We start from the raw sequence: 72,089 nt of genomic DNA on the forward strand, positions 1-72,089 counted from the left end.
TTATAACCTAAGATGCCCTCAAATTCTCTGCAGAAATTTAGGACAGTTTTGAACTCTTGATCTTCCTGCTTCTACATCCCAAGTGTTTAGATTACAGAAGTGTGCCACCAGACCGAATACTAAAAACATATTTAAAAATATATATTTTTTGACTAATTTAACATTTCCAAGCTGATAAATGTGTATAAATTTATTATGTATGTGAATACCCATGATATTTGGTATATGTATGAAGTGGGAATTTAAATCAAAACAAGTATACTGGTGATCACAAACATCCAAAATGTCTTTATGATGAAGACATTAAAAAGTCTTTGATTTATTTTTTTTAAAGGCAATTACGATAACTAAGAGAATGTAGCAGTTTGGGTTGTTTGAAACATGGTTTCCTGTTTGTTCTTACTCAACTGATCATCTCAATAAAGGACACTTTTCTAACTATAGGCCTTGATATGACAGATCATTTTTTAGTGTTGAAGAGGCCAAAACTACTTGTTCTCTGCATGCAACTGTCTCTGCCATCATGATCTGTCCTGGTGAAGCTGCTAAAATGCTACTGTAACTCTTAACTAGATTGTTGATCATTCTATATAGCATAGTTAGCTAGCAAGTAACTATATTTACTGCATTTAAAGGCTAATCTTTTTAGAATGTATCTATGATATTTATCCTTATCTTTAACACTGTTCTTCAAAGAATAAACATTACCATTTTGAAGATTGCATCATTCTGTCCATGCAAATGCAAGTGTAGCTCTCTTCCTCTTCTCTGCCCTTATTTAACCATGTTAAAAGCTAACAGTTCTCCAGAGGACCACATTCTATGAGAAACAGATTCAAAGCTCATTCAGCTTATATCAGCTGGACTTACAATTCATTCATCTGATTAAGAAGGTTACTTAAAGAGCAATTAGTGGTCCACTGAGATAAGGGTAATTTTCTGAAACAACCAGAACTAAATGAATTTTAGGAAGAGTAATTATTATGAATATCTTTAAAGATAATTAATGAAGACATTTCCCAAATGTCTTCTGGTTATTTTGATGTTTGAAATATTTGTTGAATGTATATTTAAAAAAAAAAAACAGTACCAAATAAAATGTTACATTTATCTTTTGAGAACTTAACTTTGGAGAGACTGTAGGGTTAATGCTTGAAAGTGCCTATTCTCTCTTAATCTCTTTTTTCTCTTTATCTTTTAAGTAATCCATTGTAATAGAAAATTACATTTTAATAGATAAGGAAACAGAATTATGAATAGACTTCAATATGTGTTGAATTTTAACAGCCAATTTAAAAGGTAATGTCAGTATCTGAATTCAGACAGATCTGGCTTCAAATACAGACTATGTAATTATTGAATCACTAAAATTAAAGAGTATATTTATCTGAATTCAGCTGTATACATTCTTTTATAAAGTACTTAGCTCTGTGGATTCTAGCTAACAATATCTCAAATGGCCAACAGGTGCTTCTCAATATGGTTCCTATTGCCCACCTTCACGTCACTACCTTATGCCTAAATCACACTTGGTTTCTGTGGCATTTGGCAGTGTAAAACTTTGTGTTGTCTTCTAGTCTATCACAGCTTTGTGTTAGTGTTCTTCCTGTTTCCTTTCCCATGACATGTATGTCCTATGTATTTTGATATTAAAGGCAGAAAGTCACTGTTTAAGAAAGACTGATGTCAAAAACTGAAAGCAAATTTGGAGAAAAAAGGTGAATAATGGGAATGGGAGGGGATTAGGACAAGAGGCCAACTTTCTGCCTCCCAGCAGTCATTTGTTGCTTGTAGTTCTTTGTCTAGATTTGGTACTCTGTAAGATTCCCTCCCTCATTCTGTTTTAACAAATCTATTGATATTGCCATTGTTCATGTTTTGTTTATGCTGCTATTTCTAAGAAAGACTATTTCAAAATAGACTTCCTGGTATTGTGGCTCTTACCATATTTGACCTCCCAGCCATGGGCCTTTGAATAAATCCATAGTTTCATAACTTCTTTCTGCATAGAAGTCAGCTCCAACCAGAAAACAGTTGGTAACTTCAGAACAGTCATGCCATTATTGCACCAGGGGGTGTATCTTGCCTGACAGGTTGTTATTGTAGTGCTTAAGGTCTACAGCAGGATGAAACCCTTTATGACTTTTCCTCCTAACTACCTAATTAGCAACCTCCTCCACTATGAAAGTTAGATGTTTCCCAGTTTAACCTCCCCAGCCCCTATGATCACCACATACACTAGATTTTAGACTTTGTAGAACTGTGGGCTGGACTATCTGTTGTTATTGGACTACCTGACAACTCTCAGATGTAATATTTAATTCTATCATGCTTCCCCACCACCAAGCCAGGTCTTGGAGGTGTTTCTTACTTTTCTCTTCATAACCTTTCCATTTTTCCAAGCTTTTCAGTTTTTCTATTACATGGTCTTATATTCTCTCCCTCCTTTCACTCCGAATACTCATGCACAGTCATACAGAGGATGCTCTAATACAGCATCCTACACTGGAAGTAAAACCAACACCTGATGTGAGCTATGGAAAGATGGCCAGGAAAGCCCCTTCTACTGTTTCAGTTTAGAATTTAATTATTAGCTGTTAACACATGGAGACAGAACATTGTAGAAAACATGATTACAAACTAAATAAACAGTGCCTATGGGAGGAAATCCTCAACTATTGAGAAAGAAGAAAAGGGTAGGACACAGTAAAAAAAAAAAGAAAAGAAAAAAAGAAAAAAATGACACTGAAGACTGAGAACAATTTATGTCATTTATGATCATCCTACCTATTTAAAAAGTCCAAAATAATCCAAGTCCAGTGGGAAACTATTTCCCCCATAATTTGTAATAAAATATGCATAAGAGAGAATTTATGTAAATGTCAAATGTTCGATCAAAACTGATTCTAGAATTATTTTTCAAAGCCAGGTTCAGATTACTTCTGGTTTCCTAGGGTAACCAAAACATTCTTATAGTGAGAAACAGAACCCCAAAAGCAAAAATATAAGAAATATGTTTTCTGTATTTAGTTGGTCAGATGTGGTGGCCATTGTGATGGTAAGCTGTGGAGGTCATGTGATGGTAAGCTGTGGAGGTCATGTGATGGTAAGCTGTGGAGGTCATGTGATGGTAAACTGTGGAGGTCATGTGATGGTAAGCTGTGGAGGTCATGTGATGGTAAGCTGTGGAGGTCATGGGATGGTAAGCTATGGAGGTCATGGGATGGTAAACTGTGGAGGTCATGGGATGGTAAGCTGTGGAGGTCATGTGATGGTAAGCTGTGGAGGTCATGGGATGGTAAGCTGTGGAGGTCATGTGATGGTAAACTATGGAGGTCATGTGATGGTAAGCTGTGGAGGTCATTGGGATGGTAAGCTGTGGAGGTTACCATGGGATGGTCAACCATAGTGGTTGCTGTGGTGGTCAGTTGTAGTGTTCACTGTGATGGTCAGAGTGAGTGTGTCAGTGAGTGGGTCTCAGTTTTTTGTGCCTTCTCTTGGGCTTTTTTCCTTCTGTTGGCCTTGTTAAATTAGAGTGTTAGTTTTTATTTTATCTTATCTTACTATATTATCCCATAGAGGCCTGAATATTTTCTAATGAGGGACAGAAAGGGTGTGGATTCAGATGAGAGGGGAGGTGGGGAGGAACTAACTGGGAGGAGTAGAGTGAGGGGAATCTATAATCTGGGTATATTATATAAGAAAAAAGCTACTTTTATAAAAGGGGATAAAAGTGGGAGGGGGCTGGAAGAAAAAAGAAAAGTGAACACTAAACCTGATGAGTATTTTTTATCAGTCAGTAGTGTACCCATCCAGGCTATCAATCAGTAGTGTACCTGTCAAGGCTGTCAGTCAATAGTGTACCCTTCAAGGCTGTCAGTCAATAGTGTATCCTTCAGGGCTGTCAGTAGTGTACACGTCAAGGCTGTCAGTTAATAGTGATAGAAAATTACAACATGTCCACACAGTTGGGTTTGCCCAGCGGACCGCCTAATTATTTCCGGTTCAAAATAGCCATTTCCAGGTCAGAACATCTCGCGTGGCTAGGACTCTGTGGCTTTACATGGTTGCGTAAAGCACATGCGGCCATGTAATCTATGCGCATGCGTGGAGTAGCCACATGTGGTCCTGTACGCATGCGCGGCTCACTCTTTAAAAAGCCGGCGCCATTTTGCACAGGTTTCTCTCCTCTTCTCTCTCTCCTCTCCTCCTCTTCTCTCCTCTCCTCACTCACGTGTGTGCTTCACACAGGCCTGCCACTTCTATCCTCTATCCTCTATTAATAAACAGCTCTTCTGTGGATTTGTCGTGTTCCTCGAGGGGTAAGAGCACCATAATAACTAACAAATAGCGTACCCTTCAAGGCTGTCAATAAATAGTGTACCCTTCAAGGCTGTCAGTAGTGTATCTGTCAAGGCTGTCAGTCAATAGTGTACTCTTCAAGGCTATCAGTTAGTAGTATACCTGTCAAGACTGGTACACACATAATTAACCAGCAGGCATTAAGAAAGCTATATTGTTGACAATATATAGGGAACTTACTCTATGTGCTGGCTGGGTTTGTGTCAACTTAGCACAAGTTCAAATCATCTGAGAGGAGGGAAGCTCAATTAAAAAAAAAAAATGCCTCCAAAAGATGTGGCTGCAGGAAAGCCTGTAGGGCATTTTTAAATTTAGAGATTGGTGTAGGAGGGGTGAGCCTATTGTGGATGGGGCCATCCCTGGGCTGGTGGTCCTGGGTTCTATAAGAAAGTGAACTAAGCTGGGTGGTGGTGGCGCACGCCTTTAATCCCAGTACTCGGGAGGCAGAGCCAGGCAGATCTCTGTGAGTTCGAGGCCAGCCTGGGCTACCAAGTGAGTTCCAGGAAAGGTGTAAAACTGCACAGAGAAACCGTGTCTCGAAAAAACAAAACAACAACAACAAAAACAAAAAAACCCAAAATTATAAAAAGTGAACTGAACAACTTAGGAAGAGCAATCCAGTAAAAAGCAGTCCTCCATGGCCTCTGCATCAGCTCCTGTCTCCAAGTTCCTGTTCTTTTTGAGTTCCTGTTCTGACTTCTTCAGTGATTAACAGAGGTGAGGAAGCATGAAACAAACAAAGCTTTTCCTTTCCAAGTTACTTTGGTGATGGTATTCCATCAGAGCATTAGTAACTGTAACTAAGATACTCTATCTAAATATTCTTTAGTATCCTTATATATTCTGGATGCAATTCAATATTTAATTTCATGTAGTATTATTCAATTTCTACTAGATACTGAGGTACTAAGTATTTGAGAAATCCCAAAGCTTATTCCTAAAAAGCAACATAGTGCTTCAGTTCTGGAAGTAGTAGACAAAGGCCTTTGGGAAGTGGCATGAAAGGAAATGTTGGCACTGAGGTAGCTACAGCCACTCCCTTACATTTATCTTGGGGCCTCCTGTCTCTTAGGACTGTAGGAAGATTTATAAATTAATCCCATTTGTTTGTTGAATTGAATGGCCACTCACAATAAGAGAAATTATTCTACCCAGTGTGAGAGATCAGGGAAATATTTAGGTGAGTGAAAATGGAAATACACAGTTGAGAACCTGAGAAGCAAATTAGTTTATTTATCAAAGTAGAAGGTAAAAGTCTAAGAAGCTGTTTTAGGGTAAGTTATTATTATTATTGTTGTTGTTGTAGTTGTTGTTATTCAGTTAAGGGCATACTCATGAACAAAATAGCTTAGATATTCATGCATGCTAAAAGTCTCCCTTTAGCCTCAAGCTTTTCAGACTGACAAGGCTTTTATAAGATGCCCAAGACTAATGCGGCTCATGGTCTTTGTCACTGGATTTGCTGCTTACAGGAGGTAAAGAGATGATTTCAAACCTAACAGATAAAGAATTGCAGTTTACAAACTAATCCTAGTGACAGATGGTAAGTCTGTGAGGACTGATTTGAAATCATAGGTCATAAGCAGCAGAAAGTGAACAGTCCAAAGCAAGCCTTGCTACAGCTTGACAGGAGGACTAGTTGCTAGAAAGTAGACAAGCTACATCACATGTCTATATTTGGGTAGCCACAGACTCTAACATAGATTTTCAGATTCATAGCTTAGTAAGTCTCAAGGATTTGCATCTTTGTTTAAATGAAACTTTGTGTTCCACTCTGGGCACAATTTTCTATCTGCACTGGATAGAATGAAATGTTCCTCAATAGGAATATCATAATTATCAGTTGAAATTGACAATAGTGAAAACATTTAAGATGTGATTAATATATAAATGTTTAGCAGTCATTGGATGTCATAGATATAAAATTGATAATTCTCCCAATACAGCTGCCCATATCGCTTTGAGAAATGGCCACTTATGAGTCTTTTATATTAAGATGCTGTATTTCTTCTCTATGTTTAATTTCTGCAGTAACAAAAGATCAGTTTTTCTCCTTGTCTCTGTTGTCCTCAGCTGCAGCAGAAGCATCATTTTGTGATTACTATCTATAGTATCATTTTATATATTTAACTTACACCCTTTCTTGTTTTATTTATTTTTAGTTACAGCTGTGAATGTTTGTTCAATGAGAAACAATAGATGTATGGTCTGATATGAAACTAATTTCACTGGTTTGCATGCGGTATCTCCTTGGTTTATAGCACAACACTGCTGATAATGGAGGCAACTTTGGTATAGATAGAAAAGTAATCAGTATATATATATATATATAATTAAAAAGTGAATCTACATTTCAACAATATAATTCAAGCTAATGTGATATAGAACCAGAGAAAGAATGTTTACCAGGAAGCGGCTTCTCAATAAAGGAAAAAGTCAAGTCTATTTTTCTTAAATTTAGTATTTTTCTCTTTGTTGTAAAGTTTTCTTTGAAAACTATACACTATTTCAATTAAATGTATTTTACTATGTAATTAGCTTTCAGAGTAACAATCCAAATTTAGAGACTGTGACACTCTAATAAGACCTGTGCAGGCTCACATCAGACAAAATACCAACAGGGATAAGGGGTGGAGTGTGTACACAAAGTCCCACCCTAACCCAAAAGCTATTTACCACTGATACCTACTGGATGGGGATAACCAGTTTTCTCCATTGTAGTGTCATTGGTTATATCAACTATACTCTAAGGCAGACCCTGTGCCTATGTGTTGTTGATCAACAACAACAAAAATAAACCAGACTTTGTGTTTATCTATTTTATTTTATTTTACTTGTGTGTGTGTGTGTGTGTGTGTGTGTGTGTGTGTGCGCGCGTGCGTGCACGTGTTTTATTTTGTTTATGTTCTTGTTTCTTACTTGTTTTGTTTTGTTTTTAAAGAAAGAGAAAGGGGGGTGGGGAGGCTCTTGGAAGAGCCGGAGGAGAGAAAGAATAAGCAAAATAGATTGTATGGAAAATTTTAAATGAAACAGTTACAGTTTGAAATCAAATCGTGTTTGGAGTCTATTGTCTGAAGAGAACAAGATTATCAGTTATACAGCTGAGAATAGGTGGGGAAGAATGAGACCAGTGCTGGCCCAAACTTGTTTGATTTTTCTAAAGATACCATGGTGCTCTATCGCTATGAAGGAAAACATCAAATTTAACAGGATAACAAACCAATTTCAATCTCTGCAGAAGTCATCTAAAGAAATGATGGTGTATTATGACCTCTGCCTGTCAATAACATGTCTTTGGATACTATTAAGTTAAAACTGTAGTCTTTAATTTGTGTGTATGTGCTCCATCAGGCTGATGTCTCTGGAAGCTCATTCATGTTTAAAGGGATGTTGAGTGATTCTGCAGAAATGAAGGACTTGGTGGATAGAGAGTAGATATTTTATTTTATTTTTATTTTATTTTTTTAATTTGCGCCTTTCCTGGATCTCGCTTGGTAGCCCAGGCTGGCCTCAAACTCACAATGATCTGCCTGCCTCTGCCTCCCCAGTGCTGGGATTAAAGGCATGTGCCACCACCGCCCGGCGAGAGTAGATATTTTAATTGGCAGACCACAATCATCAGCCACCAGGAAAAGGGAAACAAGATTGGGATGGCTTAAGGAGATAAGCACCAAAGTCTCTTTTGTTTACTTTGTCTTTTTCTCCTGTTTTTCTTAAAATACAGATCCTGGCCCTGTCAATGCCTTTCCCATTAGAGAGTAACTGTAGAACTGGATTGTGGTCTAACAGTCAGCCCAATGGCAACCTCAAATTCCAGCAACATCATGTCCTCCACATTCTACCTCACAGGCATCCCTGGCTATGAGGAATTTCACCACTGGATTTCCATCCCTTTCTGCCTCCTCTACATTGTTGGAATAACAGGCAACTGTTCCATCTTGCATATTGTGAAGACAGATCCAAGGCTCCATGAGCCCATGTACTACTTCTTGGCCATGCTTTCACTCACTGACATGGCCATGTCCCTGCCTGCCATGGTATCACTTTTTAGGGTGTTGTGGTCCATTTCCCGAGAGATACAGTTCAATATTTGTGTGGTCCAAATGTTTCTGATTCATACCTTTTCCTTCACTGAATCATCTGTACTCCTGGCCATGGCCCTTGACCGGTATGTGGCCATCTGCCACCCCCTGCGATATGCTACCATTCTCACCCCAAAACTTATTGCCAAGATTGGAATTGCAGCCTTGCTTCGGAGTGCTCTTCCACTCATCCCTCTCCTGGTTCGTCTGGCATACTTTCCCTTCTGCTGCTCCCATGTCCTTTCTCATTCTTATTGTCTGCACCAAGACATGATCCGCCTTGCCTGTGCTGATGTAAGGTTTAATGTTATATATGGAATGGTTGTGATTACTATGCTGTGGGGCATGGATTCTTTGGGTATTTTAATAACTTATGTTTTTATCCTTCACTCAGTGTTAAGAATTGCATCCCGTGAGGGCAGGCTTAAGGCACTTAACACATGTGCATCCCACATCTGTGCTGTGCTCATTCTGTATGTGCCTATGATAGGGGTGTCTATTGTCCATCGTTTTGCCAAGCATTCCTCACCCTTCCTCCACATCTTCATGGCTCATATTTACTTAATGGTGCCACCAGTGCTCAACCCCATCATCTATAGTGTGAAGACCAAACAGATCCGACAAGGAATCTTCCATTTCATCTGTCCCCACAAAATTAATTCTTCTGCAATGTAATCATGTCATCGGGACAACAAGGATTTAGACAACTGGTGTGATGTCATGGTGAATTATCTATTTTAAGTATGTTGTACTCAGAATTCACAAAAACTATGCAAAACAGAATTAGAGGTTCTGAAAGTGCTCACAGTTGCTCAAAGAACTAGATAGCCATTTTCTTAAAAGTACTTTTAACATCACCTTCAGTCATTAACGTATTAGAGAGATGATGATGATGCATGTTAGAGAGAGATACGATGCAAATCACTGTCTTCTGTCCTTGCCTGCTACTAATCTTAAACTTCATATAAGGAACTAATCTACAAAATTTTCCTTGAATTGGCAAAACCCAGCTCCTATTTGCTTTTTGACATTTGATGATGTTTGGCATAGAACCTTACATAACCTTTTAAATTTTATTAATATTGTGCTTGAAATCTGCTTCTTTGATTATATTTATTGATGGTAATGAATGAATTGACTTGATACTAAATTTATACTGTAGATCAAAGGAGAAGTTGCTAGCTAGCATATTGCCTAAGAATCACCTTCTTTTAAAAAAATGTATGCATATTGTTCTAATCTGAGGAGTTGTGGTCACTTTAGAAGGGAGTAACATCAATATCAATTCTCTTTATTTGGTTTATAGAAATGATTTTTAACTTTACAGAATTCTGAGAGTAATTTTGCCATGTTCCCAGAGATTTATTTTTTATTCTTTTTTTTTTTTTTTTTTTTTTGCTTTTGTGGATTTGCTGTCTTTCCCCCCCCCCTTTTTAAAATTATATTTGTGTTTTAATTTTACATATCAGCCATGGGTTCCCCTGTCCTCCCCCCTTCCGCCCCCACCCCTACCTTCCCCAATCCTCTTCCCTCCATTCCCATCTCCTCCAAGATTATTATGTGACACAAATAACTACAATCCATTAGTTTAACATGTCTTTTAATAAGAATACAGGGTGAAACACATTTTGATATTTGCAAATGCAGGTGAATATGGTTTAATTATTTAGAAGTTTTGGAAGAAGACAACATGAAATTCCAGATCACGTCTATAGACGTCTCTTGTTGTTTTGCATGTATTTTGTTCTAACTCTTTTTGTTTAAGTTTTTTTCATACACTATATTTTGATCATGTTTTCCTCTCCCCAACTCCTCCCAGATCCTCTCATGAGTCTGATCACTAGTTAAAATTAAACCTTCTATCTTTGAAATAATCCAGTTCATAATCACACAAAAATGGTGGGAAAATAGTGGAAATTTAGTTCAGTCTGAATGAAAAAAAGTCAGAAGGAGATGTGAAGGTCTGCCTTGCTAAAAGATAATGTCTTTTCATATATCTTATTCTGGCTACTGTCACATAATTTGACTTCCTTTGGTGTAAGAGCAGCCCTAAACAGTTACTGAATGCATAAACCCAAAGAAATAATCAAGTCATTGAGTAAAAGACTGAGTAATTTGGGTGTTATGTGTTTTAATACAAGTGCTGTAATGAGGTCACACTTAATACAATAGAAGGGTTCCTAGAAACTTGAAATAAAGATTTCAGATTCCAGGTTCCTGAAGAACCCATTATTTCCTCTTTGTTCCTTGGTTGTTTTTTTTTTTTTTTTTTTAATTTTTGTTTTTATCCACCTATGTCTCTTTCCCCCAGTTCTGGTCCTTTATTTGCGTGTACTTCTTGTACTCTTTTGTTTCAACACATTCAATTTGACCAAAGAACCATTAATTAAAAACATTTCTAGACCTGTTAACCTCAACAATGAGAATATTTTCTTTTTAAATTTACAATAAAAGTTGCTTCAAAAACACTATTTTGGCCAGGCAGTGGTGGTATGCCTTTGATCACAGCACTTGAGAGGCAGAGGCAGGCGGATCTCAGTGAGTTCAAGGCCAGCCTGGTCTACAAAGCAAGTTCCAGGACAGCTAGGACTGTTCATATAGAGAAACTCTGTCCTGAAAAAAAACCAATATTTTGAAAAATAACATTACTAGTAATTGGACATTGCATAAGTTGAATTTAGTTAAATGTAAAACACTTTAAAATCACACTTTCAAATACAGACTATATCTTATCTTATTAAAGCATTTTCTTTATTTTTGATAATTTCATCCAGGTACATAAAGAAGTATTTGTCTCATTTCTTCCTCTAATTCAACCAATATTCCCCCAAACACGTACCTCCAAATATGGTTTTTTTTCACTTAGTTCTGCCCATGTGCACACAGCCATGGAACTCCCAGCTCTTGCATGGGAAAACTACCAGTGGCCACATACTCAAGGGAATTATTCTAACAGCCCTACCATCTATCCATTGCCAATAACTCCTCAGTAAGGGGCTGAGCCATGCAGATCATCTGCCCCAGTTATGCTGGGATTTTTACTGACTTGCTCTTGTTCAGGTCTTGTGTAAGTAATCACAGTTTCTTAGCATTCATGAGTATGACCAATGCTATAAACAGAAATTTTGAACATACATTTTATGACTTTGTTTCAGAAATATTTTTATTAATAATGCAATTGACCACTTCAATCTTGGTATTTTTATTCTTTCCATAAAAATTTTCATTTAATTTATTTTTATAACATTCCTTTTAAATATATGTGCTAAAGAAACTATTTTAAGTACAGATGACACACACAAATGTACACATACATATACACACATGCACACACAGGAAAAGAGAGAGAAAGAGAAACAGATGGCATATATAATTTGGGAATAAAAACTTTTATCTATTATGTTAGCAATGTAGCTCATTGTTAGCACAATATTATATTTGCAAGTCTCAAGAAAAAAATCAAAAAAAATATATTCCTAAAATTAAGGGAGACATCCCTAGAAAAGTACTTTTGGTCAGAATATTTAACTGTACACATCAGCAAATAAATGAGTAGATGACTTCCTGGAATTTCTCTCCTTATATGGGAATGTCATCTGGTGGTGTCAATATGCTGGCTGTGTTTAAGCAATCATGTTGTTGGGAGATGATGGGTAGGCTTTTCTCTATCATGTACATGGTATACTATATAGAAGTAGCCATCTTATTCTTATGGTTCTTTGAGTGTTTCCATCCTCTGAAACTTAGGTAGAGGGGTTGCATTGCAGATGTGTCAGTTTGGGTAGGGCACCCCTCTGGCACTTAGTCTATGCATTCTTACCAGTTGTGGATCTCTGTACTAATCTCCATCTATTGTAAAAAAGAGAAGCTTCTTTGACATACAGGGAAATTCCTCAATGTCCTGCCCATAGGTAAAAGGCTGTAAGTATTTAATGGCTGCTGAGAGGGGAAGAATCCATTTACTCGAAAGACAAGCTCCAATAAAAATTGTCTAACTAGTTAGCACTGAATACATACATGTATGAGTAATTGCTAAATGGATCCATAGGCTGTATACTCATTTATATGTGCATATATATGAATAAAAATTGAATAATTTGTGAATTTAGTGATATAGATGTAATATCTATATAAGAAATTCCCAAAATAAGCATGGCTTTTGTTTATCCTTTTTATCATTCAAGCATTATTTGACATTTTTTAATTGTTGCAAATCACTTTGTTAGCCCACTAAAAGTTAGTTTTCAATCTACTGGCTTAGACAATAAAACATATTTTAACAATGGTGTGAAACAGCCACTTTAATATACGTGCAAATAGAGACAACTTTATACATTTATTTAAAAAAAAGACTTCTTAAAAAGTTTTTAAGACATTCAATACATTAATAAAACTACCAGGTCATATAAATGCATTACTTTATTACATTTACAACATAGTTTTTTGCTTGAAATCAGGGAAATATTTTGTCTTATTAAGAAGTGAGTATTTTGCAGTAAGGAAATTATTTAAATTTCATGGTTATGTCAGTCTTCTAGATGAAAATGCATAGTCTGGCACCATAGAATGCAAACATTCAGATTGCTCATCATGGGGAATTAAACTAGGAAAATGATGTATGTTTATATAAAAGAAACAAAGGAAAATCAGTCATAATGGTATACAAATGGGTCCTAGTATTCAGGAGGCTAAGGAGGAGAATTGTGAGTCTGAAGCTAGCTTTTGCCAAAGAAGAAAAAGGGATAAAAAAATCATAAACAAAAATTTAGCTATAAAAATTTTTAAAAGAAAAAGTTAAACAGCCAAATGAGCATACTGAATGTTACTCTTAAGTTTTCATGATTCTTTTTATTAAGAACATCCCAGACAGACTTTTTCATTCTCAAATCAGAATATTATACTAAAAGATATTATGGATTGATCTAAACTATCAATCATATTCAATGAGAGGCAATTAAATTTTTTGTCCCAGAGTCTCTACCCCTTAAACTTAAGTCACCTACTCTAGCATGTGCCCTGAGGGTGGGGTCTATAGCAGCCTGACTTCTGTCCTTCCCAGGTCTTACATATATATTATTTTTATTTTTGAATATCATTATATAACTCAATGTTTGACAAAAAATCATGTTTATGACTTACTTAAGTAAAACATCATGTTTATGACTTTACAAAGTAAAATTCTAGAATGTAAAACTAAAGCACCTTTATTACATGAACATCTAAAAATCTGTAAGAAATAGATATTTTTTGGAAATTTAAGGGAAAAGCATTTGAATGATAGGCAAATTGTCTTTTGACTTCAGGAAAGCAAGTTAGTCTCCCAGAGATGAGTTTCCTTATGCACTTCCAATGATGATGGTCAGCCTTGGAATCATAAAAACACAAACAACAAAAAATGAACTTAGCAGGTTATCTATCTATCTATCTATCTATCTATCTATCATCTATCTATCTTCTTTATATATATATATATGTGTGTGTGTGTGTGTGTGTGTGTGTGTGTGTGTTTGTGTGTGTGTGTGTGTATCTTCACAAACATACATGTATAAATAGGTATGTAAAAAAAAAGTCAAAGAGGCTATCAACTTAAGACTATGGGAAACCAGAGGGGATTGAGGGAGAGTAACTTGGACATAGAAAGGGAAAAATGATAAAATTCTACTTCAATTTGAAAAAATTAAAAATTAAAAGAAAATAAAACAATGTATTTTATGTATTGGATCTATATGATACATAAAGTATATAATGGAGCTTATTATATATGATCATTAGCTTTTATTATTTGATTGATTAAATTGTTTATCTGATAAGCATTTATAAATTCGTTCATTTCTGTTGTTCTTGAGGCTAGGATAATTAGTAATTCCAGAACTCACAAAGGAATTATTTTATTCTGTCTATGGAAAACTGACATAGAAAAATACATATAGTATAAAAATATTTAACATATTCTAGTACACTGATTTCCTGGTGATAAGTTTCCTAATTATGTCACAACAATAACATTTGTGAATAATATGTTCTGTAGTTTTACTTATTTAAAATATTTTGTGCATTCTTTTAATTTAAATTTTCATACAGTGTATTTAGGACTCCTCCAAGATCCTCCCCACCTCCCCAAACAACCAACATTATGCTCTTTTTCTTTTGAATTCTATTATGTTTTTATTGAATGTTAAATGCTCCAGGATTTAGATCTGATCAGACTGGGTTTTTTTTTTTTTTTTTTTTGTGATTTTTATTTAAGCCTCCTTGTTTATCTTGGATTCCCTGTTCTTTGCTGTTTCATTAGACTTGAATCATTTTGGGTGGAAACAGGGCCCTACTACTCGCACCCTTATCTCTTTGGTCTTTATTCCATAAACAATGGGGTTCATAGTTGGGGGGATCAGTAGATAAAGATTTGCCAGAAGGATGAGGGTGTGCCTGGCCACATGGTGCCCAAAGCGATGAGTAAAGAAAGAGAAAAAGGCCAGGGTGTAGAATATCAAAATAACACAAATGTGAGCTCCACAGGTGCCAAAGGCTTTTGTCCGGGCTTCCCTGGATGGCAGTTGTAGGACTGTTTTCAAGATGAGCCAGTAGGACAAGGAAATGAAGACAAAGTCAAGCCCTGTGGTGAGGAGAGCCGCTGAGAGCCCATAAATGCTGTTTAAGATAATGCTGTTGCAAGCCAACTTGGCGATGCCCATGTTCTCACAGTACGTGTGGTGGATAATGTTGCTATGACAGAAGTCTAGGCGGAGAATCAGAAGAACACCAGGAGTGACAACAGCCACACTCCGAGCTACCAGGGCCAGCCCGACCTTGACAATGAGAGAGCCTGTAAGCAGGGTTGTGTAATGCAGTGGTGTGCAGATAGCCACATAGCGGTCAAAAGCCATGGCCAGTAAGACAGCAGATTCAGAGAGGAACAGAGCATGTACAAAAAACATTTGTGTGAGGCAGGCAGGGAAGGCAGCAGCCAAGGGACCCTTCCAGAAAATGAGTAGCATTTGGGGTACAGTGACGGTACAGAGGAGAACATCATTGAATGCCAACATGGCCAGGAAGAGATACATGGGTTCATGGAGGCTCCGATCCCAGACTACCACTGCCATGACCAGCACATTGCCAAACACAGCTAAGAGGTACATGAAGCTAAAAGGGATTGAGATCCAAATCTGGGTATCTTCTAATCCTGGTATACCAGTGAGCAAGAAGAAAGTAATCTGAGTATGTGTAGTGTTGAGTTCTGTAAAAGAAAATTTTGGAAGAGTTTATTACACAGAAGCAAATGATCTACAGTATATATATACTTTGAAGCTAGTGAAATAGCAATTGTTTTTGGTTTAAAGAAGATGAAAGGGCAAAGACCATTAATAAGATCGTCTAAGTGAACTAGCATATGGAATGCTTTTCTGAAAATTCTTTTACACAGCACAGTTTACTTTGAAAATATGTGGATCAGAAGGAGCAGAACTCCTCATTTTTTGTGTGTATGATTGATGTTGTTTGTTACCACGAAATATATTAGTATACAGTTTTTGAATTTTTATTCTAAATGTCTATATCTGCTAAATAATACCCCCAAAAAGCATGTTTTTCTTTCTTTCTCCATCTGAGTAAAGGATGAAGAGAACACTCTATTTGTTAAGCCATTGCTTGGTATAAGCATCAATAGCTTGCAAATTATTTGAGATTCTAATTTAAAAAATAAATTATATTATCCCCTTCTCTGTGCATTTGTGTCTTTGTGTGTGTGTGTGTGTGTGTGTGTGTGTGTGTGTGTGTGTGTGTGTCTTTGTGTGTGTATATGAGTGAGTACATGCATGTTTGTAGGTGGGAGGGCATGTGTGGTCTAGAGTGCATACAAAGACCAGAAGATAACACACAGGGCCCCATGAGGGCCCTGGGGACAGAACTCACATTCTGTCTCAGCATTAAATGATTTTGTTGCTAACCTTCACATGTGCTACAACAGGGAAATTCTTAATCCTATTTGAAGGTTGTGAAACTTTCCGTATTGATCTAATTTTTTCTAGTACCAAAATGAGTAATCTGTTTCACTTGTCTTATTCAAATTCTTGAAGACAAACATGAAAATAAAATAGCAGTGCAAAGTAAAATTATTCATACTTAATACTGCTTCTCAAGGATCAGGGCATAGAATCAGATAGAAATAGAAATCGCATAGAAGTCCAGACCATGGTTGATTTTCTGTCAGAGAAACAAAGTCACAGCAAAGTGTCAAGGCTCATCAGTATCCAACACCTAACACTGGCAGGGCTTTCCAAGGAGCATAGAAATTTCTATTTTCAAATCTATCAAGAGAACCAGGTGAAAATTTACACCAATATTTTTGTTGCCATGGGTCTTGTTTTTATATTTTGAAAATTACAATTACATCACTGTGCCCCTTCCCTTCCCTCTCTCCAAAGCCTCCCATTTGAATCCTTTGCAGTCTCTTAGAATCAGGGCCTTAATCTTTAATTATTTAGAGCACTGAACAATACTTTAAAATTAAGATGTGATTTATATAAAAATGACTCATATAAAAATATGCATTTTCTGGTCTTATAAAACATTCACTTAAGTAGTAAATTTTGTAGAACAAATCATCAATTTCAGCAAAGTCACAGAATATATTTATCAACAGGTTTGACTTCAACTATCAGGAAGCCTAAATTGAGGATATGGATAGTTTTCTACCTGCAAAGAAATCTACAGAAATTTCCAATATGCACAGGCTCCATTTTCCATGCTGGAACCTCACATAAAGTCTCCAGAAAATCTGTGTAGAAAGATAGCAATCACTCTCCACATTAACTGGAATCCTCCTCTCCAGACAACACTAGTATTAGCAAGGAAGTGCGGCATGTCATCACACCAACACACTCTGCACTTATCCCATTTTCCTGTGCACATTGTCCTATCCCTCTCTTTAGCTCTGTTGTTTTCCCCAGTCTCTCCTCTCCATTTCCACTTATCTTTCCTCTCTTCCTTAGTTCCAGTAAGGAAAAAAATACGTATTTTTTTCAATTTCAGGACACAAATATAACACACATAAATGTCTTTAAAATAAAATTAGTATAGCTATTGCTTAAAATATAATTAGGTCCACAGTTTCATCACATACCTGAGATTGAAAATTTGTATTCTCTAGTATTGATTCATAACAACATAGAAAACATTAGACATTTTAATAGAAGATAAATCACATATCAGCATAGGAATTGGCAATATAATATGAATATTAAATGATAATAATTTGATACAATTATGAATGCTTACTGTCTAAAAAGCTTTCTCTTAAAACTTACAAATATTTCCTTCAACTGCTTTACTATCATTTCTAATGCCAGTTTCATGTGGGCAGAAACCTGGACATCCAATAATATACAAGCTTGTTTACAAATCCAGAGATGTTAGTTTAAGAATTTATAATTTTATCCATTGAAAGACTCTAACTTACCTTGTGGATTCATAGCTTTTCTGAGTCAGTAAGAATGTTAAAGGGAAGGTTTTAAACATTCTCTCACCAGCTTTTTTTGTGATATCCATAAAGCATGTGTGAAATAGCCATGCCCTACTGGTATGAGTATAGGGGAGAGGTATATATATATATATACTTCTATGTATTTCACAGAGATATTTTTAACCTTAGCCCATGGGTTGAAAGATCTCTTGAGAATTATTTTCATTGAGTAACTTTTTTCACAGCTGAGACCATAGTTGGAATTTGACTACCATACTTGGTCATGCCTTTCACACCTCTGAAATGATGTTTTCTTATCTTGAACTGCATTTAGTTATTTTTTAACCCATATTAAGTCTCTTTTTAACCTGTGTTTACACTTTTATAAGTTTAATGTTCAATCCTCTTATAATTCTATAAATATATGAAAGTTTCCTATTCCATGTCTCCTGTGAAACAGGAACACTTCCTGCAACAAAACGAACTACTCAGGGAATTTATATTTATTTCAATAAAATGTAAAATGGCTCTTAGTATGAATGTTTTGGGTGGTGCCGAGGAAGATATATAATGTTGTATTTGGAGAACTCTCACTTTAATATGGTTTGAAAATTAGTAGAAGGCTTGGTATAGTGTCACATGTCTTTTATCCCAGTGCTTGGGAGGCTGAGGCAGATAGATCTCTATGAGGATCTCTATCCTGTTCTACATAGTGTGTTTCAGGCCATCCAGCACAACATAGTGATATTCTCTCAGAAAACCAATAAATAAATAAATAGTACTAGAGTATACTTTGTTGTTGTAGGCTTGTGTGAAAAGTAATAAAAATTAAAGAAAAGAGAATTTACATATAGGAATGGGCAACTAAAGGTGGGAAGCTACAGTGAATCTGTCAAATGAAATTCAGGTTTGTCAATGGTTTCAGCAACATGAGTTCACTCCATGTCATGAACAATCTTTACATCTAAACACTTTAAACTTTTGCTCATATGGACATACCTACATTAACGAAATAATCTGGTACTTAGGGAATTATGTCTAGGCATAATTAAGAATTATACATAAGTAATTAATATGACTAATCTTATTAAGAAAATATTTCCTTAGCTACATGTAGTAAATTCATTAATAAATTAATCTTTGCACATAAAGCTAGCTACAATAAAGAAATAATTTCTATACAGTTTATTTGGTTTTCACTTTGCTTTTGTGGATGAAAATCAGTTTATTTTGGCACATTAAGGTTCTTTGTAAAATACACAGTTTATAAACATGCCTTTTAATGAAATTCTTACATTAGCAGAGAGTAATGCTTAATTCAGAGTCTCATAAAATTATCAAAGTACTAAGAATGGGTCACTTTTGTGTCCTCATCCCTAAACTGAACATCAATCTCACCTCATCAAGCAAGGCCAGGCAGATCATTGGAAAGGTTTCAAGAGACAGAGATGGGGAGAAACATCTACGAAACTCTGTCTTCGGAGTATGTCATGCCTTTAGAATCATGTACATACTGTAGTTGTAGTTACTTACACAGGCTTGCAAACATGCACACACAGATATACACGCACACTACACAGAAGCAGAGGATGATGGACAGGTTGGGAAGAAGAAAGGGTTCAACTGCAGTAGGAGAGGGTTTAGAAGACAATATCAGGGGGACAAATATGAACACAGAACATTTAATACATTATGACACTGACAAACACAAACAAAAACATTAGCAAAAAAGAAAAGAAATTCTCCTGGCACAACTTTTGCCTTGAATCCAAATAAAAAACTTTTCCATGCCTAGCTAGGTACTTGCATACCACAGCTAAGAAATCCATGCCTTCAAAAGCTCTACATTCAAAATCCAGAAAGTAGAATGTGATTCTTTTTTTAAGAACTGTATTATTAATATATATCTCTACATATTTTAACAAATTTCTTTAACATATATTCATTTTACAAGGTATAAATAGTATAATTATATTTACATTCAAGTATATCACGCACTCTGACTACAATCACGCTCCAAAGTCTTCTCCTGTCCCCCTTTCTTCCCTCCTGCTAGTGACTTTCTTCTCAAATTGCTCCCTCTTCTAGGACTATATTGTATGGATGCATCTGTATTTGTGTTGCAATATTTGGTTTTAGGTAAACTGCAAAACCCAGGTTTATATAATTTGTATTAATATTAAAATTAAATATTTCCCTTGAAAATTCACTTTTCTTTTGCCTCTAATAATGGACTTTCTGCAAACACTAAAAGGTTAATGGAGAGTAAGATAAACAATCTTCCACAAAATTAAATAACTAGCCGGGTGGTGGTGGCTCACGCCTTTAATCCCAGGCGGAGCCAGGCGGATCTTTGTGAGTTGAAGTCCAGCCTGGTCTACAGAGTGAGATCCACAAAAGATACAAAGCTACACAGAGAAACCCTGTCTCAAAACCACCACCACCCCCGAAAAAAATAAATATCTACCGACTTTCCTTAATATTGTGGTTATTTTACATCTTTCCTTAATACTATTTGTTAGCAAAGCTGTTTAAAAAAATCATTGTGAAGGGAATCTCCAGCACATGTATATATAACTTACATTTGTATGGCTAATAGGGTTTTATAAAATTTTTGAATAAGGCAGTAAATTATGCACCATAATTGAGAGTAGAAAATGGAATGAACAAAAGAAATCACAGTGAATTTTTACCTCAAGTGAAATCATAAATACACAGTAATTTGGGATTAAACACTGGTCTAAATACAAACAAAATGTCTAAATTTACATGAGAAAATATAAGAGGACATTCTCTTATCTTTAGAATAAATTTCGTAAAATATAAGTATTATGTTATTGGTCAAATAATTACCATACAGGCTTACTGCATGTACATTGTGTGGTTTCAGTGAACATAACTACATGTGGAATCATGATAAAATCAGGACAGTTAGGTATTCAGTCTTCCAACACTGTATATTTTGTGGTGGAAACATTGAAAATCTTCTCTTTCACTGTGTTGAAGCATATAATACAATGTTCTCACGTTAGTCATTTGACTTTGCAATTGTGCATGAGAACGTGCTTCTCCTCCTATCTAACTAGATTCAATACAACGATTGACAAAGCTCTTGTCATCTTCTCCTTTATACTTCCTATGGACTGGTAACCATTCTTCTAACCTCCTCTGTGAGATCAGCTTTTCTAAGTACCAGATATGAGTGAGAGCTTAAGGGTTATCTTTCTGTGCCTGGTTAATTTGACATAGTTTCTTCCAGGGTCATCCATCTTCCTTTATTGTAATGATGAGATTTCATTCTTCCAGGTTATTGAATAAAATTCATATACAATAAAGTAGAGCAAAGCCCCAAAGAATCGTCAGATAAAGCATCCTGAGAGAAATTTCCATGAAAATGAAATTAAGGCTTAGAGGATGAAGATTATCTCAATTTAATTTATATAATTTGTAGAATGTACAGGATTAGCTAACCTGACTGAAGAGGGGGACATTATAATGTTCTGTGCTACATGATGTTTTAATCATTTTCTCTGTGATTCTGGGTTTTCCAAGGGACATCTCCTCTGTGAATCTGAGGGGCCTCCTGAGTATTTGACTAGCATAAAAGAACCAGGGCTACTGGCTTTACAGAGTGCTGCCTACGTGATGCAACACCATATTCACTGTATCATAGATCATATGACAATTCCAATATAGAGAAGATAAAGGCAAATGAGACGTGAATGCTGAACACAAAGAAATGGCATTATATGTTATATATTTGAATGATAACTAATAGGTATCTGAACAGTTATGAAGCAATTATTTCCAAAGATCTTATTGTTCATGAAATAATTGTTATTCTCTGTTACGAGGTGATTTCCTATTATGTTACTCCTGACACAAATTGGAAAGACTGTTCCAAGATTGTTGTTGAAGAAAAGAAAGTTTGGACAATAACTGTGAGTACGCTGTCCATGTAAGGCTTTAGGTAAAAGTTGAAAAAGTATCTATGAAATGCTTGTGTAAATAAACAATATGCTAAGAGCTTCTGGTCTGCCCTAAGAACTGATTGTCCATTTATTGGCTTTCTGTAAGTTCCTTCTTGTGCTCCAAGTCTGATGAATGAAACTGACATTGTATGGAAAAGGAGGAAAACTAACAGGACAAGACTTAGAAACTGTTGGTGAAACATCAGAGTTAATAGAATCCAGGTGACAAGGACCCTTGTAAGACATCTGATGTTTATGACTGGGTGACTAGTGTTGCCACCAAATAAAATGTCAGCAAATATGCACACCTAGGAACCTAGGAAAAGATATCTTAGAGGAAATGCCTTTGCTTCTTTTCTCTTAAAACGGAATATACACATTTCCATCCTGGAGATAAACTTTTAGGAAACACAGTGATAAGCTTGTAATTATTCCACATATTGAGCAAGAACAAATGCATTATTTATATCATTAAGATTTCTTCACTAAATTATGAGAAAAAAAATCAAGGTGTGCTAAGTTGCCGCTCATGTTCACAACTGCACTTAACATAAAGCCCTGTTATATCTACATTGTCAGTTGTATGTTTGATTGTCTAACACCAGATGTCATTTGAAGAGGTTAATCTTGTTTAGTATAAGTCATAAAAGACCATAATTTTAGAGTAACATCTTTCCCTGAACATATTAAAATCCAAACTTGAGCTATCTATAATAAACTTCCAAGTCCGTGAAATGAAACTGGAGCCTGTTGATAGCTCACATTTCCATCAAGTAAGTTGGTAGAAATAGCAGAATCTCCCAAACAGAAAATTTTATTTGTGTAATATAGATATGCCACATGTTAGTTATTATACAGGAAAGACAGCCTGTGTTGTCCTGATGGTAGCTAATTATCAACAATCCTCTTTATCATACCCTTCCTCCTTCTCTTCCTCCTTCTTTTCCTATGGAAGAGTGCAACCTTAACAAGACCAAACTGATTTTGCTTCTCTTTCTTTTTGTTTCTTTAGGATATCTCTTAAAATAAACCATGTCTACACATGTGAACTATTCATATTTTACCAAAGGAATATCTGTCGAATGCTAAAATAGAAAATGAAGTTAAGAGGTTATTTAAATATGTATTTTTACCCTTAAAAATATGAAATATGTATAATTTGACTTTGATAGATGTTAAATTATATTTTGTCTATGACATTCTTTGTCTTATTATACCTTATTTGAATGTTCAATTATTTAGTTATGATGTCAAACAATAACAGCATCATTTTAAAGAATGATATATCAAAATATTTTCTAATTGCAGTATTTGCATGTTTTGTTTATGTTTCCATATTTTATTACAATTTCTCAAAAATCATTAACTTAAACACAATATATAGTTATTTTATTAACTTCACTTTCCATAGAAAATAAAAAACTTTCAGTAAGATTTAATTATTCAGTTGATAAAATAAAAAACTAACATATATTGTGAATTTAATATTTTCTTTTGCAGATAATGTTGCTCATGCTCCATAGGATGGGTTAGTTTATCTGAGCATTTCTAGCATTATGGAGTTCTAGGTTTGCATTTCTAGATTCCAAACATAAGATCCTTGAAAGAAATGCTTTGCAATCTTCTCTGCATTTTGGAGATTATCCTAGTTATTATTTGCTAAACTTGAAATATTCCTAGTTATAACATGGTAAACAATACAACACATCACTACATTTCGTTTTTCTACCTGGTTGGTATTCCTGGCTTGGAAAATTTTCATTGCTTCATCAGCATTCCTGTCTGCTTCCTGTTTGTCCTGACCTTGCTGGGGAACAGCATAATCATTGCTACTGTCAAACTAGAACCAAGCCTCCACCAGCCTATGTATTTCTTCCTTTGCATGCTGGCAGTGACTGATATGCTTCTAACCTGTTCCACAGCCCTGAAAATGCTTGGTATTTTCTGGTTTAATGAACACTGGATTGAGTTTGATGTCTGTCTAACACAAATGTACTTTATCCACACACTTTGCATTTTTGAGTCAGCCATCCTGGTGGCTATGGCTTTTGATCGTTTTGTGGCCATTTGCATCCCACTACATTATTCAACCATCCTTACAACATCTATGGTTATTAAACTGGGCTTTGCTGGCTTGAGCCGAGCTCTGTTCATGGTTTTGCCTTGTCCTCTTCTCATTAAGAGGCTGCCCTACTACACAAGTTGTGTTATCCATCATGCCTACTGTGAGCATATGGCTGTGGTGAAGTTAGCCAGTGCTAACACTCTCATTAACAGAGCATATGGAATCTCAGTGGCCCTTTCTGTGATACTATTGGATCTTTGGCTGATAGCCACATCCTATGTAAAAATTCTCCAAGTAGTGTTTAGACTTTCTTCCCAGAATGCCCGCTCTAAAGCCCTGGGCACCTGTGCTGCCCATGTGTGTACCATTCTTGCCTTCTATACACCTGGACTGTTTAGCTTTCTAACTCATCGCATTGGCAAGAATGTATCTCCAAGTGTCCACATCATCTTGTCCACCCTGTACCTTCTAGTGGCCCCCACAGTCAATCCCTTGGTATATGGTATCAAGACAAAACAGATTCGGGACCGAGTACTGAGCCTCTTCTCACAATTGAAAATTACTAAACCCTAAATCATTTAAATAACATTTTGATAGAAGAATATGCCTCATGAAATAATGGAGCTTAATTTTTGCTATGATGCTATTGTAAAATGCTATTTTTCTTTTATGTTATTTTTCATAGAAGAGATTTATGGTGTGATGCAATATTTGTGTATTAGTCTTTTATTTTAATTTTATGTAAACCATGTCTAATTGAACTTTTCATTCAGTATCTTCACTTTATACAGTTCTGCTTCAGATTATGTACATATTACCCATTGTAATATTGCTTCCTGTCAATTTCTCTGTCTTTAGATTTAAGTATATATAATATACTGTCTCTATACTTAGTGACAAATTTCAGTGTAAAATAAACACAAGGATTTCAGTTTAAATTTCATATGTAGAAGTCTGAATACTGTCACTGCAGTCTTTACTTCAGAGTAATTAACAGCAGCTTTGGCCACCAGCACAATAACTGTACAATGTCAAGGCCATGAATGAACAATATACATTCTTTATTATGTTCAAGTATGATTTTTCTATGTCTAGTATAGCATTTTATAATACTTACATCTTTGTGAAAAAGCTCAAAATTGATCATGTCTCTTCCTTTCATCAGAGAAGGAAAGTTAGCATTCTAATTGCTAGTTCAACATCCTGTGAGTCAGTAAATATAGACAACATGAACTTACTTGAAACAAGAACATTTGAAGCAGGTATGTTGTGTTGTATAGGAATTTTAAACACAATCCTTCTGAAATATGCAAATTAAAGGAGGTAAAAGACTCTAGTGCATGTGAAGAAAGAATACACCAGAAAAGAATAAAACTAAAGCATTCATTTTGTTTCACATATTTAATATTTACCTAGTGTGTCAAAAAAGTATTCAGACTAAGGTAATATATGTTACCAGATGAATGATAGAATGAAAAGTAAAATATTTAAAGGATGGGTTAGAACTTATGAGAGACTTCTAAAGGTACATGTAGTTCCTTGAAAAGAATACTTCTAGTTGAAAGTGTGATGAGTGTGTTAAAAATCACAAAGCATCACTAGTTTCTTTAAAGAGATGTAAGAGACATAATACTAAAATTCTTTATAATTCTCAATTAAATACAAGAAAAGACATAAAAAATAAATAAATAATGAATCAAAATTATTGCCTCAGTGTATAAAAAAATCTGTATATCTGGATAAATAATAAGAGCATATTATATATTGTATAAATAATTGTATTTTTTCTCTGAAAAATTAGGTATTGCTTTTCATCATGCATTTTAAATTATTTTAAAAAAGATGAACAGTACTTATATCTCATCTACAAAATTAGAGATTTTGTCCACTAATAATTGAAGTCATTTCTATGAGCTTCAAACGTTTTCCTCTTTCCAGAACTGATGTTTTCTGAAATTGAGCCACTGACATAATTAAATAACAAAGAAGAGGCCATGTCTTTGACATATATTATGATTAGTTCAATTTAGGGTTAGATGCCACATGATGAATTCACTTAATCATTTTTCATTTTTATTACTTTTATGAATAAATTATAAATGTATATGTATTACATATGAATATATGCATATAAAAATGGTTAATGAAAGTGAGTCCTTGAATATGAAAGAGAGCAAGAAGGGATGTATGTGATGATTTTGAAGGAGGAAAACAGAGGGGGAAATGATGTAATTATATTATGATCTCAAAAATCAGTCAAATATATGTCATTTATTTTTATTATATACATATAAAACTATGCATGTATATGAGTACTTCATTTTCTCTTTTTCATTTCTTCCCTTTGACCACTCCCATGTAACTTGTACCTTAGTTAATCCTTTATTCTGGCCTCTTTTTCTTATATGTTGTCATTCACACACACACATACATACACACATATGTATGTATATCCCTAAATATATAAATACACCTTGCTCAGTCTTAATAGTGTATGATTTCAGGGTAGAACACTTGATATTGGCCCTTGAATTGTGTGGCCATTTCCAGGGCAAACTATTTACTCCCATTCTAAGCATTCCTAGGTTTTCTGTAGGTTTTTGTCTAGGCTTGGTGCCCCATGAGATGTATCCCCTTTCATAGTCGCAGTTCTGTTTGTGTTGTTCTTGTTCAGATCTTGTTCAATCAGCCACATTATTGAGACTTCATGGGTATAGTTTCCATGATATTTTTAGGAGATTTGGTCTCAGAGCCAATATTCTGTTCCTCTGGCTTTTAAAATATTTCTCCCTCAATATTTCCTGAGCCTTCAGTAGAGGAGTTGCATTATGAATGGATCAACTGGGACTGACTAGGCACCCACAACCACTTATATTCTGCTTTTTGGTTGATTGTGATTTTCTGTAATGCTTTCAATCTGTTGCAGAGAAGATTCTTTGTGACTGAATGATGGGTGGGAGCATAAACATTTAGAATGAGGCTAGGAATTATGCTAGTTTAATACAGTGTTGGCTGTAAGTTCTCCTCTAGGACCCATGACCTTACAAGCCTCAGATAATTGTCTGGGTTTCTGGTACCAGACAAGATTTTCTTCATGCCAAATCCATTTAAAAAACTGTTGATTGCCACCAAGAAAAGACTGCAACTATGGCATTTTATGACACTTCTAGGGGAGTTGTACTATGCTGGTCATTGTTGTAATTCATATGTTCATTCAATATCTTTCTTCCCCTATTGCTCTGGTGAAGAATTCAAGTACTAGATTAAATAAGAGTAATGAGAGTAGACCACTTTGTCAGGTTTATTATTTTGGGGGGAATACTTTTTGGTTTCTCCATTTACTCCACTTACTATAATTATTAGCTATTGTAATCTTATATATTCTTTATATATTTTATTAATTCTTTGATCATTTCATCAAATGAATTTTGATTATAATTATCCTGATATCCTCCCCTTACCTTCTAAATTAATTAAATTCACCCCTACTTACCATTCTACCCCTCATAAACTCATGACTTGTCAAAGTACAGAGAATTAGAGATTCTGGAGTGCTCATCCACAAACAGGACATCTTTATCACACCCTCCACAATGTCTCAGGGATGATAACTAAAGATAAGATAGCAAGAGCCAGAGATCAAGGAGGACGGGACAAAACAATGTCTCATGTACAATCATAGGACCACTGCACTCATCGATTCATTGAAACTGTAGTTGTCTAAGCAATACCTATACAAAATCAAGCCACAGTGTCTAGTATTTAATATGCTGATGTTCTAGTTGCATCTGAAGTTAAAAAGTTTTTTTTCTTTTTTATGTCTGCTTGTGTCTTTCTCTGTTCACTTACCACATATGTTTGAGTGACCGTGGAGGCCAAAAGAGAGACTTGGATACCTGGGAGATGAATTTATAGATAATAGTGAGTTTCACAACATTGGATTTCAACTTTGGTTCTTTTCAAGAGTGGCAAACAGTCTTAACTGATGACCCATCTCACAGGTCCTTTGCAGAAGCTGTTTTTATTAATTTAATATTTTGAGAATTTCTTATATGAGTGATATAGATCATTATATCCATTCAACTCCTCCTGTGTTCCCCACTCTGTCTAAAATTTATGAACTCATCTTTAATTATTATTATATATGCACATTTGTATATAACTTTTTGATGAAGATATACTGAATTGTATCAAAACATTTTTTCATCTTTTGAAATCTGTAGAAAACTGTATACCCTTATGTTAAAGGAAATAAAAATTCAAAAGACAAATCACAATGTTTTCTTTTTTTAAGATTTATTTATTTACTATGCATACAGTGTTCTGCTTGAATATATTCCTGCATGTCACAAGAGTGCACCAGATATCATTATAGATAGTTGTGAGCCACAGTGTAGTTGCTAGGAATTGAACTCAGGACTTATGGAAGAGCTGAGAGTGCTCTTAACCTCTGAGTCAGCTCTCCAGCCCCATTAGCCATCTCTCCAGCCCAGCCATGTTAGTATACACACACACACACACACACACACACACACACACACACACACACACACACACACACACAGCTTATATAGTAGAATCTAGATACACCCCACATGGCTATCATGCTACTGGAAGGTTCTCTGCATGCTATTTGAGGAGAAAGCAGTCAATAACATCACCCAGCTGTGAAACCTGTTAGCTCTATTCACAACTGCCCTTTCAAGATAAGCACACCAGTACAACTCTATAGGAGTAACCAAAAAGTTTCTGAGTGCCCACTCTACAAGACAGAACTCATGCCAGGTATCATTAACTGGAGCCAAAAGTGGTGGCTAACTAGGTCAGGGTGGTGGTGACCCTAGGGGATAACTCAATACTATATTACTGCTTAATAAACAAAATATTAAGTTACCCACCACAAAGTTCTTATCTTTACATCCCTTGGTTAGTACATCTCTTCTTACCTGCTATTAGAGAAGTTTCCTCTTATAGTAGACAGATGGCAGTTAAATAGAGACCTACAACTGATCAATGTACAGAGGAAAAAGGGCAGTAGAGGAGACATTGGTATCAAACCCTCCACTCAAGCTCATGGATCATCATGAAGACAGTGGGGTTAGATTGTAAGAACCAGAGGTAGTAAACATCTGTGGAAAAACTGCCTGCTGGAATGACAAGGCCACTACACACATGACCTCACAGCAGCTGTGACTGCATGCACAAGGCCTGCACAGAATCAAGTCAGCCAAAATTCCCAGCATGGATCTGGGAAGAGCTTTTTATATCTTAAAACAATCTGAGGAGCTATTGCCAGCAATGGTTGCTGATGGAGGGAGAGTCAGTTTTTTCCAGGGATTCAATCTAAGAGAAGTTACTCATGCTCCAATTTGATAGTCCTACCCAGTGCACTCATACAAGTCCAAGTTAACTCAGGGGGCTTCAAAAACAAGCACATGCTATTGGGGGTTAATATTCAAGGGGAGTAAATCAGGGATAGATTTGAACAATGCAAATTATGTTTGTATGAAAATATCAAACAGTAAAAAATTAAAATAAATGTCTAAAATATTATTGGGAAGGAAGTGAAATTGAACCCATATTCTTCTTTCAGAAAAATAATAAAGGTTGACCTGCACTGAACCATAAGTACAACTGAAGTATCTTTGAAAAGAAGTATAATGTCTCATGATATATGATACAAGGTTATCTACTTTAGCTAAGTGGGATATTTATTTTTAATAATTATATTAGTAATTTGAGAATTTTGTACATGTTTTGATCATATTCACACTCCTCACTAAATTCTTCCCAAATCCACTTTCCTTCTCTAACCTCCTAAGTTTGTGTCCTTTATTTTTAACATCCATCAAGACCCATTTGTTCAGTCTGAACACTGCATGGCCTCTCATTGGACTCTGATCTTGCCAACGGCTATGCTATTAGAGAAAACTGATTCCTCCTCTCTCTTAACAGCTATCACTTGCCAACAGTTCCTCAGTTGGGGGTGGGACTAGTGCCCATTTCCAACCTCATGCAGAGATTTGGTCTGGCTTGAGCCTTCCTAACAATTATGATATAAGTTCATATAGACTTATATGAACATATAGCTGTGTTCAAAAGACATTGTTTCATTATATTCATCCATCACCTGAGTGTTGAGGAGAAAGGATACATCATTGATGTTCTATTTAGGGATGAATATTCATAAGCCTCTTATTTTCTTCACCTTAGTCAGTTGTGAGTCACAGTGTTAGTTGTTGACTGCAAACAGAAGCCTCTCTGATGATTATTGAGAGATGCACTAATCTATAGGTATAATGGTAAGTCCTTAGCAATTGGTTCAATATTCTGTCCATGTAGCAGAATAATAGTATTAGGTTCTTCCCTATGGACTATGACCTGTCTAGACATAGGTTCTTGGCTCAATAAGAGTGCCAGCTGTGGATTACATCTTGTAGAACAGGATTTTTAAATGCAGTCAGAATGTGCTTGTTTACTCCCACAAACTCTGTGAGTTCGAGACCAGCCTAGTCTCCAAAGCGAATTCCAGGAAAGGTGCAAAGCTACACAGAGAAACCCTGTCTCAAAAAACAAACAAATGAACAAACAAACAAACAAACAAAAAGAGTACAAAAATACTTCCCTTAAAAGAATATTACTATATTCCAATATGGAAGGAGCCTTGAAATTGTCTTTTCATTGTGAATAATAAATCCTGAAGAACTGAAATGTTGACAATTTTCTTTAGTTTTCTTTTATTTTTTAAATTTTGAGATGATAATATAATTGCAACATTTCTTCCTAAACAATCATGTAAGATAATCAGTTCTACACCCCATAAGGCATGACATCAATTTTCTTTATTATTGTTACTTTATTTATTTATCAAAAAATTATAAAGATGGGCCTGGTGATGGTGGCACATGCCTTTAATCCCAGCACTCAGGAGGCAGAGCCAGAGGGATTTCTTTGAGTTGGAGACCAGCCTGGTCTATAGTCTGAGATCCAGAACAGGCACCAAAACTACACAGAGAAACCTTGTCATGAAAAAAAAAAAAATTAGAGACTGGATCTCACTAGGATCCAATGCCCATTACTTGCTTCTGTGAACACTTCACACATGAATCTATGGATATACATGCAGGTTAAACATTCATGAACACAAAATAAAACTAATTAAACTTTCAAAAAAAATGTTCTGCTGTGCTGTTTGTATCAGGGTATATAAAGATAACGACAAAGGTACATATGCTTCACAAATCTCAGCAACAGGATTTGAGGTATCTTCAACTTGGGGAAATGATAAATGTTTCAGTAGATACATTTAAACAGCTATAAACTTATCCAGTGTATACATATACCCAAACATCAAATTGTCCCACCTTAACAGCAAGACTTGATAGCTGTATATGTACCAATTTGAATAACTTTAAGTGTTGAAAACCTGAAGACCTTTTGCAGTGGCATATCTGCAGAAATATCTAAAGTTCTATGGCATGGGCATTTGCTCTACTTGAAGAATCTGGGGAGTGGAATTGTATATGTGTAACTTCAACAGTAGAATACACTCTCCAGGCTGCATGTGTTTCAAATAACTCTAGATGTCAATGCATAACTCTCATGAGTCTCACCTCTCCATCTTCCATTTCTATGTTTAATTATAAGAGTCACACACACACACACACACACACACACGCACACACACACACACACACACACACACACTTCTACATCCATGAAAATTCCCCTTCCTCATATGTGATTTCAATCACAATTATAGAAAATACTGAACTGTGAATGTTGTTATCACATATGGCATCTTCCCACTCAGAAAACACATTTCTTGAGAATCTTTCTGTGTTATTTGTAAACCATTTGTTTATCTCATTATTGAGGATGTCCTAAGACAGGAAGGGACAATTCCACGCATAGGTTCTGAATAAAAGCCCATGGCAAAGTTCACCATGATTGCTACTGCATTTGAAATAATGGAAAGCATCTTAAACTGACATGTATTATCTGTTAACTGACAACTTTGTTGTCCTTCATGATTCTCTATGAGTTGATTGGAGATCAAATTTCTTCTTTGTTACTCTATTTAAGTCAACCAGTCTTTTGTGTTTTATATTATTTCAGTTAGCATCAAAACAGTAGGTTTTGTTAAGGCAGTTTCATTTATATATGTGAATGGATATTATCACATTATGGATAACACCCCAAACAGACATCCCTTCTGTCAGTCCTCCTCCCCTTTCCTGCCCCATTGTCTCATAATATTGAATTTGTTGCATTTTACTCTTGGACTACTTCATTTTTTGACAATAAGATGCATACAGTCATTTTAGTTTTCATGCATATGCTAGCAAGTAAAAAGACAATGATGTCTTGTTTTGGGGTTTTTTTTTTTTCTGAGCCTTACCATTACATATCATGTGTCACAAAACAAGTATAGAATGAACTGGTCATCTTTCCCACTGCCATTGCACTACCAATAGAAAGGGTTACTAATTCCCATTTATGTAAATCAGAAAAAAAATTCTGATATGACTTAAAGATGGTTTTCATAGAAGTTTAGATTAGAATAGTGGTTATCAGAAGTTGCAGAAAGTATAAAGGCAGGAAAGAGTGAAGAAATTTCTCCATGGGATCAGTGTCACTGTTGGGCAAGGGCTCAAATGTCTCAGGAGGATAAATCTAGTCAACAATAGTGAGTTGTGTATTTGAAAAATACTAGAAGAGAGTATTTGGAATGCTTTGTCTAGGAGAAATATAACTGTTTAAGAAAGGAATGTGCTAAATATCTTCATTTACCATTTGTCAATGCATACATATATTTAAACATCATAGTGTATCCCATAATTATTATTATTAAATCACAATGATGAAAATGTAATTGAGCAAAATGCATATTTCAACTGAATGTATTGCTGAAATTACATAGTACTATTACGCCTTTAACATATAGGAAAATTACTTGATATAATAAACAAACGTGTTCTGTTTAAATAATAATATATTTCTAAAATATGCACAAATACATTATTAGACTATTTTATCATTATCTCCTGCAACTATAAAACATATGTTTTTTGTAGTATATCCACTAATATTTCAGATCATAAACAAATACCAAAAGGACATTCAGTCCTCATTCTTCTGATTTTTTTAGTTGTTCTATAACTCACTTTTTTCATGACACTGTTTTCCTCTATTGTCAGTTTACTGCTTAGGCTCTATGTTGCAAGCCCTTTAAGTTCTCTTTGTAATTGTATATAAAGAGAAATTCAGAAAGTGAAGTATATACAATGAAGTAGGCACTACACCATATGTGAACGCCTGTACCAGCTCTCATGTATCTGACTCTCAGGCTATCACAGTGGTATGCTCATGACTACTGAGATTCTTTAAGAGTACATCTAAGAAGACTTGACTGAAATTGTTTCTACTCTTTTTTTATGCTCTGTATATTTTGAGATTTTTATTTTGAAATATACCATCATCACAGGAGACACCATACAAACACATACTTTCCTAGCCATGTATAACGATGTTTATAAAGCAGCTAACATGTTTAAGAATGTACCATTGTCAATTTCCCAGAGAATGTTTTTGTGGGTCAAACATCTTGTTATATCCTTTGCCTCTCCCCAGAGTTTAAGGAATTACTATTACTATTATTATTATTATTATTATTATTATTATTATTGATAGTAATTCTTTTCTTTTCAGTTTTATCTTTGTTTATATTTTGAATGAGCCATTTTTCATTTTAGGAAATCTGAAACATATACAGTTAGATTCTGAAGATGTTCTTTGGGATTGTTTCTTCACTCAGTTATATGCTCAATATTCATTTCTATCTTATTGACACACACAATTGCAAATCATTGAGACTTTTTCAGGCCAGTGTTAAGCCCTGCATCTTCTGTAAGATTTTTCCATCATCTACTAGATCCTACATAGTCTTTAAGTAAAATTTTATTTTTCCTCATTTCCCAGGGACTCCTATATTCTATCTTGTAATATAATTTTTCATATTCTCTTATATTTACTCCTGGTTTATTGGTCTTTTTGTGGAAGGTTATTTTATTTATTTATTTATTTTCTTCTCCTTTTTTATTTATTATATTTGTGTTTGCATGAGAGGGTGCCTGGATTGGTCTACTCTGGTGACCGGACTAGTGAATGCCCTAACTCTCATTATAGAGCCTTCATCCAGTGACTGATGGAAGCAGATGCAGAGATCCATGGCCAGGTGCCAGGCTGAGCTCCAGGAATCCAATTGATGAGAGAGAGGAGGGATTCTGTGGGCCGGGGATGTCAAGATCATGATGGGAAAACATGCAGAGATGACCAGCCACACTAGTGGAAACCTGTGAACTGTGGACTAATAGCTGTAGAGCCCCCACAGGACTAGACTAGGCCTTCTGGATATGGGAGATAGTTGTTTAGCTTGAAGTATTTTGGGGGCCCCCAGGCAGGGGGATCAGGATCTGTCTGGTGCATGGGCTGGCTTTTTTGAGCCCAGTGCCTAGGGTGTGACACCTTGCACAACCTTGGTCCAGCAGGGAGGGCCTTGTAGCTGCCTCAGCTGAGTGTGCCAGGCTCTGCTGACTCCCCATGGGAGACCTTGACTTGGGAAATGTGAGGATGGGGGTTAGGTTGGGGGGGAAGAATGGAGGGTGGGAAGAGAGAAGAGGAGGGGGGTATCTGTGGTTGGTATGTAAAGTGAATAGAAAAATTTTTAATAATAAAAAAGAAAAAAACTGTTTTGCTAACTGTGACACAACAGTTTAACTGAGTAGCTCTAGCACCTTTGACATTTCTATTGAACAAGAGAAAAAAATAATAAAATCATAGAAGTGTTCATAGCTCTACTTGCCTTCACCTAGCATTGAATCTTGAATGGTTGTACACTTACAAATTTTCTCTTTCAGACACATTCAATCTTTCATTAAGCAAGGACTAATCAATTTTCTAATACATTAAAATGGTGCATTTATAGGAAGGGATGTACATTGAAGAGACAAATAATTGTGCCTGTAAAGATTACATCTATTATCTATTTTCAAAATGCTTCTGTATCAATAAATTACAAACCTGAGCAGTACCCTACTTGCCAACTACTTCTTTAAACTCCAGAATAAATAAATTGTATTCATTCACGTGTTCAGTTACAACATTGTCTAGCTTATCGGTCATAATATGTAGAATGGAAACGGTAGCTCCATATTTTCCCCACCACAGGAGAAGACTTAGTGACCCTGGGTATCACCAGACCGGAAGATGCGCAGAATCCTCAGCCGGATCTGCTTAGTCTTTATGGTGTATACAACCGGGTTGAGCACTGGAGGCGGGAGAAAGTGAAGATAAGAGAGCAACACACGGCTGCATGGGGAAGCCCACTTGCCAAATCTGTGGATCATGGACAGGCCAATCATAGGTGTGTAGAACAGCAGTACAGAACAGATGTGAGATACACAGGTGTTGAGGGCTTTGAGGCGCTCGGTCTTGGAGGCAATTGAAAGCACCGTATGGAGAATAAGCCCGTAGGAGAGAACAATGAGCACAGAGTCCACACCCAGGGTGGAGAGAACCACAAAGAGGCCATAGGCACTGTTGATGTGGGTGTCTGTACAGGCCAGTTTCATAACATCTGGATGCAGGCAGTAAGAGTGGGAAAGCTGGCGTTTCTGGCAGTAAGGGAGCTTCTTTAGCATGATGGGGGCAGGGATGTGGAGACCAACACTGCGTACCACAATGGCCAGGCCCAAGCTGGCAATCCGAGGGTTAGTGAGGATGGTGCCGTAGCGCAGGGGACTACTGATGGCCACAAAACGATCAAAGGCCATGGTCAGCAGCACAGAGGACTCCATGATCGAGAAAGTATGGATGAAGAAAAGCTGGGCAAGGCACATGTCTAATGCCACCTCCCTGACACCCATTATGTAGATTGTGAGCATGGTGGGCAGTGTGGATGCAGACAGACCCAGGTCTGTCACTGCTAGCATGGATAGAAAGTAGTACATAGGCTGGTGCAGGGAGGACTCTGACTTCACAACCCACAGGATCAGGCCATTCCCTGCCAGAGAGGCAATGTACATGATGCAGAGAGGAATGGAGAGCCAGACATACAAAGCCTCAAGGCCTGGGAGGCCAGTCAGAAAGAAGGAGGTGCTGGAATGGTTGGAGTGGGCCATGACAACCATAATGGAAGTCTCCAAAATCAAGTGTAATCATAGGACCCGAGCCCAGAGAGTTTCTGTTAGAATGTCTGAGAGCTGGTATCTAATGAAGACTCTTCAAAATGTTGCTCTCACAACCATAACTTTCTATTTTATCTCAGCATTTCTTTTAGTTCATAATTAAGGAGCCCTATAAGAAGATGAATTTGTTTAATTGTTAGAAGAAAGTTTTTGTACATATTAAGACTGCATAATGCAAAAATATTCAGTGCTTAAATATAAATTTGGCACATGTCCTTAAAAAGGAGCTAAAGCATGTTGGTTCCAAGTCTGTACTACAAATATTGGGGACTAAACTCAAGCTACCTCCCAGCATAGCTATTATATCAACTTGGTCTAGAATCCAAGACCCCTATTTCTGTTAATTTCTTCACATTCTTATCCTATTCCAAACTAATAATCATGATGAATACTGTCATTTTTCTTCCACATATGAAAATATACTGGTATAATTCATTACATATGTCTTTCACTTAAAAGCTTTATTGGCACAGCCATATCTGAATGGAATGGCAGAAGTCATAAAGCCAGCACAGCTGCTTGACAAAGATCCAGTAAAGCTGAGCTGCATGACAGCTGCCATGCCACCTTTGGTTTTCATTTCTACCCATTGCATACTTGAGGAACTTTTAATATTTGTACAATTTGAGGATATTGGATTGATAGAAAATTTCTTATGAATCACGTATGCCTTCTCCCAGGAATGCTGCTTCTAAGCTTCCCCAGGAAAGTCTTGAACATATGATCCCCCCTGGTTTTAGGGAGATATCCTTATCTACTTGAAGTTCTTCCTTACACCTTGGAGGTTATGACACATAAGGAAGCCAGAAGTCTCTTCATGAAGCTATGAGACATTCTTGAAACATCTGTCCCTCTATTTACACAGGAATAAGATATTCAAAAGTAAACTCAAAAAGATCAACAAGATTCAGTGGGCTAGAAGAGTTGGCCACAATTCAGATTATAAGCCTCTTCCCACTGTACACTCAGACAATTACGTGGCATACAACTCTGCCCTAATCAGAGACATATTGATGAGCAAAGTATGGAGTGGAAAGATGATAAAAGAATAAGGTGTCAGGACCTCACTCTCATAGAAAAATTAGTTCATGTAGAGCCACTATAATGTCATATGAGCAAGGAACAACAGAATGCCAGGATTAGACATATAGACAAATTCTAAAACGATACAAATGTGAACATTGATTGTATTGTGCCAGAATTTGAATAACAACTACAGTAGCTTTGGCCTGAGGATTTTTCTTGGGCACTCTAACATTAAGAGTTAATAATACACTGCTTGGTACATGGCAAAATGTCCAGAGTGGCTTGAAGATTTTGTTTTGGTCTAGTGTCTTTGAAGCAACCAAAGCTACCAGCCTGAGAATAGGCTGTCGTATGCCCCTAGATTCTTAAAAATTGGGTTATGAAGTTAATGAGTAAGAATAATAACTCTGTTTATTAATGATGTCAAAACTAGATTGGAAATGATAACTCTGTTCTGTCATAGTTTATTAATGATGACTAAAAGATGAGCAAAAGGAAGTGAAACACATGTCCAAAAACAAAAATGATATGATCAATGTTTTGGAACATCATGGATGCATTCCTGCTTACTTACTAAATTCTGTATAAATAAAGAAGTACTCTGGCTGCTAGTCAGTCAGGATGCAAGATTCTCCTAAACACCATGGCCTGACTCACTTCCTTCCCCTACCAACTCCATACATTCTCTGTAGGGACCTGTCCATCACTATGGATTGCTCCAGGCACTTTATAAAACAATTTTATATGCACCACTCAAATTATTTTTTAGATATATTTGTTTTATTTTATTTGCATAAATGTTTTGTGACCCTGTATGCACGTGTTTCTGGTGCCTCCAAAGGTCAGAAGAGGGCATTGGATCCTCTGGAATATGGTTATAAGCCATCATGTAGGTGGTGGTAATCAAACCCTGATCTTCTGAAAGAGCAACAAGTGCTTTAAATGATTGGGCAATCTCCCAGCCCCATCTTGAAGCAGGTGAGTATTGGCGCATGAGGGATTAGGTGTGGGGGAGAGTGATAGAGAGAGAAAGAGAGAGTACAAGGAGAGACAGTTAGAATTGGGGTTCTTTGTTGGGAGTATGTGGAAATCTAGTGCAGTGGAAACTTCCTGGAATCTAAGAGGGTGACCCTAGTGAGGACTCCTAGTAATGGAGCATACAGAGTCTGAACTGACCATTATTTTTAGCCAGGCAAGGCTTCCAATTGTGGGGCTGGGTTATACTCAGGTTGAGTTCTTGTCTGAGGAAATCCTGTGAAAATCCCTAAACAACCCAGGCTAATAATAGGATGCAAAAATGGCTCTCTGAAAAGTCACAGTTTGGCCCCATTGCCCAGAAAAACTACCACGGAGCTCATTGAGCATAGAGAGACCAATGTGGTGCCTTTTTGGAGCTTTTGTCCTTATGTCCTAGTCTCTTTGGCCAGAGAAGGTACTCTGCAGGCTAGGAAAAGACAAACCTGGACACAAAACAGCCACAAAAAAAACCTCCATCGACTGTCTGTCCTTCCTGCAAGATGTGCTTGGGTAATGGTGCCTCAAAACTTGTGGGAGTGACCAACCAATGTTTGGCATACCTTGAAAGCCAACCACAAGAAGGAACCCATGGCCTCCACTGCCTGGATGGCCAAGAAACTGAGACTGGATAGCCCAGAGACTTAGGCTAAAACCAAACATGATAGGCAAAGAAAGAAAGAGAGAGGAGAGGAAGAGAAGAAATCAGAGAGAAAGGCAAAAAAAAAAAAGAAAAAGAAAAAAAAAACAGTTAAATGGTACCTAATGATATCTGCTATACTCCTTGATTTGTGCCTTGTCTAGTAGTCATCAGAAAGGTTTCCTCTGGCAATAGATGGCAGCAGGTGCAGGGACCTAGAGAAATTGTGTAGAGAGAGATTCTATGTTCAAGGTCTCCATTGGGTCCCTCATCTAGGCAATCCAGGACCCAGAAGAGGGGAAGGGGTGATTGTAGGAGTCAGAGGGGATGGGGACACCAGGAGAACATGGCCTACTATATCAGCTAGCAGGAATCACAAAGACTGAAGTAGCAAGCAGGGGACCTGCATGAGTCTGCACTAGGTCCTCTGCATATGTGTTATGGCTGATAGCTTGGTGTTTTTGTCAGACTCCTAACAAGTCATAGTGAGTGTATCTCTGACTCTTGCCTGCTCTTGGGACTCTTCCTCCTACGGTGTTGCTTTGTCCAGCCTATACATGAGGGCTTTTGCTTTGTCTTATTGTATCTTGTTTTGTCCTGTTTGACTGTTGTCTCTTGGAGGCCTCCTTTATTTCTGAAGAGGAAAGAGAGAGGAAGTAAATCTAAGGGAGAGGAAAGGCATGGGAAGCTCAGAGGACTAAAGGGAAGAGTAACTGTAGTCAGGATGTACTGTATGAGAGAAGAATCTATTTTCAATTTATAAAAAAAGAAAGAAAAAAGAATTCAAGTATATTTTTTCTTCTTTTGGTTTGTAAAAGGGGGATCCAAGACTAGAAATAATTTTCAGTGACCTCATGTTTTGAATTATGAATATTGTATTCAGTAGCTGAAGACAAATACCAAATTCTAATAAATACTGAAAATAGTCAAAAAACTATTATTTCTAAAGATTTATTTTTATTTTTTAATTATGTGTGTGTGCATCTGGTTTTGTGCATACCAGGCTTAAACTCTCATGAATTCATTTTTGTTGTTGTTCTTTTTCTTTCATTCCCTAAATATTTTCCCTTTATGACTTGTCTTCTTGCCCCTCAGTTGGATGCATGTGATTTTATGTAATGGTGAAACTATGTCATGTACTATTTTAGATGCAGGGATTAGTGCTGTGACATGTTCCAGCAATAAAGGGGAAAAGAAGCCTCACAGTCAACATTATTTCCAATATGTGGAGGAAATAAAACAAAGCAGAAAGAGAAGGAGGCATCACACTAGATTGAGAATTTGAGGAACAGGAAGACACATTCATGGTGAGAAGATTCAGCTCAATTAAGTCAATTTGGTTCCATAAGAACACTTCATGTCACCCAGCAGAATAAGTGCCAGGTGCCTACTGTACTAAACATGTATCTGTTTGTTCTAGAAAAGGTGATGCAGGAGTGGTAACTTCAGTATCAATGGCAACCTGTAAATCATGTAGCATTTTAGATCTCCCTCAATCTCCAGTGAGTCAGTGTTGCCTGGATGAAGCTTTACTCTTGGTTTTCAACAATGCCTTAAGATGACTGTGTTGCCACCCAAAGTCTGAACTGCTACCACCATTAGGTGTAGGATTGCAGTATAGACAGCTGATGGCAATTGTCAAAGTCCCACTGAAATAGATCTGGGAGAGAAATCAGGGCTCTCCCTTACACAGAAAGTATGATCCTTAAAACTAAGTGCTGGGGTGGTTCCAGAAAGCACATATCCATATAAACTCAGATGTCTTTAGTATTTATAAGTAAGTATCAGAATTGTGATAATAATAAATAAGTATGCCAAGAGTTTCCTAAGCATTACTGAGAAAAGAAATAAGTTTTCACTAAGGTAATATGTATGGCTATTAATCTCCTGGGAAGTTGAAAGTTGATGAAAATGTGAACTAAGACATAGAAATATTTGAGGACATTGACTGGGATGTACTAGGTGCCCAAATGTTTCTTTTATTCAGCCCGCAGTTTTTCTTTAAGTCAGACAAAAATATTCTTTAATAAACTGAGTCTCTTTTTATCATAAATCACACTTACAGAGGCATAAGTACAACCAATGTCCTTGTAATATTTATCAGAATTTGGTTTTACTATCTTTTAGAAAGAGATGACCCGTGAAAATAGACAGGCACCAGATTATTTTTGTATTTTTGTGTATATTAAGCTCAGATACTGCCTAGAAAAGAATTTGTGATTGTATGTATTCATTTTTCTTGTGTTTTAATTATTTATACATACTTTGTGGAGGGAAGGGATTTAATGATAAGCAGAGGAATATTGTTGAAAATTGAGCCATCTGTGCCAGGTGCCTAATGGTGGTGGCTTCAACAAAAAGACAAGAGGAGAAAAAGAAGTTGGATGAAAATAGCATTAAAACATGAGATATTTCCCTAAAAATGTCAATAAGGTACTATGGGATTCCTCCTTTGGAGAAATTCTGCATCTTGCTGGCTAGTAGAGTTTCAGTTGGCTGAGGTAGGATGGGAATAACAAAATTAGAAAGCCATGCTGGAATTTCCAACATTGGCATCCTTACAATGAGAATAATAAATCTTCTCCCTTCTATACTAGAATAAGAAAATTATACAAATAAAATTTTCATGTCCAAAAATATTTTCATGTATGTCACATATTAATATATGTGTACATATTTTGTACCATATAGATTTTATCTTTATACAAAGGGAAATTGGTAGATTGTATTACTTCTCATAGAATGAATGTGTGTGTGTATAAAATGAAAAAGTAGAATGAATATTCTGTAGCATCCTAGAGTGTTGGAAAGTAGATAATGATTGTTAACATTTATCTTAGTTTCTCCTATGTTCTCACCTGAAAAGATACAAAGTGCCTTTCAAAGATGATTATTCAAGGATATAGAAAGAGCTGCAGTCCACAGGGATCAGCATGGATTTACTCATTCAGATCCTATTTCTTTTACTTTCCATCTTAAAAGAAGAAAAAGAAATTAAACTATTTCCCAAATCACCAACTCTACATGATGATTCTATTCCTAAAAATCTTCCCAATTTTAGTTTAGATCTGTGGAGGTACACATATTGAGATTTCTAGATGTTAACGCCCAGGCACATTGTGATTCATTTAAGGTGAGGAATTCTTGCTGGTAAGTTATCAGTCTGTCTAACATTTTTGCATTTAATTGACCTTCTTTGCTACAAAAGGACATTTGAAAAATTCAATAAGAATCCTACCCATCAGCTCCATGATGTCTTAAGCAAAAAACTCCTTTTCTCCTCTTAGTAAATGGTTTTACTTTATGTTCTTAATTCAAATTTTTGTTTTTCAAAACCCACATTATTTGCTTACCCACAAGGAAACAAGGACAGACAACATCTCCTCCTCCTCAGGAGTCCAGTGGCAGGGAGTGTTCAGTGAAGACTAATTTTTCAGCAAATTACCCAATGCCCAGGTTGTACACTGATGAACACAACAGGGACCATGGGCCTGGTGGCAGCCAATGACTTTAAGCATGCCATTAAAAACAAGTTTTGCATGTTCTAAAGATACACTGTTGTGATTGTTAGTCATGTAGTTCTTCAACAATCTGAGTTTTTTATTGTTACTCAAGACCCCTTAAAGAATAACTAAGATATACCTGGTCAAAACATGAACTGAAATTTATCTCTATTTTCTTGCTTTTTTTCCAGTGACACAATTTTTGAGCCTTTTTTATGTTTATGAAATAAAATAATACAGTATTTATGAGGTGCATATTTAGTGAAACTGTGTTTGAAAATCAACAGATAAGTCTTTTGCATATTTGCATATTTTATTTTAGCCTCTGAGTCATTCCAGTGACTTCACTGGGATAGGAAGACTAAGACAATTGCCTTGAGGATTAAATAGGATATTCTATTTAAAACTCAGAAAAATTGCCAATACTAAATCAATAGCTATGATTCATTATTTACTGACAATATTGGAATACAAAATGTAACTATGGGAATCACTTTCTATTTTTTAAAATGATTCATTAAACAGTTAATCAATTATCATTAAATCTAAACAACAAAGGAATTTTCTATTATTGCAAATTATATAAATAACAAAAGTTCCAGAAAATGAAGCATTGTCTAAAATTGCAAATAAAATTGAACAGAAAGTAGAAAATTACCCAGAGTACTAAACACAAAGGAAGATAACTAATGTTGCTCCTCCCTAAATAACATATTATACAATATAAGAAAAAAACAGAAATCTCAGTCTAAGTCGTAGGCCACTCCATGATGTGTACATCAAAACAGATATGGCATCACTGGTGCAACACTATGAAGACTTTTCATGGGGTAACCAATGATTCTTTTGATTGGATTTGAGGATTATTCCACAGGAAGGACCTGCAAGCTTGGTCACCACCCATGAATTGGGAGAGACTAGGCCCTAGGGAGGAAAGTACTGCTATTGTTTTTCTAAATAATCATGCTGTTACACTTTCTTTTAAATATTTATATGCATATTTCATGCTGCTCTCAGCTGTTGAACTCATAAACTCAGTAACAGATGTGTTTACCTCCACAATAGCTGAATAAGACCAAGCTAGTTTAAAATAATAATATGGTAGGGGATAAAGAATGGTTCAATGGTTAAGAGAACTTGCTCATGTAGAGGACTTGCCTTCAGTTCCCAGCACCTAGATGGCAGCTCACAACCCTTCAGAACTCCAGTATCTGGGAATCTGCTTCCTTTTAGGCATGCAGGTGGTGAATACACATACATTCTGCCAAATTACTCATACAATATAAAATTAAATAAATATATAATTTTTTAAAAAAATCCCAGCATGTAGTGGCTAGGGGCTCCTAAGGCCCTATTCTTAGCTAAGGAGATATTTTCTTGTTGTAGTAACCACTAATAGGTTGTTCATTTCCTAGTTGATGAGTACATACCCTTGTGTACACTGGCAACATCAATTGAATGTAATGGGTTAAAAATGTATATATGCTGTCATGGTCTCTATGAGTTCATATGTGTATAAACCCTGTTGTGTCTGGAAGACACTGCTTCCTCACAGTTGGTTATCACTTATTAGCTCTTAATCTTTATGTATCCACTTCCACATAGATTTCTAAGCTTTGAGGGGAGAGGTTTGATAATGACATCCCATTTAGGGCTGAATGTGCCAATGTTTCTCACACTTTGCACATTGTCCAGTTGTGGGTTTCTGTGCTAATTATCATCTACTGCAAGAAGAAACTTCTCTTCGGATGGTTTGTGATGTACACACGAGACCTGCACAACTTCAAAACAGTCAAAAAAATTCCAGAACTGAAATGGAGAAGTGTAAACAAAGTCCCAACCCCAACCAAGAAGCTATTTGCTATTGATCTCTCATTGGGAAAGGAAAATGGAGTGACAATGGGTATATCAACCACCCTCCAAGGGAAGGCTCTATGCCAAGAACAGTTGGCCAAAACAAAGCAAACTACATTCTTAGGTGCTTTTTAGTTTGGTTTGGTTTGTATAATTTGCACCCCCACAGGAGTGTGTGTGTGTGTGTGTGTGTGTGTGTGTGTGTGAGAGAGAGAGAGAGAGAGAGCGAGAGACAGAGACAGAGACAGAGACAGAGAGAGACAGAGACAGAGACAGAGACAGAGAAATTAAGAAGTTGAATAGGTAGGGAGATGGGGGGAGCTGAGAGGAGTTGGGGAGAGAAAATATGATCAAAATATATTGTATTAAAACAATAATTACATTAAAAAATAAAATAAATAATAAAGTATTAAAATTAAACTAATTTTAAAAGACATGAAGTTAGAGGGTTCTGTGGGGAATTGGAGCAAAGGAAGATGGGTCTGGACATGTTCAACATATGTTGTATATGTGTATGAACTTTTAAAAATAATTGAAAATATGATACTTTTAAAAGCAGCAATGTACTAGAACAAAGGAGTAGAGTCCTCATTTCAGAGCATCTGAAATGGAGCAACTACTGGGTAGGGAGAAATTTCAGAAGGGGGAGTCCAAAAAATTGCTTAGGTGTCCACTTGAGATTTATATCAAGTTTAACCTGAAAATTCATCGCAAAGATGCAATAATGCTCAGCAGAGAGTGTCACTGGGAGAAAACAGTCTGGAACAAATTCAGTGGACACTGAATCTCTTGCAACAATGAAAAACATTAGGATTTAAGCCTTTGTGAAATTAAAGTGCAGATATATCTTTGAATGTCTCAGATTATCTTGATGGTAGGGCTATGCACAGTAAGATCTAATGTTAAAATGTAAAACTAACAACAAAAGCATTACATATATTATTTCATCATCATAAGTCAATCTAAGCAACTTTGCAACATTATATTGGGAACCACAAGCTAAAGCATGAAAAGAATTGTACTTATTACCTGAGTTGTTAAATTTATACCTGATAAAACACAGATTAGCAATTTTAAAGCTGTGAGTGATGACCTGATGAAAAAATAAGCTGTAAAAAATAGGACCCAGACTTTTCCATGCTGCAGAAAAAAAATGCAAATAAAAAGAAATAAAGTTGCATGAAAAAACAAGAATTACAACTTATAAATCTAACAAACATTTTTCATCATTAAGGAAGTATTGTAAGGTTAGACAAAATAATACACAATGTCTATAAATCTATGCTAAGGTAAATTTCATGATATAATACTAAATATTCACAGTGATGAATTTACTTATATCATTAATTTATGCATTCATAAAGTGAAATACAATATTGTTAGACAATAATACAAAACCACATGAATGACTCTCAGTATGGTCCTTCTTAGTGAAAGAAACCAGATCAAAACAAAACAAATCTATTTTATTGACACATACATTTTAAACTATGGAAAATCACAAACTAGTGTATTTGAGGTTTTGTGGAAAAGCTGTCAGAGGACTGTAACTGGCCATCTAGAGACCTGTGAAGGTGGCAGATATATGATTTATTTTGATTGTGATTATGGTTTCAAAAGTTGTATACATTTTAAAAAATAGGTACATAGCAAATACGAAGCATTTAGTTCATGCCAATATTAGCCCAATAAAGTTATCAAAGTTTACATAAAATTTAGTAAAGTAGACATGCATACGGTATGAGAATGTGAAGAAGTTTTGCTTGGACAATGGATACTTGTGGCAGGAAGGTAATCAGAGGCATTCCCCAGTCCACTGATACTGTATCTGTACACTGTACACGTCAGGGAGGTAAAGAGAGATAAGGCTATCAGAAGAAGAATGTTAAGGGGGTGGGGGTTAGGGGTGGGGGGGGGGGGGGGGGGAGTGCACGTCTTTAATCCCAACACTCGGGAGGCAAAGCCAGGTGGATCTCTGTGAGTTCAAGGCGAGCCTGGTCTCCAAAGAGAGATCCAGGAAAGGCGCAAAGCTACGCAGAGAAACCCTGTCTCGAAAAAAAAAAAAAAAAAAAAAAAAAAGAATGTCAGGTGCTGCAAACAGACTGAAGAAAGCTTTTGTAGAAGCATGTTGTCAGCAATGGCAAGATGTTCATGGAGCACTTAGAGCACTTAGCTGTTTGTGTCTGCAATGCATAAATTGAGGTGGGATCTATGGAGAGTCATGGCCTTCATCAGGAACACTACATTTCCTATATATTTTTATGTTTATAGTCTTTAATTGAAGCTTTTTGTTTCAACAAAATGGTTCAAAAATCACAATGTTCAAATGGGCTCACTCTGCTACACGTTCTCAGTGTAGAATTCTCCTTCCTTCTTCAAGGACCTAAGACAAATTGAAAAATTATACTCCTACACAACATCATTTCTTGGTCTTATAAATGTTTCATGCCTAGAAAATAGTATTGTATTTTGTTTTCTTTATACTTTAATCAATAAGTAGTTTAGTGCACTTGAACACATATATTCATGGCAAGTAGCTAGGATGGGATTTGTATTTTGGCATTTTATTTCTTTCTATCTCTCCATTACATTTCAAATAAATTTGAAATAAATTCAAATAAATTTGAAATGTAATATGACCTTAAGTATCAGCACTTAAGTGTATTCCCTACCTGATATATTGGTAATTGTTTCCTCACTAAAGCAATTTTATCAGGGAAGTTTGTTAAATCATACTGGGAAAGGGGCCATTATATATTGGGTCAGTTATAAAAACACCCTCAAGCTACCTACCACCTTACTTCTAAACATTGTTCCTAAAGAACTGAAGGAAATACAAGCTGTGCCTAGAGTCACTTAGTCATTAGCTATAGTGATTCTTGAAAACGTGAAATTTCCATGAAGAGTTAGGGTTAGTTAGATTGAAAAAAATAGATAACATTGAAGTTCCTTCCCATTTCTCAAGTGATGATCTTTAAAGAAACATAAAGTTGCATACTTAGGGTTTCAGACAACATAATTGCAGAATTAATAATTTTATTTCTTTAAATATATATAGTATACTTTGGGACATTTATTCAGTTACATTTTTCATAAGTAATATCCAACTTATAGTTATTATATAAATCAAAAATAAGATATATTGTGATTGGACATGTTTGCCACTATTTCTGAAAATACATCTAAATGAGGCCTTCCTGGGATTAAGTTTTCAGAATTCTAGGAGTTTGTCAGGAACAGACTTTAGATTTTGCAAACCTCAACTCATAATTTGTCCACTTTTATATGTCAGTGTATAAATACTCCCAAGACACAACAGATTCTCCTGTAATAAAGCTGTTAAGGATAAAACTGACTTTTGAATAGTAAGAGTTATGATCTTTCCCATGGGTCAGTTATAGTTTTGATGTATATATAGAGAGATCCACACTGTATTCCTGTTGATGTGTCTGAATAATGAGTTGACTGAAGATCTACCGAAAATGACACTCTGCCGCATTGTTGGGATGTCCTCCATCAGCCATCCTTCACCTAGAATTGAGGAACTATCCAATGAAATTTCAATGTTTCTTGGGATGGAGCATCTTTAGAATGCGAACCCGAATCTCTTTGGTTTTGACACTGTAGACAATTGGGTTGAGCATTGGAGGCATAAGAAAGTGAAGATAAGAGAGAAGCATATATACCTGAGCTGGTAGTTTCTTTTTCCCAAAGCGATGGATCATGGATAGACTCACCAGTGGGGTATAAAACAGAAGAACAGCACAGATGTGGGAAATGCAGGTGTTGAAGGCTTTCAATCGTTCAGCATTAGAAGCAATGCTCAAGACTGTCTTCAAAATCAGCACATAGGAAAGGAGAATCAGCACAGCATCCATCCCCAGTGTAGAGAGCATGACAAAGAGCCCAAAGCCACTGTTGATGACTGTACTGGAACAGGACAACCTTAGAACATCAGGATGAACACAATAAGAATGAGACAGAGTACTGACAGGCTGGAATGTCAGCCTTCCCAGGAGCACAGGCAGAGGCAGGTGAAGGGCAGCACTGCGGATCACCACAGCCAGTCCAATGGCTCCAATGCGTCTTGTTGTGAGGATGGTAGCATAGCGCAAAGGCTCTCTGATGGCCACACAGCGGTCAAAAGCCATGGCCAAGAGAACAGCTGATTCAATGACTGAAAATGTGTGGATGAAGAAGAGTTGCATAAAACAGGCTGCAGCTCCTATTATTCTCTGGCCCAGGAGAAAAACAGCTACCATTGAAGGCAGTGTGGAGGCTGAGAGGCCCAGATCAGCCATTGACAGCATGGAAAGAAAAAGGTACATAGGTGTGTGGAGGCTGGGCACAGACTTGACAATGTGCATTATGGTTATGTTTCCCAGCACAGAAAGAATGTAAATGAAGCAGATGGGAATTGCTGTCCAACAGTGAGAAGCCTCCAGTCCAGGAAGATCCATCAATATGAAAAAGAAGCTGCTGGCATTACTATGCTTAGAAATAGTCATAACTCTGGAAAAAGATTGCCCTGGAAAACTGTAATGGAAACAATCTGTTTACTCTTAGCACTCTACTTGAATGTTATCTTCAGTGGCATTGATGCTCTGGCTACAGAGTAGCAGAACTCACACTGCTGAATCTCATTCTTTCAGTGGTTTCTACTTTGAAACAAAGCAGACTCAAGTCTTAAAAATTGCTTTATTTTAAATAGCATATTTGGATCAACATGAAGAAACCTCTCTTTTCACCTTGAAAGTTCTTTAACATTTGAAATTAAGGACAACCTTGTGTTTAAAACATAGGGCCCAAACACAGGAAATATCTTATTTCTAATAGAAGAATATAGGCTTGTTTCTAATGGAAGCAAGGTATGGACAATTGTGCTGAATGAGTATATGGGAATTAGAGATTCAATTATAAGTAATTAATACTAAATTAAATTATCAGATACAACTTTTGTAATGAACTGGTCCCAATGCATTACAAATAAATACAATGTCAAAAATATGTTTGAAAAGGCTTGACTTCATGTGCTCATTAGTTTGATTTAAATACTTTCTTAGTCATTATGCATGGTATTCACTGAAGTTTGGGTTAACTGGTATGAATATATGAAACGTAGGTATAAAACAGACAATGTTCATATTTGGAAAATGTATTTTGGTGGAATCAAAAACCAAAGGTTCTTCTTTATAGTGAATGTTGGTTATAACAACAGGTAATAGATAGCTTAGCTTCTACCTTTGAAGGTCTAATGACTTATTGGTCAATATAGAACGTGTATAAAATAGACCAAGAGGGCATTGACTTTTGACAGACTAAATGCATCAAGCATTAATCTTCACCTGTTTCTCCATGCTCACCTGATTCCAAATGATTCCAAGTGCTGTCAAGAACCCTCATCAAAGAGAAGAGTAAACTAGAAACTGGGGATGTGGAATTCAAGGGAAACTTTAATTAAATATCAAAATCATGTATTAAATGGTATTTTCTCTTCTGAACATCTTAAGTAATTTTCCTTAAAGATAGAGACTTCTAAATGTTCTTGAGAAGTACGTTATGCCAGCACCCTTGAATAATAAGGCAGTTGTGATATTCTAATTCTTGTCTATCAGTAGATCCTAGTGATGTGCCATATTGCAAGAAAAGACATCTATACTCAGCAATCCACATGTTAACAGTTGACCTCAGGGAATCCTAGAGTAGCATGTCTATGAAGGTTAAATACAGATGTCTCCATTAGAGAGGCATGTAAAATGAACACTAACCATGATTGATAACATATAGGACAAATAATATAAGAAGCAAATAGAAGCTGTGGCTGACCCATCCTACTGGGAAAAGAGCATTAATAAAAGAGGAAGACCGATTTGTGTGACTACACCTCTGGAGAGGCTGGGGGAGTTAGCTCCTAAGAATTACCTAAGATGCACTGAGAAAACTCTGAATATTGATTGTAGAAGAGGAAATGGGAACAAAGAGGATGTTTTTCTAGATCTGTCTCTGACAAAATTTATCTGTAGTATGTTAACAACAGAGTGCTTTCAAGAACATAGAAAATCACATCCTCTTCCCTTTGAAATTGTTTGTCAATACACTGAAATTTTCACAAACATGGAAAACTTGTTATTACACCAATTAAAATTGAAACCCTTAAAATTTAGCAGCTCTAAGTGGATTTTAACATCCAATTTAACTTAGTTGGCTAATATTTTCCTGAATTGTAATCACAGAGGAAAACATGACTTGTTAGAAATCAAACTTCCATAAAACAGCTGTACATATATGTGTCAAAGTGGCGAACAACCAATAATTGAGCTCCTGGGTATGCAGTGAGGTCTCGGTTCTGTCTCACCTTCTAACAGATAGTAGTAAAGAGAACCCAATGCTCTCCAACCCACAAGCTTATTTGCAGAGTATAGATTCAACTCATATTCATGAGTCAACCCAGGGACAGATATGAGCTGCATGAGGAACTGATCATACTGCAAATCCATGCTTCCATCTATCCACAGGGAAGAAGCTTCCCAAAGTATTATACAAGAATGGACAGACAAATGCAGAGGAACAAAATGTTAGTCAATAGGTAGTCAATGTCTATCATAGGTATGATAGAAAAGCAGGAAAAGAACAATGGAAAAGAAGTACAATCAGAATGGTTAATGGGGAATTTCTTCAACATAAGACCATGCCCATTACATCAAGAAACGGCTCAATTCTAGAGGGTGATAGTGGCTTATGTAAGGCCACCCTTGGACAGAGTACAGTTATCAAGTTAATATGACTGACTCGTGTGGATTATATAAGCCAGGTTTTAAGAGACAGATGTTCTTAGGAAGCTTAACCATGATGCTGAGCATGTGAAGACTCAGCAGATAGCTCTTAAGTTGGAAGTCTGCATTTGCCTATCTGTTCACAGTATTTCTCATTTTTTGTGTGGGAGAAGATAAGGAAACTATTCCTCTTACATTAAGCTTTTTTTTTTTTAAGATTTATTTATTTATTATGTATACAGAAGACGGTGACAGATCTCATTACAGATGGTTATGAGCCACCATGTGGTTGCTGGGAATTGAATTCAGGACCTCTGGAAGAGCAATCAGTGCTCTTAATCTCTGAGCCATCTCTCCAGCCATTACCTTAACTTTTAACAAGTTATTTTCAGTCACAAACTAAACAATGTCTTTAACAAGTGCCAAAAAACAAAGAAAAAAAAGTATATGTTTTACCTTTTAAAGTCAATAATACAACATTAGATCAATTGTCTTTATAATACCCTTTATCACAAAAGTAAAACTAAATTTTAGAAGGCAATTAATTAAATTGTGACATTTAAGTAGTTTAAGAATTCTACCTTCCTGTAAAGGCTTTTGTTCATGTTAGAAAAATATTCTGAGCCTATTATTAAGATTTTAGTGTCCTGATATTAATTGTAAAAAGTCATTTAACTTGCTTTTTTTGTATTTTGCATCTAACCAATATTATCTAACAATAACATTGTTTTTTTATTTCCTAGTTTTAAAGAAATGTGTATCATGTAGTACATAGCCCTGATCTATACATAGAGAATGAGAGATGGACTTTTATTGAATGGTGTCTGGTACTTAAGGAAGATTTACTACCTTTTAAGAATATTGTTATATAGTAGCCAATTTTATGAAGCTTGAATTTCTATGTTGCTTGTATACTAATAATTGATGTTTATTGTGCTGAGAAACATTTTAGACACTAAGATTGCCTAAGAACTTTAGAGAGGAAATGCAGAACTATTGAGAATTGTTATATTTTCCCAAAGGAATCTTAAAGAAAAATACAGCCAGTATCTCCTTCACCCGTTATATATAAGATAAAACTTTTCAGTATCATCATGAAAACCTCAAGTTGAATTGTCTCTATTACAAAGTCATGTGAGAATTGGAACACATATTTCTTGTTTTCCTTCCTATTTTCTTTCTTCCTATCTATTCTCTGACAATAATTTCTTTGCAATTCCAATATTCAACATACACAAGTTAAACTTGATTTCTATTTGATTTTAAACCCCAAGTGAAACAGGTGAATGATTGACAGGTGAGGAAAGAGAGGTCAAATATTGTTATCTAAAAATACTATCATATATATCAATCAGCAGAACCTCTAAAAGTGTCCTTTATGTCTCAAAGATCTTCATAAAGAGTTTTAATCTGCTTTGTGGCATAACCTCTGGGTTTCATCCCAGTTACCACATTATATTACTTGATCTAACATAGATCCAAGTGTTTCTGTCACTCACCTGACTCCAGGACAGAGCTACAAGCTCTGCAGAACCTCAAGAGGTTCCCTGCCTTAAAAACAATACCAAAGGAGCAGGCTTATAAAGCCCCAATTCAGACTTTCCCAGGAGGCCCACAGCTAATTCCCATGACATAGCCTGTGAGTACATTAACAACTGTTAATGAGTGTGGGTCCTTGTGAACTTTCCAGAGTAATATTAAGAACTTTAAGAACTTACAACTGGTTGTAGTTCAGTTTTCTTTTCTTCTGTTCTCAGTCTGAAGCCATGCTAACTCTAGGCAAGTCACTCTATGGGCCTAACTATGTTGGTTTGAGCACTGCTTAATATTAATAACTCTAGACAGACAAATCATCTACATTCTCCATACAAAGTATTCTCTTTTTTTCTGTTCCAGAAAAACATACAAACAAACAAAAAACTTAAGGTATATGCATGTAGGGCTAGAGTAGAATATCTTTAGCACTATGTTCATGCTTAAAGATATTAGTAAAAAGTAGTCTAAATTCTACAGAGAACATAAGGCATGCTTTTCATTAGTCTTCTCCTTTTTCTTCCCTTTACATTTTCAAACTGTGCTCTCCTCATTTTCTAGTGAATTATTTTAAAGGATAAAGGAAATCAAACTGATTCAAAAGAAGTATAAGAAATGAGCCTGGTGTGTTTCTGTGAAGTCAAGAAAAGGAAACTATAAAATTAAAAATGTGGCAATAGGTGTAGGACTATTGTGCAGTTGAGATAGAAGCCACATTAGGAATACAACCCAAGTAAACTGAGGGTATGTACAAGAATTCATTGGTCTTCTAGAAGGAGTCATAGGATGCAGTGTGAAAATGTCCTCATGGATAAGACTTAAAACAAAGAATGTGAAGCATTATCAGAAGCAAAAAAGCATAGACAAAGCACAGCCAGGTTCAGGCATTTATTTCTTCTCTCTCCCAGTAGTCACTGGAGTGGCAAACCCACTGGAGAAACATGAGAGATACTTTTGTCTGTATGGTGTATTTGCATTGTAGAGCCCAGAGTTCTTACAGGAGTTAGGCATAAAGGTGCACACTGTGTTACATGATCAGCATTATAAGCCCCATATTTGACAACGTAAGTACATAGAAATTTTCATGTTCTTTTCCATGAGCTGCTGATGTACTTCATCCTGGGATGTTGTGCTGGTGCAGATGACAGCATCATTACTCAATAATTTTCATATTACTCAGATTTAGTATTAGAGTTTTGTCAAAAGAAATTAGCATGGTGTAGTAATAAGCAAGAACTTATAAAATAGATTCATTGCAATAACTCTGTTACTAGAGGTGTCTCTTGTCATTTTCAAGAAAATATCATATCCCCATTAGATATGTGTTGGAAATGTTTCCATTTGACATGTTTAAAATGTTATTAATTCCTAGCCTTGGAATAATCTGACCCTAGTGATGGAAATACACCAATTATATACAGTATAAAAAAATTTTAAATAAGAGAGGTACAGGTTAGATAATAATCATTATTTGTGCAGTTATATTGAAAATTTAGCTTGGAGTTTATAATTCATAGAGATCAGAAATACTTTAAAACTATGAACTTTATAAATTCTGACTCTAGTGCATACACACACACAGGTGGAATGTATATAGGAGTCTATTATTTAATTGCATTTTGTGTGCTAATAAACATGTTAATACGGAAAGGAGATATTTCACAGAGCTCTACCTGTATGCAAAGAACTACAGGCAACTAAGAAATCAAATCTCAAAGGAAAAATAGTATAAGCTGAGGAAACGCTATCCAGCTGGTTATCCAATATCACATGGTCAGCCTTAAACAAGCAACACTAGATGGACTGAGCAGGTTGTATTTATGTATTTCGGCTAGGTAAGCAAATGCACCTGCATACATGTGTTTGTATATGGGTTTGTGATTACATAACAATAACAACTAAAGAAAAAGAGGACTCAATTTGGAGAAAGTGAAAGTTGTGGGGGGTACTTTGGAGAAGTTGGAGGAAGGAACATGAAGGGGAAAATGATATAATTGTATTTTAATTGAAAATAAAATACTTATAATTATGGCAAATATATACATATATATGTACATATATATATATAAATAATCCTGTGTTATACTACAAGATTGGTAAAATCCAATTGATGTCTAAAAGGTTAATTCAATGCTGAAAGAGTTTTTATTTTCTTTCATGGTTAAAAGGAGTATGCAATGTGAAAATGACTTCTAAGCCATCAAGAGGAGATTGATGTGAAGTAGATTTGTCTAAGGGATAATTACCAATATTTGAGACCTATCTGGGAATTATAGAAAACCACCATTACAGTCAGTAATGTACTGTCAGCATTAGAAAAAAAATTGAATTAGAGATGATTAATTTGCTGTCATTTCACTATGAGTATTCTAGTGTCCTTATAAAGCCTAAGAGTAAGATAAAGAAACATTTAAACCAATTCCAATATGCGCTCATAAGTACATGTGAAAAAATAAAATAATGATATTATTATAGAAATATAGAATATTTGAGGGGCTATGATTTTCAAAACTCATACTTGAATTATGTGGTGGGCCATAAGAATATATTATAGAGATTCAGCTGTGTATTAAAGCTATACTTTGACCAACCAAGGGTCTGTCAAAAGGCAAGCCATTTAGTATGAATATTTGGTGTTATGCAGCTTTTAATATTTCAGCTGTCTTCTATGAAATTCTTATGTGCCCAAATATTCCTAGACCATTTGGCAAACAAATGGTCTCAGCTACTCAGACCTGCTGAACTTCTATGTAACTAACTCCCCCTTCCAAGCCTAGGAGACAAGCTGGTAAGCATGCATATCTTTGTTTATTGTGCTAATGAAGCTCAGACCATCCACCTACCTTGAGGTCTAGTGGCTCTCCAGAGCAATAGACGAAGAACAAAAGAGGTTTTTACAAATCAAGGTGGAAGGTAAAGCAACATTCCGGAGAAGGCAGAGAAATTCATGGCCAAGAAGAGAAGGCATAGGCAGGGAAAAGAGAAGAACACAGAGGTAATGTAGATGGTAAGGCAGAACTCTCCAGCCAGGAGTAGAGAGCAAGTAGGATGGAGGGAGAAAAAACAGAGGATGAAGATGAGGTAGGAAGCATAAGAGCTTAGTCATTAGCAGGACTATGGGAGGGAACTGAAGATATGTAGACAGAATTTCATCCCAGAGAAATAAAGTAGACAAAGAGCTTGGTTTAATTAGACGTATTCTTGCCCTGGAAGCTTGATGGAGCTGTAGCTGTATTGATAGAATTTTGTCTTAGAGGAATAAAGTTAACAGACAAAAGAGCATAGTGTACATACATTTTTTTTCCCCTCAGATATCCCACACCAGACATTGTGAAATCTTTGGACCCTAGGTATTCTGTAGAATTACAGAATAATATGTTACATATGGATAGATGTAAGAATTCTGTCTGAAGACACATGGGCAATCAATCACCCCAGCATCCTCATTTGGAATGCTTAAAGGAAGTTTGTTCTGCACAGTGGAGTGTGGAGCAGACTCAGCATGATCAGGCTTGACTTCCCATAGCAGCCCATTTAAAATTTTTGCTCTAGGTGGAAAATTCCTACACTTATCCGAGAGTGCCATGCCAATGGAGAAGAGTGCTGGAGGAAAGTCACGAGACTAGTTACCTTTTTTAGAGCTTTATTGGGAGAGAAAGGGGGAGAAAGAGAAAGAGAGAGAGAGAGAGAGAGAGAGAGAGAGAGAGAGAGAGAGAGAGAGAAAGGCAGAGGAGGGGTATGGAAGGAGAGAGAGTGTGGAAAAGGAGAGAGTGTACAGAGGGCATGCCCGATTTTTAGGCTGGGACACCATAGCAGGCTGGCCATGTAATTAAGGACAGAATCCTTAGAATAGTAAAGATATTAAAAACATAAAATATAGAGAAAGTTTGATGATTTATATCTTACAATTTGAAGCATGTAATGTATTTTGATCATATTTTACCTCACCACCTCATAAATAATTTCCTCTCCTAATGAAAGCTCTTTTGGGTGCTTGCCCTAAAGAACTTTCTCCCAGAGTTCTGGAAAGGTATTACAACCAGCTGGGCAAACGATTTATCTATGAATAAATCTACACACACTGTGCTCTTTCAGTCCATCCACTTCATTGTTCTAAGTAAGCTTCTTCTCTTTGTTCTACTACTTCTCTCTCTAAGCTCTCATTCTTTGCTCCTCTCTTGCCTGACTAGTCTTATATTTCTAACTGGAGACTCCTTGCCATCCTGAGAAAAGTTTCAAAATCCTCAAGGTCATAGCACATTCCTAGACTAGACGATAAGGAAAGAGCCATTACCGTGGTAAGACAAGGTTTCATGGTCTCAGGACTAGAGAGAGGGGAGGCAGTACCCAATGTGACAAAGACTTGAAGAAAGCTTTTTATCAGCAGACTTGGCAAACAAAGAATTGGCAGAGTTTTCTTAGGGTGTTTTGTGTTAGTGGCCTTGATAGGACATCTGCAACTCTGACTTTGTACATAACAATAAAGTTTTAAACTTATGATCTGTTTACCAAGTCCTTTAGTCTAGTTTGAATTTGCTCTGAGGTAAAAATGAGCTAAATGTGTGCAGTTTGTGTTAGACTGAGGATTATTATTTTCTGTGTTAGTCTGAGCAAAAGGAACAAAGCAGGCTTTAAGTGTCTACAGTCTCATGGGACAATGGATCTGACTATGAAGCATATCCTAGTATATTTTCTATATATCAAAATTATACAGCTAAGTGAAAAGTCATCTTCCTGACTACCCATAGATATATGTGCCCATAAGATTTAAATGTGATCATGAGATTACATATAGACATTTTATGAAAATGCGTGGTAATGGGGAGATATCATAGCTGTTATTGCACAAGAAGTTTACAACAAGAAACAGCCTGTTTATTCAAAAGGCAATAACTTCAACATGCTTTGGTGATGGCTCAGTCCTCTATGAGAACTCTCAGTTCTGATAGGTTGACCTTTTGAACACTAGTTGTCCCCTGCTGTATACTCCCATTGCCTTTTGCTGCCAGCAGCTCTCAATATCCTCCCATCAAACCTCTCTTTGTCAAAAGTCCCCCCCTTTTTTTCATGTTTGTAGACTACTGAATTTAATCAGGGCCACCTGCAGAAGTACATATGGGGGTTAGTAACCAGATCAGGACAGCATAACAGTGGATACATGAATGAGAATATGACTCTCCTTCCTCCTGCAACCATGGACTGCATGTAGACATTCACGGGGGCTGGGCCTTATGAGCCAATAGCAAGCATAATTTGATATGGATTGACACAATATTGTACAAGACTTATAAATATCACCATTTCTGCCGAGTTCATGGTTTGGCAGATGTGCAAATTCAAGAAGACAGCTTTGCACAGCACTCCTTCCTTTCTTCCGGCTCTTACATTCCTTGTGAGAGGGTGAGAGAGACTTGCCCTTTACAGTGCTGCACTCAATAGTCATTTGCCTTAGCAGTTTTTGACAATGCATTTTCAGTTTCAGTTTATAGATGCATGTTTACCTACTGATTTCTTTTTGTTGTTGTTGTTATCATTGCCCCTACTTGAACAACAGCAAGAAAACCACATAAAAAAAATCTGGCCTGGTGGTACAGGCTTTGTCGTATCAGTGCTTAGGAGTAGAAGGCTGAGGCAGAATTGTGATTTCAAAGTCAGCACAGGGTAAATAGTAAGACTTGTCTTAAAAAAAAAAACAAAAACCTAACAAAGAGAAAGGAAGGAAAGAAAGAATGAATGAAGAAAAGCAGCAATGGAAAAAAGGAAGAAGGAAGGGAAGAGAAGCTACTCTGAAGGAAATAAGTTGATTTACAAGATAAGTCTGTTCACACACACACACACACACACACACACACACACACACACACGGATGCATAATCTTAAAGTGAAATGCACTCACTACTTCATGATTAATAAAGAAGTTTTAAATTCAGGAATATATTACACTGATGTAAGCAGAAAATGCCTGTCCTTTTCAGTGTATTTGAATTATCTAATTAAGAAGAGAACATTAGCATGACATCATTACATATAAATAAAATCTATTTTAGTATAGACCTACCAAGCATCTTTATTAATTTATATGGGTGATAAAGAACTTTTAACACACAATTTCAAAATTGAATTTAAAAGTAGTTGAAGGGCTTTACTGATATTTCTAGCCATGAATAAGACTCACATAGCCAATCATGTGACTTTATTAACACATTAGCCAATGGTTTTCTGTTCTCTGTATTTGCTTCAGTATCACCCCAGATACTATACCATTTTCTGAAACGTGCTGATTATCAGTGAACTTACAAGAATGAATTATCTGAACTTTATTTCATCTGATTCTATTTCGAAGGTCCTCATCTCCTTCTCATCTTACTAGTTCAATCAATTTTGCTGTATGAGTTTGTACAACTTGCTTGGTGTGAAGAACTAAGACAAGGCAATGAAGACAAGGCTGTTGCTATATTTCAATATTCTAAATATCTATGAGATAAACAGGCAGTTGTATTTAAGTTATGAACAAAATGATATGAAGATTAATTAAAGGTTTATCCTCTAGAAGACAAAAATGAAAAATCAATATCCTGTTCATGAAGCACTTACTAGAACATAGACTGGAGAGATGGCTCAGCAGTTAAGGATATGTATTGCTCTTATAGAAGACTCAAGTTCAGTTCCCAGTGCCTATATCAAGTGGCTAAGAACCCTTTGTAATTCCAACTCCGAGGAACCCTGGATCTGACATCCTCTTCTGGCTTTCATGAGCACCTACACGCTGGAGCATGTACATACACAAATACACCCCATTGAATAAATTTTGAAACTATTATAAAAGATAGGAGAACATTAAACTCACATTATTTCATAAGGAACTATATAAAGCAATTTACATGTTGTCTTTAAACATCTGGATGGTGTATTTAAACAAGTGGATAAAAAAAATAGGGCATGAAAGGAAAAATTCAAATTCTGTGGAATTTAAATGAAATATGACTATATTTATTGTTTTTTTTCATATCTGTATAAAGTTCAGTAAAAGCAACAATTTAAAAGGAAAGATTGCAGCTACAGTTTCCCTTTCCACTCCTCCTAGCTTCCCTTTGTCCCCTTTCTCCCCCAAATCCACTCTTCTTCTATTTTCTCTTCAGAAAAGAGCAGGCTTCCAAGAGATGACAGTCAAAGAGGACAAAACTAGATACAATAAGATAAGGCATTCCAATAAGAGGCAAACAGTCCCAAGAGTAGGCCAAAAGGTCAGAGATACACCTATTCCCACTGTTAGGAGTCCCACAGAAACCCCAAGCTAATAGCCATAACATACATGCAGAGGACATGTTATAGACAGGCATGTTTAACATTATATAAATTTCCATAATTCATGTTATTGACGTGACATGAGCTTTTTTTGTTGTTTTTATGATGAATAGTTTCTTAATTTTATCTCGGATCTGCTTGGTTTTCACCACATAAACAATGGGGTTCGTCACAGGAGGAATTAGAAAGTGCATGTTTGCCAGAGTCACATAGACTTGTGAGGGAAGCCTTGGTCCAAAACGGTGCAGCATGGATAGACAGATCATGGGTGTGAAGAAGAGGACCACAGCACACAAGTGAGAGATGCAGGTGTTGAGAGCCTTGAGGCGGCCACTGTAGGAAGCCATTCTCAGTACTGTTTTCAGAATCAATATATATGAAAGGAGGATGAGGAGAAAGTCAAGCCCCATGGTGGAGAGTACCACAAACAGTCCAAAGATACTGTTGACTCTAGTATTGGAGCAGGAAAGCTTTATGATGTCAGGATGCAAACAGTAGGAATGAGAAAGTACATTGGAATAGCAAAAGTGCAGCCTCCTCAAGAGGATGGGGAGAGGCAGCTGCACAGTTAAGGTTTGTATAACAATAGCCAGTCCTATTCTGGCAATCACAGTGTTTGTAAGAATGGAGTGATAGTGAAGTGGGTGGGAAATGGCCACATACCGGTCAAAGGCCATTGCCAGAATGACAGCTGATTCAAGATCTTGGAATGTGTGAATAAAGAACATTTGGGTAAAGCAAGCAGAGGTGGTCATCTCTCTAGCAGCAAGCAAGAAGATCCTCAGCATAGTGGGGAAGGTAAAGAGAGAGAGACCCAGATCAGAGGCAGCTAACATAGCCAAGAAAAGATACATAGGAACATGGAGAGTCTGCTCCCACCAGATAACAATTATGATGGTCATGTTGCCCACTATGGTAATGAGAAACATGGCACAGAATGGTATGGATATCCAGATGTACAGAGCCTCCAGCCCTGGGATGCCTGTAACCAGGAAGGTGGAGAAGGCACAGCTGGTACTGTTGACAGGAAGCATGGTTCCAGGGTTGTATACCCCTCCTATAAGATGTCTTGTCTCAAAACAGATATTGAACCCTGTCTCTGTAATTTTTGTCCATTGAATACACATTCCCTTGAACTCATCCTTACAAAGTCATGAATTTCCTTCCTTGTTTTGTGTAATAAAAGAATTTATGACACTTCCTATTGTATAAGTTGAACCTAATAAAGAGTAAGTCTTCTACTGAATAACTTCTCCAGATGTGATATATTACTGAAGAAAAAAAATAAAAATATTTTTCAGTTAATTCAAATCATAACACTGATACATTGACATTTTAAAATGAAAAACTCAGAACTTACCATTCACTAAATTCCCATTCAATAGTCAAAATGTGCACTCTAATTACAGCAGTTCACTATTCTGTAGAATTTCTATAGTCTTGGTTATAATTAATAAATGATAGATCAGCCGATTTGTTGTTCATAGAATTATAGAAGTTCTGTGGTATTAGGATTGAAATCAGTTTTTTATGCATAAAGACAAAACTTTATCACCAAGCTGTGAACCCAACAGATCCGACAGTTGCCAATATTTTCCCCCTTTTATCAGCTTTCTGCTGATACAAGTGTGAAAACTAAAAGGACTTACTTTAATTGAGCATTTTGTATTCATATTTAATATAGTAATCTTATTTGTTTCATCATGAGCTTGGTTCATATTTAGCATGTATTCGTACTTTTAGACCAGTTCTTTTTTATTTGTGTTTTACAACATATTTACAAAATAGTTTATGATGGATTTGGATTTTCTTATTATCATCTCCCATCACTAACTTTAAGAAATACTATGACAAGGGGCATTTCATTCCTTACTATAAACATGGTTTCTAAAACCACTTACCATGGAAAATAAGACGCAAATAGTTCTATAGAATTCAAATGTATCTATAATTGCAAAATCTATGTACTCATTCACATAACATGTAGAGTAATTTCATAGTGAAAATTGTTAATTTTGTAATTATTAATGCACATAGAAAGTTTTCACAGAGACTACTGAATGTGATAATAAGAAGTTCATTTTTAGTCCACATGTCAAAGCACATTATATTGTGACTACTTTCCAGATGCAGTTCAGTGTTGATCATTTATTCTTTGTTCAGGCCAATGCTGCACATGTGTTTTGGCCATGTGCTTAATTCTGAAATATATTTTATGCTAATAAAAAATTAAATCTGGCACAATTAACTAGTTTCATTGAAAATGGTAGGCAACTATGAATAGAAAATAAATCACAAAATATTTATGAAATTATTCCACTGTCATTATGTTCATTAACCACAGCACATTTAATTTAGAACAAAAGCTATGGACATACTTAAAACCTCAAGTTCTCAAAATATGCATATTCTCTCTTGCCATCTTGCATCACTTTCCATGTTTCTGAAGGAAAACACACATATATCTGGTATTTACATCTATTAGCAATGATATAATATAAACAATAAACTCTAGATATCTGGCTCTTCTCCTGTCCCCTTGCCATCATTATCCCTGATATAAATATTACATATATATGGAGATTATACCAGGAAGTCTTCATTCCCTGCCTGAGAGCATACATTTCCATTTTAGTCTCATTGTTTTTCCAATGACTCATTTAAAATCTCTTTTGAGTCCAAGTTCTGATGGAGAAAAAGCGTTAAGGAAAACCGCAGAAACAAGCCTCAAATCCTGCGTTTCCTTTACCTGATATTAGTTATGAAATATTTCAGGAACCTGCTGACTGATTTCTACATTCATTTACACACTTCATAGATCAAAATCTCCATCTGCGTCAATTGAGATGAGATTCAGAAGCGATTGCAGTGATTAAACTATATTTTACATGTTATCTGCATAGTAAAAGGTCAGAGATGAAATCAAACATTAGCCTCAGAAAACTGGTGGGCACTGCTTCTTTACTGGAGAATGCCACTGTATCAGGGAAGACAGGCTAAAAATAGTATCCTAAATTTGATGAGAATACACCCTGCCAAATCTCATTACTTCCCAGTGGCCCTCAAAATCAAGTGTCTCCTGCATCTAAATTCTAATTGGTATTTCTTTTTGCTTAGATTTCATTTTGAGAAGACTTTCTGAATCTGTGTTTTCTAGTGTAAAGTGATTCTTACATTCAGTAAGGAGCTGAGGCCATGGTCAGCATCACCATGAGTGTGGACAGTCCTCCACTTTCCAATTCAGGAAATTGCCTCAGTCTAATTGTTGTACTATCGTTGTCCAAACATCTCAGACATTTGACACAATCAACTTAGGGATGGTTTCCCTTTAGACCCCTTCTCCAGGACCTGGTTATTCCTCCTACTTGACGGGATAGTTTGATACTCACTAATATATCCATAGTCTCTTTGATATAAATTTTATTTTCAGACCACACTCTGTTTTTCTCTCACCTGGCATCTTAAGGTGGCATACTCCCCAGAGTTCTGTAAGGACAGCTTTCCCTTCTGTGTTGCAGACCACGAATGCTCATGACCTAAATTCAGATGCTTTATTATGTGTGCATCTCTCCTCTGAGAATTAAAAATCTCCATAGACCCCCTTTTTCTTAACATGAGAATTAACATTATCCTTCTTACTCCCCAGGGGCACTACTACAGGATTAGCCCAGGTGCCCGAGTGTGTGTGCATGCATGTTTTTTTTTTTTTCCATCAGATGAAGTGATTGTAGACCTCAAGGTTGTATTATTTCAATTCTGTTAGATGTCAGTTAACTAATGAATTGTATATTACAGCACAATGCATACAATCTGGGAAGTTTGTTTAATTGAAAGTTTTCCATTCAAGTCTTTATTGCCCTTTAATTAATTTGAGCCATTTCAACTAAAACACTGTTCGGTGCTCTGAGAAATCACATCAGGATTCAGAAGTAATTGACTCCTTTCGCCTGTGTCACCCTTTATTAGCCACATACTTTCACAAATATCAATGCTAGTGGGTCATTTCCACATAGTCTTTTAAGTGTTACCATGGACAGTTTGTATCATTCCTACAGTTTCATGTGAATCTAGACAATACAAGCTTTTAAATGATTAATGAAAAGATCATGTTCCTGGAAGTGGAAGATCTCTCAAAAGTTTTCTGGGCTGGGCAATCTTAAGAACCTTTATTTTCACCTACTTTTCCAAAAACATTTGTTATCTTAACTATCTTAATAAGGGAACAAATTATTTTTGACAATTATAACAATTAAATATGTGTTGTCTAAAACAATATGTGTATACATTGTCATTTGAAAAGAGTATTTTGAAAACTAGTAAATATGTACATAGTACATAGTACATATTTTGTAATGAGAATATTTGAAATCTATTTTCTTACCAGTTTCAAGTGCTGTTGCCTGTCACCCAATGGTATTTACTGGATTTCTCCACGTTCCTCTTCTGTTGCAAACTTTGCAACTTGATCCATGTCTCTGCACTTCTCACTTTCCAGTCCTGCATAACTGGAATTTTACTTTCAGTGTCTGTGAGTTCAACTGTTTACAGATTCCAGATATACAATATTCTGTTTTGTTCTTATTATTTTCAAATGACACAGGAAAGTATAAACTTGTAAGTGTTAATGGGATGTAAAATGATATTTTAAGATGTGTATAAACTATGCATTTAACCCTAGGCAAATGTAACTATATTCTCAAACATTTATCCTTTACCTTTGAGTAAAACTCAAAGTGTTAGTTTTTAAACACATATTTCGGGAGGAAAAGGGAAGAGAGAAAGGATGCAATTATAATGTTTAAAAAGAAAAAATATTATAAAAACATATAGTATGTTATCATTGTAGTTAGGGCTACTCTGTGCAACAGCACATTTGAACTTGTTCTATCTGAATGTATAGCTCTCCTTCCATCAGATGTTCTGATAAAGAGGATTTCTAAAATGTGAACATAATCTCACATTCAAACATGTGGATTGATCACTTCCAAAAATTAAGTATGGCTTATTGTCCTTCTTACACCAATGTGTTCAGGTTCAACAACAGGACACTGATATAAATGTGTGTTCAACAATTGTGAGTATGGATGTTTGCACTTACCCTTGAGACACTGTGAACAAATGACGTCTGAAAAGACTTATAGAATTCAGGAATAAGCTCAAAATTTTAAGGTCTTTTCCCAATTGGACCAAACAACAAAACATCTAAATGTAGTTGTACATGTTCCTTCTATTCCTAGCAAGAACACTGGTAATCTATAGATTCCCGTGTATTGATTATATTTGAACTGTGGAACTAAACTATTTCCATCCATTTCTCTTTTGCTCAGAGGAATTTCCTGAGAAAAAAGACATAAATAAATAATGACATCATCACTTGTTTCATTATGCTTTTGAAAACAAAGTTCTTCAGTCAGTATGCTCTTCTAGAGAAATGAGGTGTTTTGTTTTGTTACTTAGGGTTTTTTTTTTTTTCAAGAAAAAATTCACTATAAACATGTTAAACACCTTAGTTAACTTACCATGCAGAATTTTTACTTAGTAAGACTATGTTTCTGGTTGTTTATGGCATTGTCTCCTCCAAGTCTGAACTATGATGTTTTTTTCTTTGCCACTTAGATCTCACCTTATAACAAACAGCTTAAGCATCTGTACCCAGGTCTCAAACTCAATAAATATCCTAATTTGATTCACCAATGAAGTGCTTTCCAACTTAAGTTAGTGTTTTCCTTTAGAGCAGTTGTCATTTTCTAATATTTTGTATTCCCTGCTTTGTCTTACAAGACTCTTCTCTCCTAAGTCTCCTGACTAGATTATTCATTAACTCATTAATAGTGAGGTCAACCTAATATGGTTGCATGATTTAATTTGTTCTCATTAAGCTCCTAAAGGCAACTTTATTTATGGACTCTTTTTAATTAAAAACACCTTTTGAAAAGAAATCTGTTCCTGTTCAATTGAACTGGAAGGTTTTCCCCCAGTGATCATTAAACTTGTAGAAATGTGTATCTCTCTATGTCATTGTTTTAATCAGTGAATCTGTAAGTAGAATTTCATAAGGAAGAAGGAAGACACAGGTGAAGAAGTCTACTACGGATTGTATTAAGTCCTGTCATTAGAAGATGTATGTCCGTTCAGCCTTTTGACATTGCGAGATGATGTCACCTACAAATCTCACACTAGTCACAAAATGATACCACCGCCCGCCCCCCAAAAAAACCTCTTCATAACATTTCTAAGGAAATTTGTAGTTTTGTGTTGGATCACATTTAAAGCCATCTTATGCCATGTGTGATCTAAGGGGCATAGGTTGGAAAGGCTCCCTACAAGGGAGGATTTTACTTTGAGTTACTTGCTATTACTCTGACAGGGATTTTTCTCAACTTTTTCTTTTCTCCCAGCAAGTAAGTTCTTTCCTAGTATTTCATATTCTAGAAATTAAATATTTACTGAATCTGACATTGAGATAGCCAGTGATTTTGTTAAAGAGCCAGTATCTCAGCTATACAAGCAATTAAATTTCCCAAATATTGTCAAACATTTTTTGTTTCAATTCATGTGTATACCTATTTTGTGACAGATTATATATTCTGATGTTTAGCAACACAGTAACTGTAGTTTATGAAGTTACTGTCCAAGTTAAATAGTTACATGAAACATAGTTTAGAATTAAATCAACTTCTGGTAAAACAGTCCACAACTAAGTAAGTTTTATTCCTTAGAGTAAAACGAAAGATAAATATAACCTTATGACTTGTATAAGGAAGCTTCCAAAATATTTTCATTGTGCTGTTAGAATAGATCACTCTTTAGTTTACATTAATCAATATAATTGTATAGACTAATTTGAGGAGTTTATGAATTATTGTATATTTGGTATATCTGGTATTTTCATATACTTATAGATAGCATAATTTCATAAATCAATAGAATCTGTTGAAAAAGCAATTATAGTTTTCATTTTTATTAATTTAGTTTGTCTATAATTTCACATGTGCATATATTTCATTCTGATTCACTCCCCATTCATCCTCATTTATCTTCCTTCTATGTCCATCGCCCCAAAGCTCATCCCACCCTATACCCCCCTATTGCAGATTCCTTCCTAGATTTATTACTTCTGGTTTGATTTGTGGCCTGTTTGCTTTTGAATAGGGCCATCTGTGTGACTTTCTCATTGTAGCTATTTATTAGAGCCTGGTGGGGACTCCACTGGACACACAACTGAAGACATTGTCTCCACTCCCCTGAATCTCTCAGTAGCAGAGTACAGCTGATCCACACAAGCACCTGCCAGTGAACAATCAGTCAGTCATAGATAGAGGATGGGCTCGGGGTACAATCAACTATTATTATTATAATTTTATTTTGGGGATTATAATTGTTTCCTCTTTGCCTTCTTCTCTTCCTCCAGTCCCTTCCATATACCCCTTCTTACTCCATTTCAAATTCATGGCCTCTTTTTCATCAATTGTTACATGCACATTGCATATGTACACACACATATAAATACATAAAAATCACCCCCATGTATAATTTATACTTTTGGATAACCAACTGGTATGCTCTTTATGTTAGTAGAAACTTGACTTAAAAACTTAAGTAGAGCCAGGTGGTGGTGGTGCACGCCTTTAATCCCAGCACTCGGTAGGCAGAGGCAGGTGGATCTCTGTGAGTTTGAGGCCAGCATAGTTTACTGAGAGTTTTCAGGACAGTCAAGACTGTTTTCCTGAGAAACCCTGTCTTGAAAAACAAAAGCAAAAACAAAAAACTTAAGTGGAAAAAATTAAGTGCAATGATATTTGGGTTACTGAATTTTTTAAGAACACAGATAATAAACACAGATAAAAGTGACTTAATGTAGGATGAGATCACTGAAGAGTATATGCCAGATGTTCCTGTGATAACGTCATGTGGGCTAGTTAAAGAAAAGCTGAGGAGAGAATAAGTGGAGGTATTTTTTTTCACATTTACACAAAACTCAAAAGTAATTTTTTTGTTTGGTTTATTGAGACATATGGTTTCAGGCTTATTTTTAATGTTTTGTAATTTCCACAAACCAAAATAACAGATCAATTATCTAAGGCTTCTCATTAGGAGAAATTTTAAAATTCAAATAGAAAATGAAACTTATAAGTCAACTAGGTCATTTAAAGAAGTATCAAATATATTAAATTCAAGACATTATTCTATATTACTCTTAGGGAGGAGAAACAGGTATGTGCGCTTCAAAAAGTGCATGAAGTAGCCACATATTTTTAACATTGGATAGCATAGACTCACATATTTTTAGTAAGATTTCTCCTAAGCCAGTCTCTTACCTATTTAAAAGCTCATTACTTCCTAGATGCTTGGCCACATCTACGATTATGCAGCACTTTAACAGTTTTTACTTCAACTTGCCTTTCATACAATAAAGGAAGAAATGGACCAGATCTTCAGTTTCTAATAAATAATACTTCTCCATCTCCCCAGTACAACCAGATACTAAGACTGGCTCTATAAGAAAAGCAGTCTCCTTCTCAGATACCCTGGGACAAAAAATAAATTTGAGGTTTTTTGCCTCGGATAGTTAGGAATTCCCTGAACTTTTAAAATCTCAATGGAGCTTGTCGGGTACCTGGGAGACACTTTTGCTAGTCTATATATCAGTACTAAACCCTTGAGGTAAGACTCTTCCTCTCCACGCTGAGTGAAGAGCTTCCTGTCTCAAGGAGGAGAACTCTCCAACAGATTCAGCTGAACAAGAGGAGGCTGCTGCACGGTGAGTGAAGTATCCTGAGAGGAAACCATAGCAGCTACTGAACTCTGAGGAAGTTCACTCAAACCGTACTGTACAAAATAACCACTGCTTATTTAATTTAGAATCTAACATCAAAAAAAAGTCATCAGGAATTTGTTTCCCATGATAAAAATGATCAAAGCAAAAGGGGTTGTGTTGTTGAGTTAGAAAGTATTTGGAAATTATATTAGAGAATGCTATGTTTCAATGAACAACAATTAAAAATTAAATTATTGATTAGTTGTATGTACTATTTATTGTATTTGCCAATAATTTATTTAAGAGTCAGTGCTATGAGTGCATACTATGTTTAAAAAGCTGAATGGACTGTGTGGTTTTTGTTTTGTTTGATAACTTTTCTGGGAGTCAGGTTTTCATGAATATGATCTTCAATCATGCATAAGAATTATATAAACCAATCATGCATTTTATGTGGTGCTTTAGAGGACATGGCATGCTTAGAGAGATGTCTCCCATGCAGCAGTTAATCCAAAGAAAGCCCTTTTTGTTTAATATAAAGATTTCACTCATGCTTCCTAATGATTTGTTCTTTTCTTTACAAATTCCAAGATATTCAAATATCCAAATTGTAACCAAGATGATTCCAAGCCAGATTAAAAATTACCAGTTTAAAAAGAAGACTTAGGATTTACCTAGGTGGGGAACTCTTTCCCGACTTGACTTGTGTATGTGCTTCTGTTTAATCATTTACATGAGTTGGTAATTTGCCTCTATCAAGTGAATTTTCATTGAAAACATGTGTGAGAACCTGTGTGCTACTATAGTTAGACTTCAATGAGGAAAATACGTATTGCTCTGTAAGTGATATATTATTCAATATCTATATATCCTGATCCCTTAGGTTTATTTACACAAACTATCAATAGAAATTATTTAGTCTATGTGTCTATAGGAACTCCAGTATTACATGTAGTAAAAATGTTGCAACTTTACCACTGATATATGGAGATGGACCAGGCACAGAGTGTTAATTAATTAATGTTTTTTTCACTGAAAATTTCTTTATTCCTTCTTTTCTTTTTTATTTCCACATGTGCCTTTGGTTGAGTATTTCTTCAATACTTGTTTATTTATATTGACATTGTCTTTCATACATTATGTATTTAAGGTAAAATTAATGACTAGGAAGTGGATAAAATAATATGTGAGCTTATTTTTGTACTTTACTTTCAAAACTATAAATCATTCATAAAGATGATTTATATAATTTTATGTGTTCTAATGCATATGTGTATGAGTACATATAGTTACATATGTATGCACATGTGTCTATATATAGAATCTGACTCATATACACAATTTACATTTTGCAGTATTATGCAGAATTTTAATGAGTTCAAGTATATGTATACATTTATAGTTTTAATAACATTTTATATTTAATTACACAAAGATTTTATTGGTTTAGAAAATTAAGATAGAACTTTATTTACAATGCCTAAAATTTATGTAGATACGTATGTTAAACTGAATTCTGTGACAGAAAGAATTGCTAATTGATTAACTTTTAGGCAGCGCACTATATTCTTTTTCTCTATTATTTCATAGAATTAATCCACATAGCAACATTGAAGTATAGTACTGTTGTTACAAACTTAACTGACAGAAATAAATAGAATTTGGTGAAATCATCTTACTAAGTTCAGTCATTTGAATTAAGTCAAATTTATATACATTTATAAAAAATCTCGTTGATAATAATCCCTCATATATTTCAGAAAATGTGTCAAAACCCCCCAAAAGTTGTGAAAGCAGATTTTTTAATTTGAGTAGATGGTTATAAAAACGTAATCACAATTCTAAACCTTAAGAGTATTAGCTATAGAACTGAAAGTTGTCCATTCTATGTCAGGTGATTAGATGATGTTCTTTGGAGGGGATATAATTGTGTTTATTTAAAAATTAGTAAAATTTGAACAGAATTTCATGCAATGGGTTTGAAAGACACAAGAAAGAGTAGATGGCCCAGTCACAGCACTGGGCTTGAGGGAATGGATAAATTCACAAACTGATAAAAGGATATAAATTTAGATTTTATGAGCAATGAGTTTATCAGTATTTATCTCTACTGAAGTAATTTATTATGCCATTTCTAATTTCAGGCCTATATGAGTCAAATAACAGTATTCCCATTCTAAAAATAGGAACATCAGCACAAAGAGATAACTAAAGACAACCCCCCATGCATTGCAGATCATGATTCAAGTCCATTATGATCCTTCCTGATTTCTTATCCTCACAACCACAAAGCAAATAATCAAGCATTTCATGTGTGATTGCCTCACTCATTTTTCTGAAGAAAATACAAAAAAAAAAAATTCTACAGGTTTAGAAGAGTTAAAATAACAAAAACCTGTATATTGTACCATATATGTCCAAAGAGATCTTCGAGTATGGAAAGCATGAGAGTATACATGCAAGAATATAGGACTATGAATAGAGAAAACATTAAAAAAAATAATATTTAAACGAAAATGTTGATGAGGTCACAGATCTCTGTTAGTTTACTCACTATGGTGAGGGACAATCTACAAGGGTCTAATAGTTGAGAGTGTAAGACACAGAAGCCCAAGGTTTGTCCTTGACATAAAAAATTTTGCTGTACTGAGAGTCTAGCAATTTCACAAGCATGACAGGTGTTTGCTTTAATAATCAGTTAAAGGACAGGGTCATGGAATAAAGTACATACATTTTCCTAAAGGCTCACTGGTGGTGTGCATGTATAGCCAGCCACATTCCTTACAATCAGTCACTCTCAGTCTCTCTGATCAGCTGTCCTTGAATTTGATGCTTTATTTCTTCATGGATATTAGCTCATGCAGCATTCCTATTTTGTTTTTTTTCTTTTTTTTTCATATGACATAGTGAGCAATTCCTACTTTTTGTGTCTTTCAGTGATTTCTTCCTTTTGAAATTTAAATTATATGGATCTCTTATAGTTTATTTATTCATTTAACAATAAATATATAATCAATTTCTTCTCATTTTTGGCTACCATAAATGGTACATAGGAATAATTCTATAAAAGTCTTTTATGAACATATATTTTCAATTCTATTAACCAAATTCAAAGTAATGCAATCACTGTCACATTCAGGACATTATAAATCTATATTTTAAAAGAAACTGTCAAATAATTTTCCAGAGAGACTGTGCAATTTTACATCCCATCAGCACTTTCTAAAAATTCCAGTTGTCCCACAATCTCTGCCTAAAATTTGATGACCTAGTTTGAAATCTCCATGCCTCAGTTTTGCTATTCCATGTATAAAATTATCATTTTACTTACTACTCAATTTTGAAGTTCTCTGGCTTGATTTCTCTTTTACAGGTCTATGAGTGCCCTGGATTGCAATCCCACCTACAGTTCACTATGCCAGGTTTGAATAATACTTCGAATTGGCCCACTTTTTCCTTCATTGGTATCCCTGGTCTAGAGGCTGCACATATGTGGAT

At 35.7% G+C, this 72,089-nt stretch overlaps 7 protein-coding genes across 7 annotated transcripts in view; 3 read left to right on the forward strand and 4 right to left on the reverse strand.

Moving 5' to 3' along the window:
* Positions 1 to 8,159: 8,159 nt before the first annotated feature.
* On the forward strand, positions 8,160 to 9,119 carry LOC118580650 (olfactory receptor 51G2-like). Its single transcript, XM_036182542.1, has one exon. The coding sequence runs from the start codon at positions 8,160 to 8,162 to the stop codon at positions 9,117 to 9,119; it is 960 nt and encodes a 319-aa protein (XP_036038435.1).
* Positions 9,120 to 14,743: 5,624 nt separating this feature from the next.
* Positions 14,744 to 17,911, reverse strand: LOC118576716 (olfactory receptor 52Z1-like). The gene is made up of 2 exons (XM_036176927.1): positions 17,899 to 17,911; positions 14,744 to 15,678 (listed from the first exon to the last, which is right to left on the reverse strand). The coding sequence occupies exons 1-2, from the start codon at positions 17,909 to 17,911 to the stop codon at positions 14,744 to 14,746; spliced, it is 948 nt and encodes a 315-aa protein (XP_036032820.1).
* A 5,648-nt stretch (positions 17,912 to 23,559) lies between these two features.
* Positions 23,560 to 24,510, forward strand: LOC118579150 (olfactory receptor 52K1-like). Its single transcript, XM_036180264.1, has one exon. The coding sequence runs from the start codon at positions 23,560 to 23,562 to the stop codon at positions 24,508 to 24,510; it is 951 nt and encodes a 316-aa protein (XP_036036157.1).
* A 10,664-nt stretch (positions 24,511 to 35,174) lies between these two features.
* LOC118579702 (olfactory receptor 51G2-like) lies at positions 35,175 to 36,128 on the reverse strand. The gene has a single exon (XM_036181686.1). It carries the CDS (start codon positions 36,126 to 36,128, stop codon positions 35,175 to 35,177), a length of 954 nt encoding a protein of 317 aa, XP_036037579.1.
* Positions 36,129 to 47,782: 11,654 nt separating this feature from the next.
* Positions 47,783 to 48,730, reverse strand: LOC118579967 (olfactory receptor 51G2-like). The gene has a single exon (XM_036181805.1). The coding sequence runs from the start codon at positions 48,728 to 48,730 to the stop codon at positions 47,783 to 47,785; it is 948 nt and encodes a 315-aa protein (XP_036037698.1).
* An 11,165-nt stretch (positions 48,731 to 59,895) lies between these two features.
* LOC118579889 (olfactory receptor 51G2-like) lies at positions 59,896 to 60,867 on the reverse strand. Its single transcript, XM_036181668.1, has one exon. The coding sequence runs from the start codon at positions 60,865 to 60,867 to the stop codon at positions 59,896 to 59,898; it is 972 nt and encodes a 323-aa protein (XP_036037561.1).
* An 11,139-nt stretch (positions 60,868 to 72,006) lies between these two features.
* LOC118582329 (olfactory receptor 51I2-like) overlaps positions 72,007 to 72,089 on the forward strand; it is a 954-nt gene continuing 871 nt past the window's right edge. Inside the window, exon 1 of the mRNA XM_036185105.1 lies at positions 72,007 to 72,089. This exon is cut by the window's right edge and continues 871 nt beyond it. Coding sequence (XP_036040998.1) covers positions 72,007 to 72,089 — 83 coding nt within the window.

Source organism: Onychomys torridus, chromosome 1, assembly GCF_903995425.1.
Source record: "Onychomys torridus chromosome 1, mOncTor1.1, whole genome shotgun sequence".
NCBI classification, from domain to species: Eukaryota; Metazoa; Chordata; class Mammalia; order Rodentia; family Cricetidae; genus Onychomys; species Onychomys torridus.

What these genes read in the sequence shown, in the direction of transcription:
- LOC118579702 (XM_036181686.1), bottom strand. Translation starts at nt 36,128, where the DNA reads ATGGTTGTCATGGCCCACTCCAACCATTCCAGCACCTCCTTCTTTCTG.
- LOC118579150 (XM_036180264.1), top strand. Translation starts at nt 23,560, where the DNA reads ATGGTAAACAATACAACACATCACTACATTTCGTTTTTCTACCTGGTT.
- LOC118579967 (XM_036181805.1), bottom strand. Translation starts at nt 48,730, where the DNA reads ATGACTATTTCTAAGCATAGTAATGCCAGCAGCTTCTTTTTCATATTG.
- LOC118580650 (XM_036182542.1), top strand. Translation starts at nt 8,160, where the DNA reads ATGGCAACCTCAAATTCCAGCAACATCATGTCCTCCACATTCTACCTC.
- LOC118579889 (XM_036181668.1), bottom strand. Translation starts at nt 60,867, where the DNA reads ATGCTTCCTGTCAACAGTACCAGCTGTGCCTTCTCCACCTTCCTGGTT.